General features: G+C 45.7%; 2 protein-coding genes across 2 annotated transcripts; one reads left to right on the plus strand and one right to left on the minus strand.

Annotated features, from left to right (window-relative positions):
- Positions 1 to 10,701: 10,701 nt before the first annotated feature.
- Positions 10,702 to 51,887, plus strand: LOC131284102 (uncharacterized). Its single transcript, XM_058312958.1, has 4 exons — positions 10,702 to 10,879; positions 39,592 to 39,644; positions 49,129 to 49,858; positions 50,875 to 51,887. Exons 1-4 carry the CDS (start codon positions 10,702 to 10,704, stop codon positions 51,885 to 51,887), a joined length of 1,974 nt encoding a protein of 657 aa, XP_058168941.1.
- A 12,087-nt stretch (positions 51,888 to 63,974) lies between these two features.
- On the minus strand, positions 63,975 to 69,396 carry LOC131286997 (battenin). Its single transcript, XM_058316011.1, has 5 exons — positions 68,828 to 69,396; positions 65,301 to 65,399; positions 65,054 to 65,212; positions 64,575 to 64,935; positions 63,975 to 64,497 (listed from the first exon to the last, which is right to left on the minus strand). Exons 1-5 carry the CDS (start codon positions 69,058 to 69,060, stop codon positions 64,069 to 64,071), a joined length of 1,281 nt encoding a protein of 426 aa, XP_058171994.1. The 5' UTR covers positions 69,061 to 69,396; the 3' UTR covers positions 63,975 to 64,068.
- Positions 69,397 to 70,985: the final 1,589 nt, after the last annotated feature.

Here is a 70,985-nt window from a genome sequence, read left to right on the forward strand (position 1 = left end):
GTGCGTGCCGTTTAATCCTTGCCAGGCACAGCATTCGCATAGAGCGCATCGACATTCGCACTTTACAGTCATGAAGGCTTTCCTGTTCTTACAAACTTCCGCCTTACCGCCAACCTTCTGCAAGCCGGATTTACATTGTTCAAACAATAGAAAAAATGCAAAGCCTGGTCCGTAATCCGGTCGTCCTCACAAGTAGTCAACACGGATCCGATTTCCGCACTTCCGTTTCCGTCGGTCGCAGTGTACGTGTGTGCAGGGAGTGTGCTCACACTCTGTTTCCTTTCCGTTTGTTGTCCCTTTCAGCCCACACACCGGTGCGAGTGAATGTTCATCCGAATGCCGGGAAAAAGTGCCGGGAAATCAGTCTCACAAACAGACACGCTCCTGCCTCACACCTCCCCGTCGTGCCGAATCTCTTTTGCTGGTAATTTTCTCTTCCTCTTTCACCGAGCGGGCAAACAATCAAATCCACTAAATTGAATTCCGTCAGAACGGCTTGAGGAAAACCGAGCAAAAAGACGAGTTCCGGGCCGAGGGCTGTTGATTCGAAACAATGATTTCACCGACCGATCCCTTTCGTTTATCCGGCTTCGGGATGTGAAGTGGTTGAGCGTGTGCCTGGGCTGCGGATCCACATCTCGATTCCTGGGCGGAAATCAAATCATCGAACGAAATGCAATTTTCCAAAGACTTTCTCTCTCTCTTTGCACCTGTTTGCTTTATCGGGCGGTAACTGGAAGAACTTGCCATATACTGGAACTTGAAGGATGGTGGGTTTCTTTCTTTCTTTTCCTCTTACGTTTCTAATGAGCATTTCAACCCACGTTTGAAAAACAGCTCGGGTTTACCAGTGTCTCGCCAACATCACGAAACACGCGGGAAAATAAGCAACTGTAAATGGTGGTACCAAGCAGAAGGAAAACTCCACACGCTTCAAAGAAAACTCGACCACGCACGGAGGACGGTTTCGGCGTACATATCGGATAAAAAATGTATACTTCGAGCGTGGAACTGGAAGGAAATTTCGTGAGAAAACAACGCACCACGCAAAGTGGCTTCCGTTTCAATCAGCATCAGTGGTTTGGAGGTTCCTTTTTTTCCCTCCACGCATTCAACAATGCGAAGGTAATTTTGAAGGCTCCAAAGTGAAGCTGGTTTTCCATGGAAAAGCTTCAACCAAAGCGAGACGATAACGCTGATGATGCTGATGTCGATGGTGATGACGGGATGGATGCCCGTGGATATTATCGATGTTGTAAAGGTTCCCGCTGGAAGCTGGGCGTATCACTCGACAACGGAACCTTTTTTGTGTTTATCGCCAGAACACAGCTTCCACGAAAGTCTCTGAAGACTTTTGGACATGTTTTCTTTCATCAAGCTTCTCGAAAGTGGAAATAAAACAACCAGTGCCTATCCTGATCCGTGAAAATCCTCGTGGAAAAAATGAAACGGTCGAAACTTTGGTAGCAAAAATAACACGCAACGACTCTAGTAAAAAATCGTCCAGGATTACTCATACCTTGTTGCTTCCAGAACGTGGTAATAGAAACTGGCCAGCAATCAGCGAACCTCATTCTGTTTTTCTGTTGCTTCAAAGGGATCACCACGGAAGCTTTCTTTGCTGCCGTCCGGCCAATGCTATTTATCATCGCGTATTTTGCTGCGTAAAAAGGCGGAAGGGTTTGAACATGGTTCAATATCGTCCCTTTTCTGGTACCTCGAAGGGATAAAAAACGCTATTTTCAACTATCATCGTTCTTTTCCACCATGGTTTCATAGAAAAGTAACACAGTGTACCAACCATTTTAATTTTGTATTCGATAGAAGGTTTTTGGTTTTATTTTCAACTAGTTTGTTCATATTGTTGGATCGTTGCTGCATTAGTTGGATCTTATTTTTCAAAAAGACGTAAAGGATCAGTTTAAGGCTTATTTCTGTTATAGTTAAAAATGGGCTTATTGAAGTTTAGTTTAAGATACACATTTTGTCTACTTTAATAAAGAAAGTCTTAATGAATTTCAGTTGCCAAAGAATACTGACAATAAGCTCAAATTGGTTTTACAGTTGTCTATATTTTCCTATATTTGATACCTCAAACACCTTTCCATTACGTTTTGAGCTTGTTGCGATTTCGAGAGAAATGTTCTAAATTTGTTTTTCCATAGAAAATAATACTTCCGGAGAGCGTAATAATAAAATAGTTGTGGGCAGAAGCAAACAAAATTTTTCAAAGAACATCGCAGTTTCGAGTCCAACATTCAACCTCGGTAGTAAAATGAAACCCCAAAAGTAACCACTCACCAAAAGGGACTTATTTTGTAAACAACTCTTTCGTCACTCACTCAGCACGGAACATCCTCGGTTCCATGATGACATTCCAGTTATCGGCACGAACCCACCTGGATCACCAAGGATACTGCATTCACCATTTTTCCGTGTTTTTTCTAACTACATATCAAACGCGCGAACCGACCAACCGCGATGTCAACCGCGTGGGTTGCGCGGCTTGGTGAAAACCGATCCTTGACAGCGGGCCAAGGTAAATATCAAGCAGGGTTGGGGAGGTTGCGGAGGGGGAAAATCAGGTCATTCGGAAGGAAAAATGATGCCAACGATGGCTGACCCAGCTTTCCCTCTGTATCGCGCCAAACATTATTCGCAATAATCAAAGCAATCAACGGTGAAATGAATGAAATGAAACGTTTCGATGGCACCTTTTCCCACATCGCACATCAGGTTTTCTCAACCCCACCCAGTTCCCCTCCGAGCCGATTGGGGACGGGTGGGAAATGGCGTGGAACGGGGTTTTGTAGGCGAACGATGAATGGTTCTTGGAAACCGGAAATTGCCCCTATCTGGGTCGCACCGGCAGATGGCGTAGCAGAACAAATATTATTTATTGCCACGTTATTGACCTTCCGCGCCGAGGCTTCCCAACCGACGGTCGTGGAAAAACACGGTTCGTGTTTCGCACGTCGCAATTCATCGCGTACGACCGGTCCGTTTTTCCTTCTTCCTACTCCCCTTCCCCTTGAATCAGGTAGTTCTTGCCTGCTGGACGGTGGAAATTCGTAACCATTCGTTTGCGAAAATGGCGCTGGCGCAGCGTTTTCCCCCGCTCTCGGCCAGATTTGCCAAACGGACACCGATCTCCTTCGGGCGGTCGGACGTTCGATGGCACGTCGTTGGCACTTGTTGGGAGGCTCGGAATGGCTCGTAAATCAACAGGAGGATTCAACCATTCCTGTTCCGCCATTTTCACCCACCACTTTTGCACGTTACACAAAATCGATCCCCCACCTCCGTCGGGGTGTCAACTCAAGGGTTACACGCCGGAGGGAGGCAATCCGGGCGGCCGGAAGACGACCAAGAAAAATGGCACTACGACATCGAATGCGGGGTCGCGCCTGCTCGGACGGAAATGGATCATCATTTTCCGAACGTGGCACCTTGTTCTCCGCCGACCGCCGCCATTTATTTGCCTTACGCCCACGGTTTCGATTTCGAACGGAAACCGATTCCAGAAAACGAGACGCTAGACGACGACGTGGGAGATTAGCGGCCGCACGGTGAAACGAACGACGACCGAATGACCCAGAAAGCCTATTCGAAGACGGTCGGTGATGGATTGTGGTTCGTTTGATGGTCCGTGAAGCTCTGTTTCGTCTTGTTTGTGCGTTGCGGAGCGAACCAGGATACCGAAAGAATCATAGTTTTCAAATGTCCAGCCGAGCGATTCCTTTCCATAACGGTATCCCGATGAGTGGGAGGGCGAAAGGTTAATTCATGGCCATCGTTTTGTCATGATGTGTCTCTCTTGCACGAAAAAGGAACGTAAACCGACGGAGACCATTTTGTTTTGTTAGCTTTTTTCGGAACAGTGTTGACATTGATGAAGTCAGAATGTGCAATGGAGTGAACCTAACTCGGTCACGACAGATTATTTCCGCCAAGTTGATTTTGTGATGTACCACCCACTGGAAAACTTGCTCCTGTCTGCATTTTATCCACGTTCCAAGTTTACGTTACCTAAGTTTCAACCACGCTTCAAATTTTATTTCTTACGAAACAGAAATTGATGAAGCCTGTTAAAATTTTGATGAAACTCTTGTAATCATAAGGTGCTGGTGGAATTGGCGAATATATTGTCCTCTTATTGTTTCAGTTAATCTTATCTCACTATCGATTGGAATAACTTTATTTATTCTTTTATGTACTAAAATTATTTAAAGTAAATTTGACATACAAAAACGGCTTCTCTGGCTCTTCATAAGTCGGATAAACTTTAGAATTGACCAACCGAATTAAAAGTGGAACCAAAATGGAACATCTATAAATAACAAAACTGAGAGGACAACGCACATAAGCATACGTACCAGAACATGGGGGCCGTTTACCTTCAACATTTATGTAACGTATTCAAAGTGGTAATTATAAAACCCGTTTGCATGGAGTATCAAATTTTCAAATTGTAAAGTTACATTTAACCTACATAGAATAAGAAAAAAACTTTGAAATTTTCTAGTTCGACTTTTTAAACATTTTCGTTGAATTTTAATCATATACTACACATACATAACATATACTAGTATATACTTTTTTTTTGTTGTATTCTGTTAATTAATTTAATGGTAAATCAACTTAATTCTCGACTTAAATTAAGTAGCAATATGTTGGCTTTACTCGCATACTCTCAGTGATTAACTCAGCTTTATAAACTATTGTATTCTAGCTATTTTAGATGCAAAGTAAACGAGGTATTGCCGTTGGATTTTTCCACGCGAGACTAGAAAATTTGAGAACAATCAATAATGCAAATACGATAGAAAGTCTAACAAAAAGTATATTAGGAAGTTGTCTAGTATTGAATACCTCGTACCTCGAATAATTTTAATCTTTATTCTTGAAAAAAAACAAGCGTGACATCGTGAAAAAGTCCGATAAGAATTGAGATAAGTTTTCCGTATGTAGTTGCAAAATTTTCTTACAGGCCAGATAAAATCGGTTGGCGGGACGGACTTTGCCGACCCCTTCTCTACTCTGAATAAACATTCTTTGTGTAGTGCCTCTGTATTTTTTCTTTGCACCATTTTTCAACCACCTAGCAACCAATATACGTAATTAACTCGTTGGTGCAAGCATTTCAATTAAGCATATTAAATATGCATTTCATTTAGCATCGCACCCTTCCTATGCACAATCGCAATCCAACGCTAACTGACCACAAATCGGCACTAAACAAATTGCATCAATCTGTTCCGACTTTCCGTCGTGCCGTTTGGTCGATTGTTGTGCGTGTAGAGTTTATTCAATTTTTTATTTTGCTTTTGGTTGGTGTATGTTTGTTTGATATCGGCCTAGATTCCTCATTCGACGTGATTTGGTATGGAAACTCGACCGAACCGAGACGCTCCTTGCTGGCGTGAATTTATTTCAACGTTTATTTGCTTATTTATTTCCCACAACCTTCCTCAACGGTTCGGCCGGTGGAACTAGTCGGTTACCGTGATAGCCATGACCAGCTCGACCATACTCCCACGAGCGAAAAGCGGACCCGAACGCTATCTCTTTCCTACCCGCGTGTCGGCGTGAAAGACTGGGCGCCTCCATTTTGCTAATCCCGAGCACGTAGCTCCGTTCTTCCGGATAATTTAATTTTAATCTGATGCCAAATGGTGGTCGCGATGGCACGGATCCCTTGGCGATCCCTTTCGCATCTCGACTGCATCCACCGCTTGCTTCCTGGGGGAGTAGGAAATACTTTTTCGGCTTTCCTACCATTCCGAGGCGAGGTCGCGTCCGATTGCCCGAGGTCGCATCGGATCGAGCCGGATGAAAGTACCTTTAAACGCCGTTTAGTGCCATCAACTTGCCTGCCGGGTAAATATTCGATTCCAGCAGCTCCGGCCGCATGACGTATCCATCCGCGGAGGGGTTGGTACCGGAGCTGATGGCATTCTTCAGATTGTTCCGCTGTTCCGCTCGGGCGAAAGTCACTTCAATTGAAACGAATGGCCACTTCGGTTTCATCAACAGTGAGAGCCCGAGGATATTTCGGCAGCGAGCCGTCCGCATCCGGTCCGGATTCCATCAACCGTCATCCGAATGGTGGGATCATCATTGGCCAGTAACGAAATGAAATACTGGCCTCCGGAAGGAAAAATCCCGCTTGGAAAACAAAGCACGAGGAAGATGTCGGGATGGGGGTGGGAAACTGTGTTTCAGAATTTGTTTCCTCCTTCCTTCCTTCGTCTGCAGGTTCCATCGGTCTGGCGGTATTTGACATTTACAAGTTATGTGAAAATTTTCCTGCAACCTTGTTCCGCAAAGGCGGAAAAGGTGAAGCTGCCAATATGATGCCGTGCTTAACGGACCGGAAGGAAATTCTCCCGGTAAACGCTACCCTTTTGGTGCTGCTTTCCGCAACCTGGCCTAGGAAATGCTGAAGCCCGGAGGGATTTATAATTTAAGCAATTATGTTGCGCTTTATCGAACCCAGTCGGCCAGGCATTCCGATGGACAGGATTTTCCATCGTGTTTTGCTACCCATCGCATCCTTTCGCCGTCGGATGCCTGCTGCAGGACGTTCATAACTTTTCCGCCTGTTGTTTCGTCATCATCATCATCATCATCATCATCGTCGCCATCATTTTCCATGTCCGGGCCTCTTATCGAAGATTTGTGTTGTCCCGTTGCAGATTCGAGGCGTGATTCCACTGCAGCCTTATCCTCGGTCATCCCCGGAAGAGAGTGCCGCTGCCAAGCTGTTGGATTACGGACGTTCGATGCTGGAAACTATCGTCGAGGTTTATTGCTTTTTCCCCTTTTCCCTGTTCCGGTCCTCTTCCTGCCCAGTCGGTCGACTAATCGTACGCAATAGACAGGACGTCCCAAACAATGTATATCACACCCGGAGGACACCGCCCGGGCGGCATTCCGGCCGAAACCGGGGGTGAAATAATACCGAAAAAGCGTAGGCCGCCTGTTACCTCTCTCCGCCACGCGTGTCCTACGGCTCATGTTCCAGCTTCCGGTTGCATGCTTCCTGGGCGTGCGTTTGTCAAACGGAACCGACGCCGAAGACAGCTGGAAGTTGAAGAGACCGAGCGGTTTGCGCCAAGCCCGGTGGATTATTTATCCATCCTTCCGCTCGATGGACGGGCCAACGATCGATAAATCCCGATTTCAATCATCTGCTTCAACCGGGTGGAAAGCGAGGGTTTTTGTGTTGAGGTTGTTGTTTTTCCTGTTTTTTCGCCCGGCTTGATGTTCGCCCCATCCGTGTTGGGTGCTGTTGCATGCCAGGGCGTCGGCTGCACGGGACGGCCGGAGCATAAATAACTGACCACCCGCGTCAGGCGGTAACGGTTTGGCCAACCGGGGGTTGTTTAGCTACAGTTCGCCGGCGGCCATCGAGAGCGGCTTATGCTAATATGGTCGTCTTTCCCTCAAAGTTGTTGGAACGATTGGGTTTTTCTGCAAACACTAGCGCGCGGAGTGGTTGGGTTTGTGTTGCGTGGGTTTTATTTTATTGCTCGAGGTTCGTTCTTTTGTAGGTTTGTTTCCGTTTGCAGATGGAAATAGTTCGACGCTATTGACAGAGGCTTATGCCATCAGTTGCAGCTACTCGAATAAGGCATTTCTTAGTTTTTGTACTGAAATACTAAGAAATGTAAAATATGTGTACTCAAAATCCAGATATCATTTTTCTAACCTCATTTTATTGTTTACATAATATTACATTTTGACACACACTTTAAAATATGTGTTTGGTACAAGTAAATACGGAAATAACTTTCGATAAGTTGGCTTTTGACAGTTTATGGTTGTAATGTTTATTTTGTACAGTTTAGTACGAAATTGTGGGATTGTTTTTATTTCAAATCTTTGGTTACTCTTCCATCTTTGTTATTTCTATCTGACAGATTTTCATGATTGAAAGAATTATGAAAAGGTTTATTTTTTTTTCTTTTCTTCTCTTCGTCTTTTCTTTTATTGCAAAAAATGTTGGTAAAACAGAAAAGTTTTACGAAAATTATGATTGCAAAGCTATTACGGAAATTGATCAAAGCATGAGTAAAAAATTGTATGTGATTACAAAAGAAGTTTAACTCAAAAACGTAAATTTCAATTACCAAACCTGCCTTTACTGTCTTGCGAAAGGTAAAGGGATCTATCCTCTAGGTTCACAAAGTACAAACACATTGATCATCAATGAGGAAACTAAACTCATATCAGAATTCTTAATTTGGAACCCCGCTCCGTTTACTCTTTTCCATTACATTTTATTCAATTCTTTAGTAGACCCCCAAGCCATCAATGTCGGTTTGGAGAGTTTGTAACAAAAAGGCTGCACATCATTTGCTACCAAATTCCGACATAATTAAAAATCCTTCTCGTCGTGTCAGTGTGAAAATGCTTCGCCTACGCATACAGGAAACTCTAAAAAGTGCCCTCTTTACTTTCCTCAAGCAGGCGTACGATATCCGGTTTTTCCCTCTTGTCTCTTGCATCAAGTTTAGCAATTGATTTCGATTCGTTACCAAATTTTTTGCCGACGCTTTTTGCTCTACGTCAGGATAATTCCTGGCAGTCCTTTTCTCCCGAACACCTACGCGCGTACCGAAAGGAATCCCCGTCCCCGATCCCGTACGCAACACATGCTCTCGCAATCACGGCCCCTTCGGCCTCCATTTCCACCGTTGCGGGATGGGCGCCATTGTGGGCCGCCGGTTTTCCCTCGCCTCCTTCCCCTGCTTCGCTGCAGTGTTCGATTTCATTCAACATTTCTCTTCCGGCAGCTGCTTACTCATTCGGGCCCTTCCGTTGCGCGCTTCGTCCGTTGAGGTTCGTCTTTTCCGGCATTCGGTGATTCTATTCCTCCGTCCGCACCGATCGTTCCCTTTTTCTCTTGTCACTCATACAATGTATTCCGGTATGCTTCTAGAGCGACTCTATGCCATCTGCATTCATCTCCCGAGGGGTCCGGACGGATCTTCAGACTAACAAACATTTGCCCACATTGACGGGGAAAGCTACGAAAAAGTTCACGCAAACTGGCGCAAGCCGAAACACTTAAGAACTTTAGGGACAGGTTTTCCCCTTTGCAGCCGCTCAAAATCAAAACAATCCGTCGAGTTTTCCTACTCACTGCGATGCTAGTGGTGTTTATTTGTCCTTCCACACCGTACAAACACATCCTTAGCACGCGAACCGAACACCCACACGAGTTCTATCCTCCCGAAGAACGGACCGCCAGCGCTCGGAAAGCTTTCCCTTTCCAAACCCGAACGCCAAGCGCATGCGAACTGCCGACGAGGGTGGTTTTATTTACTTTTCTTTCGGTCGGTCGTCCTTGCTGCCAGCGGCCATCGTTTGTCTCGGTAGCAGCCTTGTCCTCCCATTGATTCGCCTACGCGCAAAGCTCCCCGTGAGGGGAGGCGCCGAAAGGGAGACGTGCGCGCTCGTCCCGCGAGCTGGAAACACACCGGGACGAACTGTATCGGGATACAGGGGGGCTTCGAGGCCTGGGCGGAGGGTTACCCGAGAGGGGTTCATTCATTCAACTTTCTATCGGGCCGTGCGAGGGCCCGAACCGGGACCGAAAGCTCGCCAGCTACGAACTTGGTGCGGCCGACGGTTCGGAGTTTCACCGCGCACAACAATGCTGGTGCACCAGGAGCACGTTCCTATCAGTACCAGTAGTGCACGCGGCCTGTGCGGAAGTGTTTGTAAGCTTGCTGTTTCCTAAAAGGCAACCCTGCGACAGGTAGGACATTCTGGCTCAAGGCGCAGACATCTGTCTGAGGCGTCCACACATCGGTTCCACTCCTTCGCACGGCGACGTGTCCGAGTTGTCGGAGCGTGAGATTAGGGCAGTTGACTGGACGAACCAAAAGGACGCGCAATATCTGTCTGTGCCAGTGTCTGTGTGAACTGTAAGGACTCGACTATTGAAATCCCAACGGTCAGCATTTCTTTTTTTCTCCGGACATTTTTTTTGCGGACGGTTAGAACGAACCCGTTGAGGAAGGCGATTTCAAACTCTGCTCCTTCCAGTGCTGCCGGTTTTATTCGTGCGAAACACGACGCAGTGGGGATTAAAGCGGTAGTAGAAATTGTCCGACCCTCGTCATAACCATGCAGGTTCGAATTGATGTGCTTCAGTGAGCAAATGTCCTCCAGCGCGACAAAGTGAGTGCCTCCGATCGCAGCCCTCGATCGGTCCGGGGAAACGGTTGCTTCCGGGTGGAACCAAAACTGTCCGACACACACACACCCACACCCACTCACTGTCCGGGACAGCAACACGTTGCCACGGCCTGTATCAATTTGCCATGGGTGGGTGGAAGAATTGTGCTTTAAGTGGTGATACAACCGTCGTAATACGCACTTGAATGCGAAGGCTAAGTGTCGGAGCTCGCGAAGCCTGGTGAGCCTAGTGTCGTCCGTGTTGGTGGGCTAGACCCTTCAAGTGCTCATCCCAGGTTTAGCCTCATCCCCGTTCCCATCCACACTCCGACATCTGCCCATCGTGTGTTTTTGGTGTCAGTTTGTTTGCTCTGCTCACCCTTCCGGTCGACGTTGTGGCGTGTGCGTGGGTGCGTATGTGTGCGCGTGTGTGGTAGAGCCCAGTGGTCCAGTGGTGCACCATTTCATGAGGCTGTTTGCTCGTATGCGAGTGTGAGCGGGAAAATAAACATGAAACTTCAAAGTCGTCCGCGGGCTCTGGTCTGCCATCTGCTGCTGGCGATCAACATACTGACCGTCTGCTGTTCCAGTATCGGCAGCAGTAGCAGCAGCAGCAGCAGTAGTAGTAGTAGCGGTATCGACCATAGTGGCAGCGCCACAGCCAACGTCGATGACATCGTTCTGCCAGGTAATTTCCTACTTTCATTACTTTTAGTATAAGAGTCTTCGAACCGGTTGACTTGAAGCGCCTGAAAGGCTGCAACAGGCCGTACAGCTAGAACCCTCAAGGTCGGGAAAGTCTATTTCGGGAGCATATGAATTGGTAGCAGAGCAATTCCATTTACTTACCATCTCCCCCAGACCTAGTACACCGAGTGTTGGTGTTGGGGCGGAAAATAGAATTAATGCATCTTCACGCCTACAGTATTCTCATGCGGAGGCGTCAAATTTGACGCCATTAGGCTGTTGGGAACGGTACAGCGGGAATATTTAGCAGAAATCCTGCAGGCGGTAACGAGAACTCATGAAACTCAATTACGGCAAGGCGATACGATTCAAATGAAAAATAAATACATGGAATGAAATGGAAAACAAAACCTGGAATTTGCGTTCCTTTTGAAAGTTGATACTTGACAATTAACTTAAAATCGTTTAATCAAAACCACTCAAACAAGCTCGTTAGGATTACACCCACAATTTGGGCTTTTAATTTGAAAAATCAGATCACCGTCCATTAACAAACACAAACAGCTCCGCTAATGAATTATGTTTTCGGAAACTTTTCTCGGAAGCTGTCGCAAGCGTCGCTTTCACACCGTCCGGGAAATGGTAGGTTTACGTTTCGTTGAAAATTCATGACCGCTCTGGTGGAGAGCAAACATGACGATAAATTCGACCGGTCCTGAGGCCCTGCTTGCCGGTGACATATTGCATTAAGGTTGTACAAAATTAACACCGAAAAAATAACTTTTGATGCTTGCCGAGAGCGAAGAAAATACGACAAGTATGCTTGAAGGTAGCTTCGCTCCCTATTCAAACTAACGCTAACTGCCGCCATCCGTTGTGTGCTTGTGAAGGATGATGAAATTTAATTTTTGCCTCCCTTTGTCCCCTCCCTGCGTGAAAGTTTTCAAAGTGCCGCTCGCCCGCGCCAAAGAAAACTTCCCCAAAGGAATGGAGGCGGAAATTACGGCTCTAGAGCGAACCGCATGTAGCCTGCAGACGGCTGCATTCAAACAGTTGTTTGCTCCCAGGCGGGCTGGCAGCCGGGAAACTTATATTAAATAGCATCTCCAGCGGAAAAGCGAACTGTAAAAAAAAACAGCCTAGATGATACGCACGACAAATGAGACCGGCTTGCCTTTCGCTGTTATTTGACTCCACATGCCCTCTGCCGGGCGTGTCGTTGCTTCTGGTTTCCAAGAACTTTAAGAACAACCGCCTGGTGGGAAAAAAGGCACCCCGAACGAACGCCGCCCAGGGTGGGAATGCTCTCTCTCGAAAGATGGCGATGGGAAGGAAACTTTTTAGCGCCTTCGCCACCTTCACAATTCCACACCACTTCGCGCCCGGTTTCCGTCCCCAGACCAAAGTTGCTCGGCATGTCAACGTCTGGTAGTGGAGGCGAAAAAATGTAGGTTCAAAATTATCACCAGCTCGTACATATGCTCAGGGGCGGCGAATGCGGCTGCAAACTTTCAACTACGGAACCGCCGTTTGTTTGGAAAATGCTCGGTGACCCGCACTCGGCATACGCTTCGGTGGGCTTAGATGGAAATTAATTTGAAGCCATTACGCATCAGATGGCCCGGGCGCGATTCGATTAGCATGGAATTAAACACTTATGCGAACGTGTGCGGACAAGCGGTCGGGACAAAGTTTGAAGCACATTTAAAAAAATACATCGCAGCATGGATATACCGGTGCCGGTGGTATGTTGCGGAAAGGTGTGCAAGTGTCGGACTGCAATTGAAAAATTAATCAATTCAATTAGCATTCATTGCGCTGTTTGGACGTGCCGTGTTGCATGCAGTATCAACTATCGCCGGCGTGCTGCACTTGAGATGCCGTTAGACGGTAACTACTTTCACATACAATTTATTTATGAATTTATAAAACGCACACGCACGAGGTATCGTGAAACAATGTGAATAGAATTTTCATTACGTTCCGCAACCGTTGTTGGAAAATTCCGTTTCAAGTGCAATTTCTTGCAACTTTATTTACTGGAAAACCGTGCTACGCGGCGTTACAAAGTTAAACTGCTATCTTAGCCCTTTTTATAGCTTTTTTCGCTCCATCTATTAGACTTATTGATCCAGATCCTTACCGTCTAACTCCGAACCTACCAGTTACATGTCATTTTTCAAATTTTCAACTTAGCTCGTTGACTTAGCTTAGCTTAGTAAACAAATTTTACAACCGTAGATGGGATCAAAGAAGAAAGAAAAAGTATTTATGAAATTAATTTTATTTTGTTTTGTTTCTACACTGATGTAACAATCAATTTAACTCAACTCTAATTATTAATAGTGATATCTTAACACTAGGAAGCAGTCACCAAATCTATATACATAATTGAGTGACAATTTAAAATTTTGAAATATGTTTCGTCCGCAACACTTTTTAATTAATTTTTAATTTACTAAGGGATGATTAATTATTGTTCAGATATTACACTGCTGTGTATTCTTGTTTTTGAAACAAGTTTGCTAACAATTATCCAAAGATTTGAATTTTAAACATGAAATCAAAATCATCTTGTCAGCAAATTGTCTTCAAAAGATTGTTTAATTTACAACCTTTTTAAAAAATTACGTATCGGGAAATTTAAGTGATTTTGATGTTCAAAATAACGTCACAGTCTAAAGTCGCCCGCAGCGAAACGGTAAAAATGGTAACGCCGACCACCATTCCATCGAACGAACCATCAAGAGTCCATTATTGACCATCCCGATTGCAACCGATACAGCGCATCAAGATTCACTGTCGGTGGTGTTGTTTTACTTCGTTTGAACACACGAGTCAAAGTGCTTAAAAGGGAAAAGCGATCGAAATTGACACCGAAACAGATCGCTTTAAAAAATAAATTATGCCTACCCGCACCTCAAACGCATCGGGAAACACGTATCGCAGGCGGAAAACCACACGATGCGTCGACACACACACACACGCACTTTGACCGCTGTTTTTCCGGGAACTGAAATGGACTCCGGGCGGTGCTGGCAGTGGTAGAAAAGTTAACAAGTTCGGTGGATTGAAACATAAATTATGCAGCGACCCATCGGGAGGCTCACGTGACCCAAACTCGCCTTACTTTTTTTTATACGCGTTGCTTTTTTTCTTTGTCCGGTTTATGCAATTAAAGCTACTGCTAAGCTTGGCCATCCCCTCTTGGACCGTTGGCCATTGGGGGTGCTTGCATAAATGAGGCCGTGTGTCGTCCATTTTCTCTTGTTTTGGCTTCGTGCAGGGAGGCTTTCCCGCGGGTTGGTAGATGAGAATAAGTTGCTTTCGAGGAAAATGTATCTCCCCCGACACGCTACAGCTGCACAAGTCGAAGAAGTAATTGAGGGTAAGAGTAGAAAGAAGAAAAAAACAAGGTTAGCATAATTTTCCACCTACGGCGCGCCGAAACCGAACCGGTTCGCTCCGTTCATAAATAACTAATTAATCTCACTGGCTATTTTTTATTCACGAGGGGCATTATTGCGAAAACGAGATTTTCCCACCAATCCACTCGCCTGGCCACAGGCGTCCTCCGTGGCCGTTGGTTTTTCACAACCCATTAGGCACCGAACGGAACCGCGTTCGCTCCAGTTCGCCCTCTGCAAATACGGCAAATGACCACCATTAGCACGCGTTCGTCTCACAGCCTGGTAGGTGGGCGCCCACCGAGTGACATTACGCTCCGAAGAGCAACAGCATTTCCACTTCCTCGGCCGGGGGCGCCTTCCTCCGTTACCCGGTGGAGGGGAAATGATTCCGGTTTATTTTAATGCTTCGACCGCCGAAGGAGGTTTCATACTACCTTCAGTGGAAGGCGGCGAAAGATTCCTAATTGCGGTTAATTACGCCATCGGCGCCTTCGCATCCGGATACACGTGCCATTTCTCACCCGTTCCCACCGCATGCAGCACCATGCGTCATGATGTGCTTCGTATTATCACGCACCGGCGTGTAAAAGCGTGTTACGGTAAATTTCCTAACATCCGTCGCCGAATGCGGATGGTTGGCCAATGATCGGGTTTGTGTTGCTTGACATCAGCTGGATAAGAGATCCTTTCCCCTCCCGAAAGAAAAACACGTACGCAAGCGAGGCGTTTCGCCGGAAAAGCTTTCTTCCTCCGTTCGGCTTTAAATAGCCGGTGGAAGATTACCCGGCACGCCTGCTACGATTCGTTGGAATTGAGGTGCTTACGTCGCAAACCACGCAGGCGGAGGAAAATTGACGCTGCTCAACAGTTCCGGAAAGAAGCGTGAAGAGGCTTCATTTGTGGTTTACCGAGATGAACATGGTACCGTATACCGTTGCGAGAAATCACCCTGTTTTCCAACGAACCATCTAACATTCAACCGACGCAGTCGTATCATTGCTCTCGAAACCGATTATCACAACTTTGATGAAAAGGTGCTCTCGAAAAGTGCCTCTATTGCGACGGGACGACGTTTTGTCAACAGATTACATCTACGTTGTATTGGTATGTTGACAGAAGGGAACGTTTTTTGTCATTTCAGTTGTATTATCCAGGGAAAAGCTTTGTAAAACAGTTTGGTTAAAACTTCACAGATTGATTCGTTGTTTACATTTTATTTTAGTTATGAAAGGTTGTTTAACAAATGATACTCATCATCACTCCTGCTTGGATAAACACCAATAACCGGTTCAAAGATGGTGTAACTTGTATTCTGCGTTGAACCTGATAATTTATGCTTCAATGATGATAATTGTTTCGTAAATAAAGCGCATGAGGGAACTAAAATACCTCCGTAATTTGTACATACTATGTGTATGTAACCGATTCTCAAAGGAGGAGCTAAATCAGCAAGCTGCCAATGAATGCTCAGATTGTTACAAGCCGTGTAATGGGTCAATTAGAAAGCACCGAGAATAACAATCAACGTACTATTCAACTGGAAACCTTTCCCACCCTCAATCTATGTCCCCTGGGTCGGTGTTCCGGGTCCAGATTTTCAAGCTTCCGCAACGTACAGAATCTGCTCGGTGAGAAATGAGTCCTATATTTATCATTTGTCTCGGTTCCGGTACACAATCTATGTTTCTTAGCTTTCTCGGAGAAATTGACCGGAACTTCATCCATCGAGCTGTACCATTCCCGGGTTGTGTCTTCCGACCTAACCGGAAAGGATAGGGAAATGAGTCCTAGAATGAGGATGTGTTCGAGTTGGAGCTGTATATTTAGAAGTCGCACAATGGAATGGAACATGCAAGAGAGAATTCCTGGTCGGAATGGGATTCAAATCATTCACTCACCACATCCGTAATCTTTACAAATTCACACTTTTGTTATAGGCAGGGGTGTGGGTAGATGAATGGGGTGTTGGAACGGTGGCGGAAGGAAGGTCCGATTGTGTGAAACAAAATAAATAGGTAGAACGAACGTGAACGTCCCCATCGCCGCGCTCTCGCAACAAGCGGTTCGTTCCCAAGAAATGTCTTTGCTCGTCAACCTTCCCACGAGGGTTGCTGGTTGACTTCCAGTTGACGGCTTTTCCTTTTCCCGCTGGAAAACGTCCACCCCCCTGCGGTTGCTTCCCCGACATCGATGGCGCATCGTGGAGCGTCGGACGATCGATGGATCGCCCTGCCGGTCGTCGAGTGGTGTCATAAATAATTCAACCAAGAAGTGTACATTTTTCACTCCCCCGCCTTTCTGTCTATCGATGCTTCTTCACCCGTTCTTCGAAGCCCCGGGAAGCGGGAGGAACCTTTCACCGAGGCACGCGGAAAGAGGCCGGGTAGGGAAACGAGTGGATTCTATTAAACCTTCCCCATGCTTCCACCCGTTTCACTGGAGAAGTACTACTTTTATTGGAAAGTGATTGCAGCATGATTGGCGCTTATTGCTTTGCTTTATGGTGGTGGTTTGCTTTCTGGCAAAGAAAACGCTACTGCCATCCACCAGGCGTAACGATCGAGAACGCTCCAATGTTTGCGGGCCGTGCTTGTAGGAGGGCAAAGATGGGAAGCGAACAGAAATAGAAAAACATCGTTTATTGCTATATTATCGATTGGGACACGGGCGCCCCGAACCCATCGATTTTCCCGCCCGGGACTGGAGCCAAACGCGAGCATTCCATCCGGACCCGGTCGAACCGACGCCCGACAGTTAGACAACCCGCCAGTCAGTCACGTCCGTACAGGGTGGCCTCGGGTACGGTGGAGCCCTTTTTGCGGGCAAAAAAGGGTGAAACCGGGGTCGCTTGGGCGCAACGCAAAGGTCGGGCTGAAATAGCGAAAAACAACAACCCCAATTCGACTTATGATGAAGCGAACCCTCGCCCCTGCAAGGCCAGAAAGTTCAATTATGCACAACGGCCCGGTTCGTGCGCCCCGAGGGTCATTCCGGGGACTCGACGGGGCAGCACGGACCTAACGCTAAAGCCCCGTCTGCTTGGAAGCGATGCAGAAACGGTTTGACCGCGATTTGGGTCAGCAGCACTGACTCCAACGCTCCAACAGGAAGTACCTGGTTTTATGTGCGCTTCCTTCCAAATCCTGGATACCTTCATAAATCGCCGCCCTGAGTAGCCTTCAGGGAAGAGTAAGTGCCGGTGAACGGTAATCTATAGTTATTTGCTATTTACCGCCGTACGGAGGCTCTTGTTTTGGACGGAACCTCATGGAGAAAAGAAGATCTTTTACATTTCCATAATTTATTAAATTTTGTAAAGACAATCTATAGAAAACGAGAAAGTAATAGATTACTAAAGTGAACTACAATGTTTTGTTCAAAACAAAAAAACAATACTCGAAGTCTGTTGTTCATCACGAACAACGAAGAATTAATTACGAGTTGATGAAGCAGTAAATCCGTTGGTACCAGATCGTAATTGAATGTCACAACTACACGAACGCATATAGCAACTGTAAGAAGCCAAATATTTGACTTAGAATTGATTTTCTCATTATTCCTTCTCTTTTTTTTATTATTTTAATTGTCTTATGAGCATCGAATTTAATTTCAAATACAAGTTTTACGTTGCTAAAATATTTCATACAGTTTCAATAATTAGGTTCAACTAAACCTAAAAAACCGAAATGACTCTTGAAGCTTCAGTGTTACCAAACAGTAAGGACTCTCCTGCAATACTGAATAAATATACTACATTTGACCACATTCAATTCTTCCGGTTTTGTTTAATATTTAAACACATGTTCACCCTCTTAATCGGCTAGAACTGATTCTTGGAGCTGGTACTTCTCCTCAATCGAGCTATTTTATTTCCACTTCAACGTGCAGCGGCAAATAAGTGTTTCTTTTCCCGACACTATAGTTTCCCCGTGTCGAACGTGAAATAACGACCGAACCGGGCGATGGTTTGGGAACGTTCGGTTTTATGGCTTGCGGGATTCCCACACTGCGCCATCAATCGCCTTAACTTCTGGGTATGTGTGTGTGTGTGTGTGCTATAGCTGGCCACTGGTTCCGTCACCATTTTACAGTGTCGACTAGTTCTCCACCGCCCGATCTCCGTCCCTTTCTCCGCCCGTTAAAGCGCACGCAACTCCGCATAAATCAATGTCGAACGAGAGGCAGACACTAAATTTCATAGCAAAATTCATTGCCCCGACACGATGCGTCCGCACGCATATGCTATGGTGAAAGGGGGTGTGCGAAGGGGTGTGTTTTGAGTTGGTGGAACGGGAAGGTTGGATTTGCTGCCCATAACGTCACGCTCTTCGAAAGCGGTTCCGTGCGCTTTGTGGCATTTAAACGACCTCTTGAAGCAAATAGAAAAGGTTGGCGGGTGGCGGGAACAGCTGTGGGGTATTTAGTGAGCGAGAGGCAAGCTGCCGTTCTCCTTCTCCTCACTCTCGTCGACACGCAAACAACACCCATTATGCAGCTCCAGCTGAGCCGAACAACTTTTTCATAAAACACGAAAATTATGATATTTCAGAACGGGCGCCTCCTACCCCCCCCCCCCCCCCACTTAACCGCCTACCCTCACCGACCCTGTCGCGGCTCAAAGGATAAGCTCATAAATTCATAAACTTGTGCTCTTCACAACGATGGCCACCCGTTCCGCTCTGGATTTGATGCGTCGCAACGCTATCCTTCCTTTCGCTGGTGGAAAACTGCTCCGTTCTAGACCCGCTTCGATCAATCCGTCGCGCTTTCTCTCCACTGGCTTTCTCATTTCCTCCTTCTCTTTGCCTTGTAAATTCATCCACAAAGCAGATTTGACGCTCCCTCGAGGAGTTGCATTCTACTCCCCATGCCTTACCTACTCGTTTTCTCCGCTGGAACCCTACCACGCTTCGTGCTTTTGAATATCCTTGGTCGGTGAAGATGGATGGGAATCCTTCAATACCCCACGCTCACATTCCACCGTACCTCAATCGCTTCCCTCCATGCCGGTACGAAAAGAGTTGGGGTATTATAAAATGATAAATATTGCCCACAAAAACCCAGTCTGCGTTTTCCCGCCAGCTGGTGTACCGGCTTTCACCGCTTTCGTGTGGCGCGTGCGGAAGGTGAAAAGGTACTCCCCAACTCTCTCCATCCCGGTTTTCCCACCATTTCCGCAAAAGTGTTCGAAAGCATAACGTGGCGCCGGGGAAAGCAAATTAAAAATAAATTAATTTCAATCATCACATCGCGAATATTGTACCGTCTCGCCGCTCGTCGCCCTTAGTCGGACACTTTTCCACCGTTTTCACGCTCACGTGAACGCACACACACACACACACCCACCGGTGGCAGCCCGTCGAGGGGCGAAGATTGACGACCGGAAATTGTGGTGAATCACCGCGTCAAAAGTGGCGTGGAGAAAAGAAAGCAAACGCCAGCCAGTTGCACCGGTTTCGTATCGTGAAGTGCTGATATTTGGCATGGCAAGAAAACGCTTTAGCCCTTGCGTGTAAGCAATTAAGGGTAATTGAAGAAAAAGGATTAGAATCGGCCCGTCCGTCGACACCCGTGTGATCCGGGTCCTGACGTGGCGTTAGTTTTTGTTTGCCTTTCATGGGGTGAATTTTTCTTTTACCCCTTCGCACAAACAAATGTTTTCTGGTCGGGTGTTGGGAGGAAAACAAGCGGGAGGTAAAATAAATGCTATCGTAATGAATGGCCGTGTGGGGGTAAATTAGCTTCGCACAACCTTCGTGCTGGGACGCGGTTTTCAGCGACCGGAAAGTATGAGTCCAAAGCTCAACGAAGCAATTTTCCCGCACAACAATGGGGGGGACTCGCATCAATCACACGCGGCCAACCGATGGTTTGCGCTGCTCTACGACGCACGGGAGGCTGCCTGTTGTGCCCGTTTTCGAGCTCTTTCGGTGCGCAACGAGAGACGCTTGGTAGTCTGGATTTTTCATGGTCGTTGCAATTTTCTACTTGAAAAGCTTTCGACGCAACAAAGGGTAATATTTTCCCGCACCCAAAACTCATAGCATAATTTGTAACGTGCGCTTCAGCTAGTGTCCCATCCTTGTTTGGCTTATTGGAAATTATGGGTAAGTAAAGCGTTGTGGTGGAAAGCTGAAAATGGATTGTGCTGCTGCTCGACTATGCCAAGCGCAAAATTTGATTGCTGTTGATTTTATTTTTCGTCGCTTCCAGTGACGGCGTTCATCCATCATTCCCTTGCTTGGTAAAGCAAATTTAATTGTGTACGATTTTTCACTCTTTCTCTCTTCCTCTCTCCATGTCCGTGGGATAAATGTTTCCTTTGTTTACTTATTTTTTGAAAATTCAACACTTCAAAATCTGAAAACCACCAGGCGTCTCCATCAAGGGAATGTGAATTTAACGATTTTTTCCGGCTATATCCAAGCGTATTTCTAGCGTTCTGTACATTGATCGTGAACTGTGTTGGAACGTTCCGACATCTCGTTTCCGAATAGTAGCAATGCTAACACAATTTTGCTGCCGAAGTAATGGGACACGAATTTCATGGGAAACCTTGTTTTCCCCATCTCTGGGCCTTAAATATGTCCCAACTGCGCCGAATGTGCTAGAAGTGCGATAAAAGTTACGCTAATCCTCGCCGGGTTCGCTAGCGTTCGCCGAGACAGCAAACCGCATCAAGCAACCGCCCGATCCTAGCCGGCACAAGCGAAAGGCAGCAACAATCGGTCTAACAAACGGATTATCGACACGCGAAAAATGTTCGCCACACCGCCAGCAGGGCGGAACAAGGCGGCCCGACCAAAGAAACGGCACCAACGCAACGTCAACATACTGGGCCGGCTCGGGAAACTCAGCTGTCGATTCACAAGCTGTGAAAATGAACGAATTGTGTATGGAATGAAAGCAAACGATACATAATTGCAATGCATAATCCTCTAATAGGATTTTCTTGGATTTCCACCGACGTCGGTTCGGCGCTGCCGAGTTTGGTTGATAGCAGGAGAGCAGCGAGGCGGCCAAGGCGTCGGTGATGTAAGATCGGTGGAAGCCAATCGATAAAAATACACGAAGCCGACAGCGTGTGGAGGATCTTTTTATAGAGCCATTCCATGAACTGGAAAGGAAAGGGAGGTTTCGTACCAAATTTGCGTTGTCAAAAATCAAGCAATAACAGAATCTTTCACCAACCTCTCTTTCGTCATCGCCAAACTGAAACTGTGCGCAAAAGATTTGCCAAAGTTCAGAAACACTTAATGCTACGCTGGAGCGCTCGAGGACATTTGCAGAAGATTAATTATTTTCCCTCGCCTGTCGGACCACAATTGGACTACGGTCGCTATTGTCTTTGTTTTTCGTCCCGTCCGGTTTGGCACATTATTCGATTGCTGTTCTTCCGACCAAGGGCAAAAACAAACTAATCACCGATGAAAAAATAAACATTGTCTGCGGCGAGTTGGAAAACCGAAGTGGAAGCCCAGACGTGATAAGATATCTAAAGATGTAGCGCTTTATTTCTCTCTGAACCGCGCAGACTTTCCCTTTCTACCGCAGTTGTACGCCAATGGGGTGGAAGAAAATGCTTCCATTTTCCATTCTCTCAGGTTCAGAACAAGTCATTGGACAGGAATTCGTTTGTTACTATGCTGCCTGTTTTTCGATGGTATTTTGTCGCGATTCGGCTTGCGGATAAGCCTCGGTGGAATTTCAACGGAGAAACGAAATAACGTGAATAGGAAAAGAGCTACGCTAAAAAGTGTGTGAAAAACTATTTAAAAAAATACAGCGGCTCATAATATGCCTTCCATTATTACAGGTGAGGCAAGGAATTTAATAACACATTTTTTCAACGAACTAAACTGTGCAGATGTTATATTTCTAGCATCAGTTAAAAATGGCAGCTTACAAAGCAAAACCTCATAAAAAACTCACGTAAGTAATCGGGGAAACTTGTCATATTACAGAAAACAAGAATTAAAAATAGCAAGAAAAATGTTATTTCACGCAATGGAAAACCATGCTACCCTTTTTGAAGAACTTTTTATTTCTTACGTTACCATTTATTGTTTCAAACACTCTTTCACTGTTCTCATTCTCCACATTCTTTTAGTGACGCAACTCGTTGGATCATCAACTGAGTTGATTAATTACATTCCATAGTTTAAATTCGCTTGGAAACATAATTAAATATGGTTACTTCAACGAGATGGATGGAGAAGCCGAAGAAGCTGGGTCTGGGCTGGTGATAACATAATCAACTTTCTCCCCTTCTACAATTGCACAAGAAATTAAAATTTTGTTACGCTCAAAAATAGGAAAGCTTGAACAGTAGAGAAAACATGCAAGAAATTACATCACAATGAAGTAAATACTGCGAACTTTATGATGTTCAAGAATAGCATGTTTCTAGGTAAACCATGTTGTATTTTCCTGGAAATTCATTTATAACTAAAAACACAAAACAGGATACATATATTATATTTTTCATTTTGAGGCTAAATTTGTTACTTCAAACAATACACCCACTGTGAAGCCATGTTTCCAGAGGACGTTTGCTTTTTCGAACAAACCGGTTCAAAGCGGTTCTCTGTTTTTATGTTCCTCCGAGAAACCGATCGTAGTGTGCTCTTTTTAAAGAAATACCCAGAATTCCTGCTATCAATCATCCGACCGTTCATCAATCTTGTCGACCTGTCTCCAATTAACAGAAGAATTTTGCCGAAACAGATAACAAATCCCGAAGGATGATTCGTTATCCTGCCTCGCTTTGCTCTTTTTAGTTACGGTGGAATGTTTGCTTGGAAAGAGGGTGTGGGCTTTTATCATACCGGTATGCCATTCTTTTATCAGATTGCGCAGTCCAACCAGACAACATGTTGGCTTATTTTTGCAGTGGGAATAGCAGCTTCCTTGCATCTTCCGTTTCGTTCGAATTTTAAAAAGAAAGCTTACAATTTAAAAAAATTGGCAAAAAAAGAACAAGTTCTGCGAATGTGAATAATGGTCTGGTGGTTTGTTCTTGTTGTTGATGTTTTTCGAGCATTTCCCGACCACAAAATAAGCTCCTTTGGCAGTAGCACTTGATCGCCCCATCGAATGCGGAAGCTCTTTCCTCCTGGGAGGGACAAATCCATCTGCTTTCCACCATCGTTCTTGGTATACCTTTTTTTTTTTTAATCCCCGAGGGGTCCACGAGACGGCATCGAATCAAAAGCCTGCCAGCTTCACGTCGGTGGTCACGTGATGCGTTGCGTCAAGAACATTCAACATCCTACTTGCTTGAGGAGGAGAACGGAAAAGAAAAGCAAAACCATCGGAAATACAGGCGAAAGCAAAAGGTCGTCCATTTCCGGCGCTGCACAATCATTTGCATTGGAATTTGCGGGCCGAAAATCGGGTCCCACGAGTCCAACCGGTCACGCAATCTGTCGATTTCTGATTTGCCTCCGTCGTCCGTTGCTCCGTTGCTCGGCCTTTGCGAATTAGGTGGGCTTTGATGTTGCGCGAACGAGAAATGTCACGGTGGCGACCGTCGGCCTAGCAATGGCAGCTAAGGAGCAGGATATCACGCGTCTAGGGAAATGGCACCGGAACCGGCGATGGAAGTCGTTGCGCACGAAGTTTGATACATTTTTGATGAATTCTTCAACTTCTGTCAGGTGCATGCCTGGCGAACGTTTCCCTATCAGAAGAAGTTGTTGTTTGTATGTTTGGTACAATGTTTTCCTCCAAAAACCAAACGGTACGATTGATGGGCCTTTTTTTTTGTTCCCCATCAACCTTTTCCAATCCAATCTCCGCCAGGCAAATGGAGACATATGTCAAAGCACTGAAGGGATGTTTTGACGTTCCGGTCGACCCATCCACTCCCCGTCCTCCAAAGCTCCATTAGTTTATCTTTCCCTTTTTATGTCAATATATCCTGCGCAACATACTCAACAATGGCATCCACCTGAGGCAGAAAGAAAAATGACACGTCGGAAAAAAAAACCAACAAGCGAAACGAATTCCGGCCAATCTCAGCCCAAAAGTTGCTCCATTAATCATACCCGCCCCATATCCAGAGGGGGTGGCCAAGCGCGGAAGGGGGTCGACATTCAGATTGAAAAATATGTCCAACCATATCCATGCACGCGATCTGCGGAGCGCTATCGGGCCAAACATTCCAAACGTTTAACAAGAAGGCGCTGGTGGTGGTGGTGGTGAAAGGAAAACAATGATATCAACACACGCACACCCGTCAAAACAAACCCCCTCACTCACCGTTTGCGGGGTAGGGCCGAGAGGTTGGGGGGGGGGATGGCGGACACTTGCGGGTCGCCTTTGTTTGGCTGTTCGTAAACAGAGCAAAGCGGTGACAGTAGCAAAGTTTTGACACACGCTCGGTGCGGTTCGGAACAAACGCCATCGTGGGGGCTCGACAACTTTCCCATCTTCGTGGCACCTATTAACGGGGCACGGACGATGCATGTGTGTGCGCGTGTATGTACCCCGTACACTGGTGGGAAACAAAACACTGGCAGACATTATTTATCTTTCCGAACCGGTTGGAAGGTGATACCGGAATCACACACCCAGATAAAGTTTGTTCCGACACCAGGGCCCTCCCCCGGAAAGGTCAGCGTCTATGACACCGTGCACAGGGCACGGGGCTCACACGCTGTGAGTGCCACTCATAATAACGAATGACCCGGAGTACGGAGAATACAGGCGACGAACGTTATCCGGCCTCGGGCGGTCACCGAAAGCTTTGATGTTCGGTGCGGTAATGCGACTGTCGGTCGTTTGTTGCTGTTTGTTCAGCGCAACTTGAACTGTTCCATGCCTTTGTGTGTTTGCGTAGGGGAGAGTGTTCCAATGTGCACCAGGTAGGCACAAAGTGCTCCCTGTCGTTTTACAGGATTATTTAAATCAAACTGAAATTAAAGGAAGATATTAAAAATGTGTATAATTAGTGATTTCGAACTACGAACAAAAACCAACTTCTAAAAATATTTTTAAGATTAAGTAAATTTAGAAAAAGTTTAACTGTGCCAGGCCCTGAAAAATGTGTGACAAATTGCAAACATTAACAAAGTTACTTGGTCAAAAAAAAAGTTGTTGCACTATTAGAAACATGTATCAAACTTTTTTTCTTTGATTTTTTTGAAGCAGTTTTCTTCTTTATTGGCGTAACAGCTGTATTTGGTCATGCCTGCCCCGTTAAGGGCTTACTAGACTTGTTCTTCTTTGGAACAGCGCTCGTATGCCGATTTTCTAACCAGCGTTAACCTGATTTAAATCTTGCGCCTAATGTTTTTTGGTTCTTGCCAACATATTAACTCTAGTTGTGAAAAGAAGGGGCAATAATTGCTCTATTATTTAGAGTTTTGGTGTTTTTATGTAGTAAACTTCATGGTTCTAATTTTTTTGCATTTACTATTTGTTCTGTTTACTCTTTTAAAGTGCATGTTAGAACACTTTCCCCTATAACTCGAAAATCAAAAAATCGGATAGACAAGCAAACCGGCAGTCGGGGATGGTTTGTGACAGCAGCGTTGTGTCTAATAGTGTTATTAAATCGTCGGCCACTTGTGCCCCACTGTGATTCATATCAGATGGTGATTTTTTCCCGGGGTTCGTTCTTCCTCGAACCAACCTTTTTCCTTCTTGCTCCTTCACCTCGCTGCAGCTTTCCGTTTTCCATCCCTTAGCTCACCCTTGAAAGCACCATTACCATTTTAATATAATATAAGATACAGAAACGCCGTACCACAGGAGGCGACATTTGCCCATTTCTCCCACCCGGTGCTGTTGGCTAGCTAAAGAGGCTTTCGTTTGATTTTTTCTTAAATCTCATTACACTCTACGTCACCCTCCCTTCTGTTCAAAGCCCCCTACAGAATCCATCTAGTCCCACGAGAGGAGTCGTTGGGGGCAGGGGTTTCCAATTTAACGCCCGAACGTTCCCCTGTGGGTTCGGTTCTGCGACGTGGACACCGCAGCAGCCGCAGTTTGCACCGACCAGCATAATGTTGTCAGGGCGATATATAGTATGCCACCGGGCGCCTCGCAAATGACTTCATTTCACCTCCGTTATGTCCAGCCGATGGTGGGATGGAGCAACGGAACGGGGCAGGAGAGACGGGCACGTTGGCCTTGGTTTGCCCCGCCAACGTTGGTCACCGGTTGGGCAGTTAATTAAATTAAAAATGAACTTAAATTGGATTATCTTTTAATTATTATCCTTTGTGTTTGTTCGCCAACAGTCGGCGCCCGTGGAAATATGCGGCTTTGGGGAATTCTGTTTTCTTTTCCGCTGCTCGCTCTCTCTTCCTCTCTTTCTCTTTCTCTCCCTTTCCGTTTCGATCCTAGGGACACTCTCGGGCACGTACGGACCCGGAAGTCGTGGCAGCCCAACGTTTTCCTCACTTTACCCTTGCTGACACACTTCTTAGCAACATAACCCACCAGAAGAGCTCTTCTGGATGATTTAGTTTTCCTCTGCATCGCTCACAAACATGCTGGGAACATTCATACTCCCTGCGTCATCCGTGACAGAGCGTAGCGGCCACTGGACGTGCTCATCTCGAACAGTTCGAGCTAAATTCTTCCCGCCAGCAGCAACCATTTTCCCCTCTACCGGCTAGGCCTTCCGGGGACTTATTCTCCGACCGGTCCGGATGATAGGTCCTTTAAGATTTCATTAATTTGCCATGGTTGTCACGTATGATTCATTAGATGTCCCTAGCATCGACGAGGAGAGCGGTGAATCGAAGGCGGCTTAATCCTTCATCGTGACTTGGACATCACCACGGTCAGATCGTTCTTATCTTTCAATGAGCTTCAGGCAGTTGGCGCTGGTAAATAATGCTAAATGGATTATCTTTGCTGCGAGGAATCTATTTGGAGGTACAACCCACGTGGTATGAAGGTCTCTATGTGTCCGAATGTTCCAGAAAGCTGTCTGAATGATATTTACTAACAGCAAAGTCGAGCATACGTACTAAAATGTATATTTGAAATTATATTATAAGCATTCAATATAGGGCCTTACCCCGTATGATGCTGAAGTAAAGCTACATAATAGTGCTGAAAAAACTCGTGCACCAATGCTAAGAACTATTCAACCTTACATTTCATAGCTGCAAATGCAAAATGTGTTAAATAGTTTTTTTTTATTTCATTTTGTTTTCCATTCCCAATCTTATATATCATCTTAACGCTAGTTCTCATCTCACTAATATATCTATTACTAACACATAGCATAATTTTATGATCTCTAGGATTGTACTAACCGTATATTCTTTGCCTACTTTAGGGCACGGACAGCGTTCTTTTCACATCCATTGATATCGATTCTAGTTTGTTTCTTTGCTGCTTGTATTTTTCTTCTTAAAAAAGCAAAGCAGGACCAGTAATTGAAATTAAATTCTTGTTATTTAACATAACGTCCATTTTTGGGTATCAAAACTGCAAGAAATCCGACCGTTTTAGAGAAGAGTAGAATTAGAAAAGAGAGAAACCGTTTGATTTTTCAACGGGCGCATTTCCTCGGATGGTGTGGTTTCTTTTTTGTCGCCCTATATTTGCAAATTTCCTGTGAAAACTGTACATTCAATCTTGTTGGTTTAGGAAAATATTTGTTAGAAAAGTTAAATGTGAAATATTTCAAGACCATGATTTGCGATTTTTTTATGCCAATTAGATTTTCAATAACCGATGGAGCCGCCTGGTGTTTCATGAAAATGTTTCGAAGAACTGCTGAACTTGAACCTATTTTGTTCTCCTCAACACCGTTCGGATTGAGTTTCAACCAGCGCATGAAACACCTTGATCTCGGTCGGTAAGTTAAATATACAATTTCGGGGAACTGTTTTCTATAGGACCCAATAGACAGTATCGTTCGACGTTCTAACTTTAGCACCAACAACAAATCGTACCTTCATCACGGCCGAGCCGAGGAAAGATTAGTGGAACAAGAAGCTCTTTAAGCCCGGTAATGTACCGGTCCCCGTTGCTCGGACCGTTGTTGTACCCTTGTTAACAGCACCTCGAAAGGGTTTCGCGCGGGGAAGAAGGTAGCGGGAGAGAAAAAAACGGTTATTCTAGTCTCCGCCCGAAAGGCTTCCATCAAAGCATCGTGTGCATCCATCGTGCTTCCGGCCCCGAAGCGGCCCATCTCGGAAGTGTTGATGCGTAGGACGTGTAGACACGAGACGGCTTAATGCCGTTGCCATCAACATTGCCGCTGGACAAAAACCCTCGCCCGCCCCGACTATCATCCCTTCCCCCGCAAAGTGGGGGATTTTCGGATGACTTTTCTTTATGTAAATTTCTTCAACAACTTTTATCACGCCCCGGCCCTTGTGTCTCCGTCCACCCTCAGGTTTCCGCTTCGGACGGCACTCGAGACAGCTCCACCGTCTTTGAGTTGAAAGGCTAAAAAGTTGTGGGTAAACTGTAGGGGGTGAATGTGATGGTAAAGCTCCCCGGGACACTTTACTCCCTGTTGGTAGCCTATGGTGGGAAAAGAAAACAAATTTAATATAAATTCATTTACCGCCCACCAGACGTGAGTCTAGGAAGCAAGGCCGGGGGTGGGAAATGTGTTGCGTTGGCGTTCTGCCGCTGGGAGGAGGGATAATTTATGACTACTTTCGGGGCAAGATTCTGCTCCGTCAAAGTTGATGCCGTCCTGAGTGTGCTGGTTTCGTTCACAAACGGTTTCATCATGCTGACGGGGATGAAGATTTGCCTGAAGAATGCAAACTTATGCCAGGGAAAGGAAAGTGAAAACGAAAGGATTGAAGGGTGAGCGGTGCAGCAAACTTGTGCAGGCATTTTCCACGACGAAATGGCCCCGGCCAGCATTGTCAGCCCGTTTCACGCAACCCGTGCTCCCGTGGGGAACTCCCTTTAGATTCCTTGGCGTCCTTTAAAGGGACACACAGGAGTAGAAGAAGGTGAAAGACACGCGAAGAAATCAAAATTTATCTGTTCAACCAATCATCCCTCCCCCATTCGTAAGGGCTGTCATCTGTCCACGCCATTATGATACGCCAGCCGGACGTGTTTTATTAATAAACATCTCTCGTTGATGCGTAGGATTAACATTTTACTGCGGGACAATGAGGTGCATGTTTACGATTAAAGGCCGATGTAAAGCCGATTCGCGGTGTCCAAGGGCTAAAGTCAAGCGTGGGAGGGGTGGTAAAAAACCAAAACCAAAAGCCGACACTCGGAGTTTTGCTGCCGCCACGGGCAACACACGCGTTGACAGCCGACACCGGAGGGGCAAAGTTATTGCCCGGGGCAGAAGTACCATTTAATAGCCTTCCTAAAGGGCAAATGAAATGATTATGATGATTTACTGCGCCCATGGTTGGCTCCTCGCTCGTCAGCGCCGAAGCCAACGTTGCCAACTACACTCGACCGTCGCAGCATTCGAAGGAACAGGATCGAAAACAAAAATAAAAATCAACCACCGAAAACCCGTCTTCAGACCGCCTCGAGGAAGGCAAGCGAGGCCACGGGATGGGAAAATAAAGAGAGTTCGCCCTCTGCTGGACCCGCCGACCACCCGGGGCCGGATCCGTTCAAGTCGCCGATGGAAGGATGCATATGAACTTCCAGCGTGCGAACGGCCGCCGGCGACACGCGCGTGTGGGCGGATGTGCGGGAGTTGATGAAATTACTCATAACACGCCGACAATTTCGGCGCAACGAGCGACAACGCACAAACGGAAGCAACAATGAAAACCCGAGAAAAAGCCAGGGAGGGGATTGGAGGGAAAAACCATTGCGCGTTGGAGTGGCTCGTTTCGGTCGTAAGAAACGTCCCGAGGACGACCCGCTTCATCGCGCCTCCCACGTCCAACCGCCCCGGGGCGAAGATGAACACGACGGGCGAGGCTGTAAAATTGATTGCATAATGGGAGAGAAAGTTGTAACGTTTTACGATTATTTTTATATTACTCCTTAAGCTGTTGGGTCGTCCGGTTTTCGGGGGAAGGATGGCTTCGGCAGGGTTTGGTTTCGGCTTCTTGTTTTCCCGGGACAGCGACAATAGCTCCTAACAGGCACGCAACAGCCCCGAAACAGGAATGAAAGTCCGGGCGTGTGCAATATATGAACTTGTTTTATGGCGCAGTAACAAACTGATTTTACGCACGTGGGCGTACAACCCTCGAGAGTCTGATCGGATCACCGGCAGCTCCGTGCACATTAGGGCTTACGGTGGCCGTTCGTGACAGAGGGAAATTCCCGCAGTGAATTGATTTTAATGGAACCAGACTCTCCACGTACGCTAGAGGCTAAATCCGTGTGCTGCATCGTAGGTGCTCGGCACCACCTCAGGTAAGCAAAGATAAGTCACAAACAGGCTTTTCAAATAAGGCATCACGTAAAAGAAGTAATTCAACATTAAAATGTTTATTCCGTTTTTTTTCTGTTGGCAAAAGTTAAACTTTGTTAAGGGAAGAAAATTTAGTAGAAATTATGAACCCTTGAGGTGATTCCATAAACTGTTCGTCATACGTTTGTCGAATTGGTTTCAGATGGCATTAAATACTCCTTCTCATTTTTTTTTAAACAATTATGTTTAATAAACAATAATGCATGTACAATACGTTACGGATCGTTCTTATGTTTTAAGTGTTGGAAAAGAAACCACGAGCTGCTTGTCTCCACGTCTGATAGCCCGCATTCCATTCAATTATGTGTGTCTGTGTGAATGTGTCATTTTGGGCAAACTTCTTCAAGGCGTTCCTGTCTATCGCTATCTCTACCGTCCGCAAAGTATGTCGTTAGTGGATGAAAATGGATTCCGTGCAAACTATCGTCGGCACCCGTGGTGTGATGAGGGACACGGATAAAACAAACTGCTCGACAAACAACGGCTTGGCTCTGGCGGTTTTTACACTTTTTCTCAAACCATTCTCACTACGGGTTCTTTCGCAGGACCACCGCTACAACCACATCCGGGGCAAAGTCAAACAATAATAATATGCTGGAATTATATCAACCACAGCATTTCAACCCCATGAAGCCTCAGTGAAGTTCCACCATACATCATGGTGCCGTATTTTCCGGGTACTGGGTTTGTTTGCAGGATGTGAGTGGAAAAAATGGCAGCAAAGAAAAATGTATGCTTAGCCAAAACGAACCTTTGACGGTCTGTTGCGCTTAAACTAGGTAACCTTGGGCGAAGGGTGAAGGAAAGAAAACACACAAGCATACACCCCATCCGGAAGATCCATGGCGCGTGGCGTGAAAATTACCATATGCATGAATAACATTCACTCAACCACTTCAGCGGCCAGCCACTTTCGGCGACCCAAAGACACGATGCTTTGTGCAGCTTTTCCGCGGGAAATGTATTTGGCCGTTAGCTTAGTGGCTACCTTTCGTTTCCCTTTTTCGTTGGATCCCGTGAAGAATCCTGGTGGACGTGTCGGTTAATAAGCATCAAATAAATTACATGCAAGACCCTATTACTTCATCAGTTTGGTTCGCCCGGTGCAAACGCCTGCTCGACTGCTCGAAGGTCGTGTGATGTCCGTTTGCATACCGTTCAGGCGCATCAGAACGTCACGAAGCGCTGTCCTTTCCAGCACATTCGACTGGTGATGTAGCCTGCTCTGTTTGATTATGTAAGTGATTTTGTTTTCTTTTTTGTACTCCTTCTGTTCATCTGAAAAACGACACTACACGATGGAGTCACTGACACCGCGGCTCTTGCCAACGCTCGCGACGCTATGGTTTATGAATAATGCACGAACATTTATTGCATCCGACGATAAATCGCTCCGGTGGCTCGGTGGAGGAAAGCGTTAGAAGGACACTTTTTGCTGCCTTCACCAGCAGCTTTCCGTTGCCAAGGAGGGTGTTCGTTTGAAATGGGGATCGAAACAAATGGCCTGCTCACATGGAGACGTGTTTAGCGTGGCTTTTGCACCCCGTTCGCACTGATGTTCCGATGCGAGCACGATGCGTTCACCGAGCGAGTTTGAATAAAAGATGAAAAATGGATTCTGATGAAAAGGATTGCGGTCCCCGATTGCAGCCCCGCCTGAATGGGTTTCCTTATACTCGACTCCCTTTTGAAGCCATCCCTGGTCCGTGTTACCACAACGATAAATCTTGCCGGGAGGTGCATGCGCGTGGGCGGAAAATAACCGGTTCGATGGCTGCCTGATTTGATTTTCTTCCGCGTCGTACAGGGATCGGTACCACCGCAGTATGTAGATTCAATACACCGAGCCGTCGTTAGAATACCCTTTTTTTCGGGAAGCATCAAACCTTTTCGAGTGCTACCACCGGGCTCAGTGAGCTTGCGTTAATCCCCCTTACTCCGTTCACGAATCAGAGCGTATCGAATGAAGTCATGGCGGCTGCATGAAAGTTAAACCACCCCGTAAACTATTCACTGCGTGTTAGGTTATCCCTGCTCGCGTTTCTTTTTCCTCACACTCTCCCTACGCGATAATTCATGCACTGCCCTCGAGCGCATTACTGTTTCGTCGCATATCTCACACCGACACTATACACTCCATTTTTATTCCCTATCAGAAAAGCAAAACCCTTTTCCGTGTTGGGCGTGTATAGCAGACTTGCACATTTTCTTTTGGAAAAAAAACCCGAAGCGAACATTATTTTACCGGCTTTATTTATCGAGAGTGAGATAAAAAGGAGAACAGGTGGAGAAGTAGGGAGAAGACAGCGCAATGCCAAATAGAAAACGGGACGAGGGTGGCATACGAACATTTCCGTGCAATTTTCACTTCATTCGTGTGCCATTAATCTTTTCTACCACTTCCCTCTTACGGGGTTTGTATTGAGCGTGTGTGGATGTGTGTAACAGGAAGCGCTGAAGGTGGCCAGCATGTAGAGGCAGTGATTTAAAATGTATGCACCAGCTAAAACGAATAAAACAACTTATCCTCTTATCCCGAAAAGCGTACACAAAAAAGAACGTTCGAGTGAAACTTTTTAAAACGATTCATTACCGTTGGCGTTGATGAAAAGAAAATTTCCTTGGTGGAAAGTGGTTTCTTGTTTCGTCCCTGACAAACTCCATCCGGAAGTAAGTGGTAATGTCTTTTGTGCGGTGGATTGTGTTTCAACAAAGTTAAGACCATTTCAATTCACAGCTGCACCTGGTGCTTGGAATTGAATTTGAAGTGTGCCGATTACTTTTATTGGTCAAATAGATTATCCCATTTTTGTGACAGGAAGCACTTACAGAGAGACTGTATTCGTTTTAATTTGAAAAAGATTTTGTTATCTAAACCAGCAAACATTATTGCTGAACTTAAAGTGTGCTGTCCATTTTATTTTACAATATAATTGTTTTTTAAGAACTTGTCAAATATTTGCAATCAAAAATTGCTTCAGGATAATATAAATCACAGGAACGTCGATTCTTCGAAAAATTTAATAAGCCTGCGCGAGTAAAGAGGAATCGCAACCAATTGCTCATTTCAAAGTTTAACGATTCTGCGAAATTATTTCCGCATTCAACTCACCGAAGGCCTGCGGCCGTTCGAAGGAAAACACTTTAATGCCACTGCTGAAAAGGCTCGGCATCAAGCGATCTATGGCCTCCCGAATTCAAGGCGAACCATGGGCCTCCGAGAAGCTGCTGGTAATTATGTTTTCAATTTCTTACCGAAGCCTTGGTTCGCTCCACCGAGACCCGAACGTAATAGCGTTTCGTTTCGATTGCCAGTTCCGCCACCGTATGGCCCCGAGGCGGCCAATATTTGACATCAATTTGTATCGATGATCTGCCCGGCCGTCGGGGCCCAATAAAGGAGCCTCGTATGCAAAGCAAAACACCCCGCAAGACGACGGAAACGATGGCTCCTCGGTGGCAGGCGACAGTGTGTGTGTGTGTGTGTGCACACTTTTCCATACGGCAAGCGGGCATGAAATCAGGTTAGTTGCCAATCCGATTAACTGCTCGAAAACGGGTCACCGGATGCGCCTGCAGGGTATACACTACGCCGAGCACGAGCTTCGATCCGGTATCGAGGTTGGTCTGAGCTTCGATGATTGAATACCGACCGCTGAAACCAGGCGCTCGTTCGCCTCATTAAATGTGCTATACAAAATGCTATACCCAGCCCCGCTTTCGGCCCCCTTCCCCCCGCAATGTGGTCGGTGGCAATTTTACCGCTAATTAAAGTAAATTAAAACGCTCATTAGAATTTTATTCAATTACCGCACGCCAAGTCAACCGTCGCTGCGCCAGCTATTAGTCAACCACTCCAGCCGGGGCTGGGAGCCCTCAGGCCATCGCAATGCTGAAGCACCAACTGGACACTCGAGACGGTGTAGAGGAAATGGGGCGAGTCGGTTGGCGCAGCGATTAAAATTAATTACACTAAACCGTCAGCGGAAACTTTGTGGCACCGCAGCTGGACGGAGCGTTAGCCATTAGGCTGGCGCGCCTGACGTCTGGCAGTGGCCAGCAGAGGTCCTGAAGTCCCTTGGGTTGAGTCGGGTTTCGCGAGTGGCCAGCTGTCAAAATATTTCTCAATTACGGCACAACTTTACCAACGACTGGAAGCGCGTCGGGGGTCTACGAAACACTGAGCTGCTATATAAGGCAACGTTTAGCGATTCGAAAGTTTCTTCGCATGACCGTTTCTATTAACGAAAACAGATTGTGTTCTAAAGTAGTTTAAACTGCAGAAACATCTTTGTTTGTTTGTATTATTATTTTTTTGATTTGTGTACCATAAAAAGATGAGCAAAGTTTAGAAACTTTGAGCCCAGAACAACCAAAATGATTGAATGTTACCAACCGATAAGAGTTGCTATCGTCTAAAATAGCCTTACCAAAATATTTAGAATGTTGTGTTCCAACATGTTTTCATTACTAATAGAAGTAATTAATATATTCAAACTCGAAGTGGTTGTCAAAAGTAAATGAAACTAAATGTGATTGAACAAAAAAACATCACTTAATAGTAAGCTGAGGTCGTGACGAACCTTTTCTTCCAAATGACTTGTTGAACCTCTTAGAAAACCCCTCATAACTCAGTATTGTTCTTAGCGCGGGCCAACCATCAAGCTCGTGAATGTTTTATCACCAATGCAAACATCTTTAATTACAAGCAAATAAAACTTGGAATCGAGTAAATGCTCCCCGTCGGTTTCAGCTTTTCACGCTGTTGTGTTTTCCCTCTCCAAACCAGCAAGTGGTTTTGGAAGAAGTTGTCGATTTCAGCACGCTTCATTAAGACGCGAATTGAGATAAATCCATCAGGCAAATGGGTACGCCAGTAGTTCATTCGGTTTTGGGTATGGGTTTTGTGTAAGTGTATGTTTGGTGTGTTGCCACGTACCACCAAAGTCAACCCGTTCCCTCCGGACGTCGTGGACCACCTGAAAACGAAAGGAGGAAGGGCTCAAACTCAATTAACGTCGGGCCAAACTTTCTCAAGTTCCATTTGTGCAGCAAAGTTTTCGCATGAAAGAGGTAGATTAGGCAACCCCCGGAGGAAAGCACCATTCGGTATCCTTTTGTCACACACACACACATACAGGTGGCTTCTCATGGAGATGGGTGGTTTCGTAAACGCGACAAGTTTAACCCATACCAAGTGAAGCAAAAGCCCCATCGGGCCTGCTTGCTGAAATTTGCTTTTAGCGTGCGTGCGTGGTTGCCGTTCGAGAACGTGAACCATTCCGACGACGTAATAACAGCGGCAGTTCCAGTGTGGAATGGCAATTCGAAATAAAATCACGATTTATTGCGGCAATTGAATCTAAAGAGCCCCAAACAGTCCATTTACTGATAACGAAGCAAACTGCTGTCCTCCGCTGGAAGTCTGTAAATCACTCCCTGCTCCCTCGGTGTAGTCCACTGTCTCCCTTCGCAAGGCAACCGAAAAGCAGAATCAATCATCGGCAAACACCAACGATCACCCACACACCCACCCGGCCGGCCAGTCGACGGTCCGGCGGTTTGCTATCTTGATCTCATTAAAAGTTACGTTCGCCTCATTAGCGGAAGGTCGTGGCCACGTTTCGTCGTGGTAGGGGAGGAGAGAGAGGGGGGGGACTCCCGGTGTAATTTCCTAAGGCGGTCGCCCATAACCACCTCCACCGCCACCATCGATCGTATCGCCTTACACCGTGTTGCTGGCACGGGTGCCTTTTCTTCGGGGAAATTCTGAACCTTCCGGAGATCCGCTTCGGCGGAAAATCGATAGTGGATGGAAAGTTTTCGATTAATAGCCAGCTTGAGCCGGCCGGAGGTACTGCGCTGGAGCTCCATGCGACCCCAAGGAATGGGAAATCTTTCATCATAATTTTCACTCGACCGACTAGCTGATACCCGCTCGGATGCTGGCGCATTATCCATACCTATCGCCAAGCCGGAAGCTTACCCATTAACGCGCGCCCGACAATCCTTTGCAAGCAGGGTTACTGCAGACGTTTCATTATCTTCAGCTGCCAGCATCTTCCGGACTGGAGGTGAAATACAAGCGAGTCAGCAAGTCGCTTAGTGTCGGCAAATGATAGCCTATCAAACGACAGCATGAAAGAGAGAAAGAGAGAGAGTGGGACGAAGGGGTCGATATCGAACGATGGACAAACGAGGTACATCTTGGAAAAACTTCTCGCCGCCACCACCTCCCCCCCCAAAGGTTGGAAGATCGGAGCGTCTCGCAAACCCACGTCATTAAATCAAAACCGTCATCTCATCGTTTCAGCGGTTCGTATCTCCGAGTCACGCTCGATGAAGCACGAACCGGCCAAAAGACCGCCCCCTCCAGTGGCCGCTCTAAGCTGCGTGAACTCCTGGGGCGAACTTGTAGCATGGTTCCAGTGCCTCAGAACCTAGAGGAAGACCCTAGGAAGAAGGTGTAAAAAAAGATATGGAACGAAAAGGACTCGAGTCAACAAATTTCATAAGGAAAACTTTTCTCCTCACATCCCTCTTTCCCCCCTCATTGATCCGACAACGGTAGCCAACCGATCGCTCAGGAACGCCTCCCCGGCATCGCCCGATGGGTACATAATTTCGATCCGGAGCGATTCATCATCTTGCGAGCGCTGCCAACTTTTTCACTTTCAGCTTTTCTCGCACAGGATTTGTATTCTTTTTCGAAAGAAAACCCACCCGCCATGAGAGCCGGTGGATGTCGGAGTGAAAGTCAGCCCTGGTGTAACGGATTGTTCGGGAGTGGGTTTCTGGAAGGTATGCAAAAAGAAACACAACAAGCTAAGCCGGAAAGCGTGCTGCAACATGCAACAGAGAGTTTTCCGCGTTCGCGTGGAGAAGAAGTGAATCCGATATCATTTTTAAGAGGAACGGATCGTTTTTAAAAGTTTTTTTTTCAGTCTGAAGGAAATAAAACACGTCAAGGGATAAGAAAAACCATCACACACACACACACACTCATACTCACTCTAACGGAAATGCACGTTATAGATACGTGAGGCAGTAGATGGAAAAACGTGGGTTATGGTGTGCCTTTTCCATCCGGCGTTCGGAAGTGAACTGAAAACAAAAAAAAAACACTGAAAAGGAAGAATATGCAGCCCGGAACGGAACGACTCCGGGATCCGTTCCGCACGGCAAGTGGTTCCATATCAAGACGGTGGAACGTGATTTGCAATTATTATTAGTCGTGGAGCTGACTTTGCGCCGACACGTAGGCCATCGCAGCGGCCCGTACTCCATTGTGGATTGCTAAATGAAAAGAAATCGTGAACTCTCGGGAAAGGGAGGGGGTAGGAAGAGACGCGTGGAAAAGGATGCAGGTTGTAAAACGAAACACGAGCACGAATGTTGCTGGTGGAAGTAAAAAATGCATCTACCCTCCGCCGTAGGAGGAAACATGTTTTTTTGATTCAAGCACTTGGCATGCGATTTTCCAGCTCGCTAAACTGGGTGAAAGTTTTCCCCCCCACTTGCTCGTAAAACCGGGAGCCATATAATCGAAAATGATAGCCAATAGTAAAATGGGAACAGTGCGAGGAGAGCAAAAAACATCACAAACACATTCCCGTACGAGCGAATCGTAAAATTATCCCATAAAGGTGAGCGCTTTTTCTCCCTTGGGGGAAAATCTGTCCCTCGCAGGGCCCGTCGATGGCCGGGTCATTAGGTGTCCAATTTACGTGCGAAACTTTTACGGGGTAGCAAAAGAAAAAGGGTTCCAACAGGTTCGACACCCATGAAAGTGTGATGGATGATGGACCGTTTTCCATATTTCCCTTCGGGCAGCTTTCACCGGGAGGCCCGCCCTTCCTCCGTTTTTGGCACCCTTATGACTGGCGTGAGCGGTGATTTTCTCTTTATTTCGGGCAACCCAATTTCCAGCCTCATTTTCCATCAGCTCCAGGAAGAATTTCACATTTTTTCTACGTTTCTGCTTTTTTGCGCGAGGAAATGAAGCACCTACGGCTGCGTGGGACATGGGAACAATGTTGCAGAGTCGCGCGGGGGCCGGGGACGAGCTGAAAAGTCCATTTACTTTTTCATGACCTATGATCGAAAAACAAACCAACCGGGCTCTGTTGGAAAACAGCCCGCCCGACCGGCGAGAGAACTTGAAATTAGTTTGTTAATTAACATTCACCGATTGAGCCCGCTCCGGTCAACAGCTGCGGGTGGAAAAACAACCAAATAATGTGGCTCCGGGGAGGAAATTGAAAATGGTAATCGAAAAACATCATACACGACGAGGCCCGGGGGGTGAGAAAACGGGGAATGTTGGCGGGAGAGGGAAATTAGAATCATCAGAATTGACGACTGACGGCATCGGGTCGGCCTGAAAACTGGCGTCCATTTTCAAGTGAACGGTTTTTTTGGAACACTGGATTGATTGGAGCCTTGAGGGTGACCCACTTTCGGGAAAATAGAACATTGCGCGTGCACACACTCACAACCACACACATATATATGCGCCAGAAACATAGAGCACATGAGCAGACACGGGAGGACACGGGATTAGGGCCATCATTTCCGGCAGTGATGTTGATTGGAAATCGTTTTTCCAAGGGAAAAGCCGAACTGCATTCATCTCTTTCGGGAGTGCTGGAACATTTCGATCCATTTCCATGCGCCGCTGCAACTATTAACCTACAAAATGATTCACAGTTTCAACTTGCGCTTAGATTTCGTGACGGTTTTCCCATCAGCATCCCCATCATTATCGTCATCGTCGAAGCCACCATTCATTGACATCGTCATCGTCAAAGCTATGGTCGAGTTGCACCTTTTTAGGAAAAGTTCATTCAGCAGTTAATCGGATTGTTTTCCGTTCCTTTCTCTTTCCCGGTTGCGGTTTTTTTCCAGGCGGCCCCGATGCGAACCTACCAGAAGCGACCACCCATCGCGTACCACACAAGGTAAGTCACAACGGTTCGTGTGCGTCACGGTATGTCCGAGTGGTAGCGGGTAGAAAAGCCTCCGAGCGTGTGGTTACCCGTTCTGCATCCTTTCGTAGTAAGCGGTAGGCTACGATGAACGTGGTAGTAAATCCGATTACATCACCAAGGACGATCGGGAGACCGATGTCAGCATCATCTTCGGGTTGCGCCAGCGGAAACATTAATACAGGGTTTATCGATGTCAATTTGCATACTCAGCGTGCTGCTGTTATACCCCGTTGCAGTTGCTGACAAAGTTCTCCAGCGCCCAGAAGTGCATCCACATTTTGTTTTTTGGGTTTAAACGCGGGGAAACAGTTGACCTACTTTGATGGTTCTTTCATTTGGGGATCATTTAATATTGACATTTGTTGTTCGGAGTTCTCATTTATTATTAACCTTTCATTTATTATTCTAGTCTTACTTTTAAAACGACATTACCGAAAGTTTTGTTTTTAGTTTATTTGTAAAACGTTTTGTTTCAGACGTTTTTACTTTATTCTATTTATTCTCTTAATCCTCATGCACAGAATAAACTACTCAGTCATCTCTAATACACGAGAACCTAGCTATGAAAACCGACGTTTCAATCCGCGCATGAACGAGCGTCCACATTGCAGTCCTCTTTAGCAGAATCTATGTTTTAAAAATAAATCGCTCTCGTTCAGTGGTCTGCGTCATCCTCACCAGCAGCACGATCGCCATCCTCTATCCCAACTCTCACGGAAAGCCCCGTCTCACGTGCGACGATGGCTTAGGGCGAAAAATGCTTTCTCGACTGAAACAGGGCAGGCGGAAATAAAAAAAATAATTCCCGTCCCAAACGGTCGGTGAAGCAACATTGCAAGAAGCAGCCTTCGAGGCTGGTTCGGATAGACTGATGACGGGGTGTATGAAAGTGTGCGCCACGCCATGCACCGATCCGATTCACTAAAGTCAGCATTCTCTGAACAAAACAGAGTCTCCTTAGCTCCGATAACGTTCGGAGGGGATGGGGCATGGGAAAGTATGGGATTTGCCCACCGACGATAAACCCTATCCTCTCGTTATCTATGGCGGACGAGTCGTGTTGGTCGGTTTTTTGTAAAACCTCAACCCAGTTCGTATTCCGCACACGGTAGGGTTACTCTTTGGGCTTCCACAAGTTGCCGGACTTGATGTGAAATAAAAGGAAAATAATCGACAAATTCCGGCAGCGTGAAGCGTCAAGTGAATCGAATCACCACTTTTTCACGCATGCATTTATGGTGATGCTGTTTTTCATTTTGTTCTAGCAAAATATCGTCAAAGCTTTTCAAACCCCTTTTACGCGATGTCTGTTTCCGCCTGCGCTTAGCGAAATCGGATTTGAACCGTTTTTCCCAGCGAAACCCCGTACATTTTTAATGGAAAAATTTGTATGGTGTTTTTTAGCTGGCATCGAACTTAAATCCGGTATTTATAATCAAACCATTCGAGGTGCAACAGGAACATATACTTGTGTGATGCTTGGCGTTTTGTTCAATCTCTGTTATTGTTCACCATCACGTTGAATAAATTCATCTGCAACAGCATTATTGTCAAGAATTTGTCCATGGCTTGCATTGCTTTTACGGGACGAATAGTAAAAAAACTTTAATCCTTCAAACCTTTTTCGTTACTTCAAAAAGTTTAAAAATGCTTTATTTTACTTTTAAATAAAAACTTTTAACGAATTATGAAGCTCTATTACGTAAGTGACACTGAGCTTACATTAACGCGACACTTTAATAGGCCGGTTTGAAGTACAAAATTAACTAGCTCAAAGCCAAAATTGGTTCGCGTGATTATGCTCGTCTTCTATTACCTACAGCTAGCGCATGGCGTAAACCCGGAAAGGCGGTCCGAAAGCGATAACGGTTTTTGATGTCGTCCGAAGTGATCAACGAACCCGACCGACCGGACCGGCGCTCCGGTTGATTGAATTTTCTTGAAAGGCCGTTTCCCACAAAGGTCCGCCGCAAGTCGATGAAAATATTGGTTTCCTTTGGCGAGGCGGCAGCGAACCGTTCGGCTGGAAGGAGGTGCTTGCTCACGAATTTTATCAGATTGCTGGGAGCAGGGATATGCCCCCCCCCCCTCCCCCTCCTTCTTTCCTGGGACTATCAAGGCCGACCCTGTGAGCTCACTTTCGGTACCTTAACCCAATGGCAAAAATTGAAAAACGCTATAAAAGCGCTGTAATCAATGATTACAGCCAGGCATTGCTTTCGAGTTCCTTCGGAAAAAAGGGTGCAAAAAGGAAAAGCCTCGGGCCAGGAAGCCCGGGCTCACTGCTTATCGGTCGGCATGAAGCGATCCAATTTGTACGATTAGGGCTTTCATTAGGTGGATTGTGGGTTTGTGTAGGGATCCGGGCATCGATTCGTTTTGGTCCGCATTTTTCGTACCATTAACGTTGGGAACTGGAGACTTATCTGAAGCAGGAAAAATAGGCGCCCCTTGGGAAGCAGGTTTATAAAATTAAAAGACACTGAAGAAAATGTGATAGCTTAATAATTATTTTGATTTAGTACCCTTGAAGTATTATAATTTTGTTAGTGAGAGTAATTTACTAAAATTTGTCGAAAACTGTGATTAAAAAGTCTATCAATTGAATTAATATAAAATCTTAAGATCAATCTACGAATCAATCTAAAAGCAATTGAGGACTCTCATTCTCTCTCACTCTGCCCGATTGGCAGCAAATTTTCAACGGAAAATTAACTTTTCAATTGATTCAATTATCGGACGATGATTGATTTTCCACTTCACACTTCAGCTTCGACTGCAGCAAATGGCGTCGAAGTGCATTGAGCCAGACTAATTAACCGGCAGTGCTGTGGCCAGAGAGTCTTCCTGATTGACACCCACAGAAGTCTCATGTCCGGGTTGCCTGTCGCCACTCGAGTCGAGCCGGCATATCTGTTGGGACGTCAGCGAGTCAGCCGGAACGACATGATTGGAAAACCCCCCGCCGGAGCACTATATTGTGCTCATAAATGTCCACCCACGGGGACACTGTGGGCCACCGTTGACCTATATGAGGCCCGTTTCGGAAGCGTACGGAAGTCGAACCAATGGTTGAGGCGTGATTGACGGTTTCCTCCCTGGAGCCTGAAGGTGGATAATTACTTCTGACATCACTTCCACGGATCCGGCGGGACGTGCTGTCAATTCGTACGGCAAGAACGGTCCATATCGTCGCAGTCTGGAGAACAACTATCACACGGAGCGGAAGAAAAGTCTAGTATTATCCCTTAATACCACGCCAGGACGGAGTGATACGGATTAATTGACAGATGGTTATTATATTATTCTACCACAATTTCCAAGCGGGGTTAAGAAGGCTCGCTCTATCCGCTCTCGATACGAAGAGGGGGACGAGAAAGGGACGTAGTTGGACTTAATTTACCGATAATCTGATTAAAACCGGGAGTCAACATAATTACCATAATCGCAGATGGTGCAACCGATGGTAAGGTCTACCCTCATCGGATGCAGCAACAAAGCGGCGGAGATAATTATTCCCTCGAGATGCGTCGCTTACCACGATATCAATTCGACGTCCGACACAATGCAAAAAGGTCCCGGGCACTTGATTCTCCTCCCTCTCTCCTCTCGCTCTCTGCCTGACCCTGACCAATGTTTCCGACCCGTTCCGAGCATCTCATGGGGGTGAGGTCCAACCAGGGTCAAGTTCAAAACCGGAACCGCTCCGGGGCAGCTCCCAGCGAACCTAATTGAATTTCCATCGAACAACTGTGGAAAACCTAATTGATTTATGTTGTCTACCCACACTACACACACACACACACTTACAAACAAACACTTACGCAAAGGCTTTGCCTAACGTGCTTTCATTTCCATTTCTGTTGCGCGCTCCCTTTTGTTGTTTTGATGTGGTTTTCCCATGCCCGTTTTTCCAGCGGACAGATTGCACCCGTCACACGTCCGACGCCGTGGGTGATAAATCTTTCCTCGAGGGCAGATTCGTCCGAACCGACGGTACCACGCAACAAATGATGCTTGCTTACAAAATACTGAACCCAGCCTGGGAGCCCAGTCCCGAGAATTCGTTTTTCATCCTTCCAGGAAGTTTTGCGAACCCGACGAAAATAAATAAGTAAAAAAAACTACAACGAAACCTGCTTCTTCGTTGGACAAAGCGGTAGACGGACGAACAAACACCGGAAACAATAACGCACAACAGGCGGTGTGTGAAGGATCGGAAAAACCAGGGGTTGCTAGGCAACAGGTTTCCGGTTGCTGAACCGTGAAGAAAAAGAAAAACACAACCCCGGCCGTTTTCCTAGATTTCCACCGGTTGGTTGCGTCGGTTCGCTTGCGTAATGCGGGCCAATTCTTTGGCGAACCGCACCGCACGAATCAACGAATTTCAATCCCGTACGCTGCAGAGTGATGAATGAGGAAACATTCTACGAACTTCACGTCGGCCAACGACGACGACAATAGAATCGAACACGGTGAAAGAAAAATGGGCTCCCTTTTTGCCGATATTGAGTGCTCCGTACCCTTTGCGACGTTTGACGAAAGCCTTCCACGTGGTTTTCCCGCACAAAAGTACATTCGCCAACTAATATTGTAGCTCATGTGTTGGGAAAGTCATGAAGCAAATCCTTCTCACCAATGGTTCATAAAAGCAAAATCTTGCTCCTTAGTTCAAGCCATAAACCTTTTCTTAACACCCAACATAACAACATAATATTACTTTTAACCTAAAAAAGAGGGGTTTTCAAAGTGATTTGTTGCCAACGTGATCAGGATATGTTTTCTTGACACTTGTCAGAATACAATCTTATAAAGAAAATATATTTCTTATGACAGCATATTAAAAATCGAAAACATGTTCAAAAACAGATGGGTGATTTATTTTGAATATCTTTCGTAAACAATCAATATTCAAAAATATTAGTTTGAAAATTGAATAAACACATCATATGATACAAGAAGACACCGTCTCTGAACAAAATTGATCTAAAAGAGCTTATCTAAACAAGCGATTATAATTAGTGTTGATTTGTTTGCCTGGCACAACCCTCGTGGCGGATGAATCAGATTCCAAAGCCATCCGATGATCACTAATTAGTGATTTGTTTACCACGCGCGTGGCAAGCTGGCATGAAGGATCATCAATTCCATCACGGCTCGGATGCGTTGGGTGTGTGTTTGTGTCTGTGATCGTGAGAAAGCAATACATTCCGCGGCCTCGTCAAAATCCTCGTGGTATGGGGATATATCGGCAAGTATATCGCTTTGAAGGAAGATTACAAATTATGTTAACGCACTCAGTTCGCACTTTTCGTTCGTCGAGCGCTTTTACCTTCCCCCTGTCTCGCTTACCCACCTCCCCTTGTTGTCCTAAATCAGTCAAAACGCGATGGGAATTAATTTACTTTCGGCTGGTGTCATTTATCTCACAACCCTGCCACGTATCCGATCTCGCCTACGCAACATCACTTCGAGCGCACGGGAACTCTATTTTGCTGTTACGCGTCTTCTTCTCTTTTCATCCATCTGAAACACACACACAACACACACACATACACACACACACAGCCATAGGGCGGTGACAAAGCTTTTGCAACGCTCTGCCTTTTGCGCCTCCATTCGGCTGATAAATTACCCGACCGTCCGGACCGAATCAATCGAAGGGCGTAGTAACGGTTCGGAAATGTTCGAACGCAGCGCACGAGATGCCAGCTGTCACATTCATCTTCATTTTTCTACCGGCTCCCGACCGATCGGCCGCACGTTCCGAAGGGCCCTCGAGCCGAGCCTCGGACGTGTGCGGCGTGTGTCGATGTGCTCCGTTTGTTTATTTCCATTCTTTTTTTTTCCCACCACCGCTCGCGAGATAAAGTCGGCATCTCCACAACGACAGCGCAAGGGCAGACACTCGAGCCAAGCACCAGCGAGCGGCGCCGGTTGAGGATTGTAAATTTATGACCTCCTCTGTCATCGGTGTCCTTGCCGGCGACGGCGTTCTCTCCGAACACCACGAATTCCGATCGATCGAGTTCCCAACGGGTGGAACGAAAAAAGCCACCCCTCCCCATCGGCACGCAGACGAGCGAACGTGGGTCTTTGGCTTTTTCCCCCTCCTCCTGCGGGACCATGTTTTTCCAACATCCCCACAAAAATACCCTCAGCGTCTCTCACGATTCCTCTTCGTCCAGCCCGTACGCCTGGAGTGGATGAGTGATGGACGACAATTTACTAGCCAACTTGGCCGGCGATGAAACGGTATGTAAATGCAACAAGCAAACAAAAAAGTGAACTGGATGATGGGCGTGAGGGAAAAGCAAAAAAGAAACAAACATTCCTCCACTCCTCCGCCAGGTCCAAGCAGAACTGACTAGGGTCATATTCGTTGCGCCCGGCGGCGGTTCGTTAGTAACAGTGTAAAAAATGTTTCCAGCCGGCAGCCACAACAGCAAATACACCGAAACGAGTGCCCAACGAAACGGTGGTGGTTAAAAATGACGAAAATCGATCTAGCAGCATAAACCACCGGGCGCCTCCATTCCACCGGTCAGTTTTTCCACCGGTCCAGCCGGTCGATTTGCCCATGGATTGCTATTGATTTTTCTGCCTGTTTCGAAGTCGTTGATATATGATGATCGGTTAACAATCATTCTCGAATATTTACAGCAGAAAACGCAGCACATGCCTTGCCATGCGAAAATTGCGTTCAAACTATTTCGAAGTTGTTCTTCTCGCTAGACTATGTAACAAAAAGTTAAAATAAGTTCAAGTAAGTTGAAGTAAGCTCCAAATAAATATAATCTACAGAGTTTTTATTTATGTTATTTTTTTTTTGTTATATGTGCTCTTTTGTTGTATAAATTCTGAGTTATCTCTAAGTTGTTGGCTATATTTTTTTCTGATTCATTTTTTCGGTCAAAAAACTTTCAATCAGAAATCTGAGAAAGTTAAAAAAGATTGACTGTATCTCGTAGTGAGAAGTTTTTCAAAGACTAGCAAATGAAAGGAGCGCAACTCAAGTTTAGTTAATGACTACTTTTTCTTTATTTTACCTTTAGTGTTCGAATTTTGTATGAATAATTTCATAATCATTTCAATAATGCACTTCCAACATTTTCACCAGGACCTAGAAACTGACCATCTTATAAACACAAATTATGTTCATGTATGTATGAATGTTATCAGCTATATTGCTGAAAACTTTTGGTTTTCTTTGCCACTTTCAATTTGTGACAAGCTTATTCTTGACTTCACCAAAAATGAAGCCCTCACATAAAGCCCCTAGCCGTGACAAATAATAGGGCAAAACTTTGGTAAAAAATGAACTTTTCCCAAAGATTCAAATTCAGCTTATCTATCATCTGTCACCGGCAGTAGCTTCGGCTTCCCGAGTACCGAAATCTTTATGACGTTGGAAAATATTAAACGACTTTCTGGCACCATGCAACGGAGCAGCATTTGCTCTTTTCTTGGCTATACTTTTCGCGCACCATCCGAGGGGAAAAGGGCCACTTTGCCAATGTAAACCAAAGAGAGGGAGAAAGCAAAAAAACCAGCTCCGTACCTCAGGGGGGCAACATTTCAAACGTGTTCATTGCTGACGGTGCGTAAAGTTTGCTTAACGTTGCTACGGTCTCATGGCGCAGGGGAATCGATTGTGCTTTCTTCCACCAACCATTCTTTTTTTCTTCTGCAGTTTGGTTTTTCATACCGGAAGGATACTGGAGTGTTATATTTTCATTTTTGTGGGTGGATTTCCAGCGATGGAAATTGAGAAGTTAAACAGAATTTACCGAAGCCTTTCGCCGTGCCATCGCGTTACTAAAGGTTGACGATGTTTGGCACTTTTCGAGCCGCTTCACTGGATGCATGCAGTTAACCGCAGAAGAATGAAAATAAATAAACAGAAAACTGAAGAAGGAGAGGACCACACCCACTTCTATACACTACCTGCCAGAGGAAAAATCGGGAACCGTAATAAGGAAAATGAAAGCAGATTTTTCTACCTCAATAAGCCCGAATAAAATCGATGAACGGTAACCACAGCGAGCTGCGAGTTTTCCTATCCACCCACGATCGCGCCGCTTTGGCCCAAAAGCTTTTCCAAGCTCCATAATAATGATGAACACTGCAGAAATAATAACACGGGTGTATCCAAACCTCACCACGATTTCTTCGTGCCAAACGACATAAATTACACGAAATTGACGATGGAGCCTTCGGTGAAGCCGGTAAAATGAGAAAATAACAAACAAACACATATATACAAGCGAGTGTTTTCCGCTGTGCCTCGAAGAACGCAACGGAAAGCATTTGCTGATTGTTGTCCGTAATGATGCTTTGATTTTTATTTGCTACGTAAAACACGGCTTTTTATGTCTACCGTTGGTGTGGAGGATGTCGTCGGAGCTGTGCGCTTTGATTTCTGCTCGAGGATTGTCTTTCACGCTCGGTGCTGTCGGTATTTTGAATTTATTGTTTCACTCGAATCAACCCCGCGGTATCATTTTTCCGGAAAGCTGTTCATAAAGCAAATTGGTGCTTTTATTTCGTTCATTCTTATTGTGACACCCAACGGATCTCAGTTTACTGAAATCGTTGTAATTTGCTTTCGACTCGGATATTCATCAACTCGATTATTTCCGAGGACGTCAATATAATATGAAACACTGTTGCATTTTGTATTGTTAACAGCACCATTCTTTGTGGTGATGTTTTTGAGAATGCCGTGCGCTGTGAATTAATATTAATCGAGTGCAGTGAAAACCGACATCAATGCGAACATTCCGAAGCAAATCCAAACTGTCTATTGCGTTGTCGGAAAAGCACTCCATCCGCTGGCATGTTTCCGCCGGTACTATTTTTGGCACTATCGAACGGTTCGTTTCCCGAGGACCAGCTAGCTTCAGTTCAGCCCACTCCTGACGGTTTTGAGGAAACCGCACCCGACCCTCGTTGGGGCGCGCAAAGCCTCAAATTAAATTAATTAAAACTAACTTTAGCGCCGCCGGCCGGGCGCCCGTAAATTAATCGTCATCAGCAGAGTGTGATCCAGGGAGTTTCGGGAAAACCGGGTGGTGGCGTTTTTACTCGAAAGATTTATGCTAAATATTTGAATAATAGTACTCAATCGAAGCGGTTGAGGGTGTGGGAAAAAAGCGACAGAAGCGCGCTGTATACCAACTTCGGACCGTGATTGATTTCGGATCTCGCGTTTGGTATTCTTTTTTAATTTATTTCAAAGTTTAATGTACGCCACAATTTGGAGGGGATGAGTTCAACCCCGCTTAATTGCCCACGCGCTGGAGGCTGGGGTCATACCGACATGCCGACGCAGCTGCTTTCGGACCGGCCGTTAAACCCCGGGACTGTTCGCAAACCATTTCGATTCGCAAATGTTTCGCGGAATTTTATAATAATTTCTTTCCCTATTTTAATTCCATTCCCTACTCCACAGGATAACCCCGGTCTGGCGAAGCATCGGCACCGGCGGGCGAATGGCGAAGATGGCGGCTTCGTGAGTGCCCTCGAGGGAGGCGGAGGGGCTCCGGAGGGGGAGGAAAATTTCATTGCCCTCGCGCCAGACGAGGCGGATATTTATAACTTCTCCAACATCATGAGCATGACCATGGCGAACGGTGGGCGGAGAGCGGCGTCGGTGGCGGCGGCGACGGCTGGAACGGGTGGAACGCGCGCGGACAACGTGAACGAGGCAAATCCTTTTAATGAATTTCGCAACCATCCACGCCAACGGGGCTCCCGGGGGCAAGCACCGGAACCGGACCTGGTCGACGAGCAGCTGGCCCGCCCGGCGGGGGAAAAGGAACTCCCGGAACTGACTCTCGACGATGATGACGCCGGTGGCGACGATGAGGGGGACGGTGGTGATGGGAATGCGTTCGAAACGGTCGCCCTGGAGGGGCCACTGAGGGGCCGCTTCGAGCCGGAAACGGCCGACGACGAGGACGGAGGCAATGGGGGCGAGGTCGAGGCGGACTCCGAGGACGACAACGCGATCGACCGAAGTCGGTTCCTGCGCGGGCCGGTCAAGGAGAAGGCACAAGAGTCGCGGGCGGAGTCGGATGCCGCCCTGCTGAGCAATAGCATCGACTTCCTGAACTCGATCGACGGCGCGTACCTGCTGGCGAATGCGGCTGAAGGATCGAAGAAGAGCGCCGCGGACAATGGTGAGTTCTGGCCGGAAAGGGTTGGGGAGTTTGGTATTTTTAACCCGCCAATGTAATGCATTCCTTTTAAAGGCATTTCATCATACTACTTCTGATGGATTCTGAAAATAGAAGCACCAACAAAACGAATGATCTTTTATCAACAAGGCCCCAAAAACATCCAATACATTTATCATTCAGCTTTATATTTCATAATTTATAAAATTTAAATTTTGATAAAACCACACATTTTTAATGAAGAACCGAATTTAATTTAAATTACAATTTTCCTTAATTGTTTCATGCCTTCATTTCCAAAAGCTTGATTTACAAAGCTTTTTTCATGTGAAACGATCAATAACTTTTCAAAAGAATTATGTTCAATAAATATCTTTTTCTATGAACCAAATGGTCAAGTAAATTAATTTGTCACTTTTTAATTGAATATTTGATTAAGGTGATTTAAAATCGTGAAATGTTTGAAAAAAGAAAACCACAAATAATGTTAAGCTAAATTATATTGTGTGGAAATGTGCAGGATATTACTTTTGCTAATCCATGTGCTTTATCCTTAATCCAACTCCTATTTTAACCCGAAACCTCATCATGCATTTGATAGAGAAGAAATTGACAGGTTTCAATGTTCCAAAAATGTATTTTAAGGAACAGAAAACCATATTCGAAATGACGTTTCATAGTGTTCCAGTGTTTATTTCATTTTTTTAATTGATTTCAACATTATGTGTTAACAGTAGTTGGATTGAAAGTTCTATGATTATTCTTCCCAACAAAGAAATCATTTTTTTGAATTTGAGTTACATTTTCCTCATATGTTCACAGCAATTATTTCTATATTATTGAACTGCCTTGTATATTATGGATACGCGTACTGAATCTTTAGTAGAGTACTATCGAGAATATAAATTTGGTTGTTTCAGCAAATCACAGATTACACCAACACACTTCTGTTGATGAAACAGGGTATATATCGAGTCCAAATTTGGGTATTTACGTTTCTTTATCTCGAACCACAACAGACAACAATATTTCGACACGCAAACCGGAGGGCGACCTCGCGGCACCGGATGGCGGCGAGAACGAGCTGTTCGAGCAGATGGAGAAGAAGGCCAAGTCGTACCGGCTGAAGCTGTACAAGAAGCACAAGAACTTTAAGCACACGCACCACCACCGGGGCGGGCTGTACCACCAGCCGTACCATAGCTTCCACCACGACTACTACCGGCGCAAGATGCTCGAACGGGACCGCGAGCGCTGGAAGAAGATGCAGGAGCTGAAGCCGGACTACCAGGGCCAGATCAACTACTACGAGAACTCGAACAAGCTGGAGACGAGCGACGACATCATGGCGCACCTGAACGGCCACAGCAGCCAGGAGAAGTGGCCGCACTTCGACAAGGTGATGAGCTCGCTCAAGACGGAGCAGAAGCCGGACAACGTGCCGCCGTACATCAAGAAGTACAACCGGCGCAACAAGCAGCTGATCGACCTGCTCGAGGGCACGATCGCGCCGCTCTCGGACTATGGCGCGCACAAGCACCGGGAGCGGAAGTACCATCGCAGGAAAAATCCGCACTGGATGGAGGAGGACCTGTTCGAGGAGCAGCGCCCGAGCCAGTCGAAGAACGCCGGCCTCCAGCGCAACTACATCCAGGAGACGATCCAGTCCTCGACGGTGCACTCGAACGCGCTGCCCGGCGAGGGCATCCACATCATCTACGACAAGAAGCACGCGGGCGAGGACGGGGCCCGCGAGCTGCTGTACGGCCGCCCGACCACCTCCTCCGGCCACCCCGGCCCGGACGGACACCCGAACGCGTACAAACTGTCGTCCCGCGCCGGCCAGTTCGTGTACCATCGCGTCGCGTCCCCGCAGCCGGTCGGCGGCTACGGACGGCTCAAGCGCCAGCGGCTCCCCTTCGTCGCCATCACCGACCGGCGTCTCAGCGCCCCTCCGAAACGGCGCACCCCCCCGGGCAACCCCGGCACTGGCAACGGCAACAACCTTCGGAATCACCAGCCGATGCCTTAAAGGTCGACACGCGCCGCAAACTCCTTTTCTTCGCAGTCATCTCCCGCGGGGGGAAAGGGGGTCTCTCTTACTTTTCATTTGCTTCTTCCCAGAGGCACCATTTTACCCTTCCGGGGAAACAATTTCAAACGCCATTCTGGTGCATTTTCACGCCGGTTTTTGTTGTCGAATTGAAGCTCAATCTCGGCGGCCCCAGATGATCATGTATTCGTATGTGTGGGACAACTTCTAAGGAATATTCTCGCAGAAACAAAGACAAGTCAGATAGAGAAAGGATCAAGAGCAAATAAATAAACGAGCCGTCGGGACGCCACCCAGGTGACAGAAGGAGGGAAACAAAGCAAGAAATAATTATGTAGAAGACGAAGACAATATATATATATATTTACCGGGAAAGATGATACGCAGCGCGATGGACAGGAAATTCCAGATTGAATGTTACAACCAATGTGAGCGATAAGCATTTAAATTTTAGAGTCACGAACACACACAGACACACAATCAAAGCCCACTAGTTGGGTCTTGTAACCATGCGATGAAAAACAACACATGCACTACAAAGGAGTAGAGTTAAAATCCCGCTTCGACATCGATAATTGTTTCGACAATGGTTCAACAACGTCTGCCCGGTTTTTTTTTTGTGCATTTGGGGGAAAAAATCAACCGACAAACAGCTAAAACACGAAAAGCTCCCAAGCTGCACAAAACCACAACATATCAGGCGACGATGGCGCGACGTTAGGTGAGAAAGGTTCTCTAAACGCTTCTTAATGGCAGCTATTAAATTTTAAATATCATACACACACACACATATATATACTGAAGCTTAGCTCAGCAATGATCACCGTAACGTACTTCAAGTGGCAAAGAAAACATGATGACTCGTCTTAGAGGATCGCCCAGAAAACATCTTTCCTCAGTCACACCTACCGGGCAGGCGTCTAAGAGCTGACTCGGTTGCTGAGGGCGCCTTGGGCACAAGGACTCGTTAGCTTGAATTTTCACACCCGGCGCGAAGCAGTGGAACCTTCTCTTTCCAGTGCGAACGAAGAGTGAAGAAAAAGAGAACAAACAAAACCATGACAATAATAGACATTTTAAAGACGTTTTTAAATAGCGATGTATGAGGTGCCGCACGCAAGCGCAAGATCGTCGAAATTGCAATGAAAAAGAAATTTAAAGGAGTCCAAGCAAGATCACCACGAATCTATGTTTAATCGTTTCGGCTAGCTTAGTCATTTTTCTGACCATCCCTCCTGCTCAAATGAAATTATGAACTGTTAATCGCACGACCGATGCGGTGGGACTTTTCTTCTGCGCTCCGATCAGAGTGGCGGGATGAACAAGGACGTAAAATAATGCGGGAGGACGAGATGGTGATGAGAAAAACAAACGAAGGAAATTAGTCTAACATAGCGAGGGAAGGTACGAAATGTTAACGAAAGTTTTCTATGAAAACACATAAGCAATAGAAAATGACAATATCTTATATGGCGATGGGCCGCAGCAACAAAGTTAAACGTCACTCTTTCCTTCGACCACATTCCTTTGCCCCATCGAAGCAGACACAACTTGACACGAGGGATGGGAGCCACAGGAAAATGGCGTCGACGATTTGCGACAAAAGGTTATTCGTGTGAAACGTATACCTTTCGATGACGGCGCACATTTAAATCTTTGGCAGAAGGTTAAAGCTAAATTCTCTCGTATGTGCGAGCCAGTGGCGATACTTCGGCCGAAGCGTCGTCCACCGTCCGAGTGTTTAGGGCGAAGGACAAATTAGATGGACCAGCCTCTATAGGTGTGAAGTGAAAATTCAAGCCAGCGACCGAGGCGAAACATTAATTGATGTCATAGTACTCCTCGATATACTCTGTAGCTGACAGTTGAAAACAAAACCAGAGAATAAGGAGCACAGATTGAAAACAATCACAAAAAATTAGAGTTCTCTAATGATTGGTAAAACAGCACAATTTGTGCACATGAACAAATAAATAATTCTTACGCCATGAAATTTACTCAAAATTCACCTGAAACAGAACAGATAAGTATCACAGTACACAACCACAACGATAAAACATGAAAAAAAAACACAAGAAGAGAAGGCAAAACAAAAGAAGAAGCAAACCGAACAAAAGACCCAAATAAAGAGACAAAACAAGTTATAGTCAATTTTCTAACGTTGAAAGGAACACTTGAAAACTTAAAATGACAAATAAATAATTCACAGAAATGGCAACCGGTTGCCACTTGGCGCCACTGAACATCTGTTAAGCGTCGAGCGACCAGCTCCTATGGTCAGCGCGCTTTGTTTTAGATATGAAGTAGCGAAACAAAATACAAAACAAAAAAAGATAATAAACCGATAGAATAGTCTAAGGAAACAATGAAGCAGCCCAATGAATATGAACAACTGAATAGAAGATAAAGTAATATGCAAACAAACAAAACAAAAGTATCAAACTGGAAAGTGCACACAGGACAACAAGCAAGACAGCTAGTTAGCGAGCTTGTAGCAGTCTCGTTATGATAGGTGTGTATAAAACTGCTTTGAGTTGCAGGTGAAAGCAGGATACCGCGATCTCCTCCGCTACGATGTACATTTAACTGCTTCTCATCCTGTCCGCTTTCTAGAGCCAGATTAAAAATGTTCGGCGACGTGAAGACATTCAACAAGGGCGCCCGGAAGAAGGTAGGACATTTTTTACACTTTTACTCCTACCGTCTCCCGGTCCCCGGTACGTGCTTTTTCGGCCCGTTGGTGACATTTTTCCCAGTGTGAAAAAAACCTCACCGGCTGTGCCGATCGCCGCTATGCATTGTTTTGTGGTTATATTTAGTACTGCAGATTCGCCAGATTTCCGGCCCGGCTAGATTTCCTCCACAACAACAGCAACAACGGCAGCTAACCACAGTAGCAAACCCACACAGTACATGCACACGCCAATCAACTCCACCACGGGAGAGCAGAACCTGTCGAAGGTCTTACGGGGTTGTAACAGGACAATGGCGTGGCCCAATTTGCACAGTAGAAAAGTAGAGGCGGATAAAAACCTGGGACATGCTCAAACTAGACGAAGTAGGAGTAAAGCTAGTGGAAATCTATATACATAAATATATACATATATATATATATATATAGAAACGAGGAATAACAAGACACAGAAGAATGATCAATGGACTGCCATGGAACGTTGTGGAGGTGAGGGCTCGCTGTGAAAATATAAACAATAGCGTGTGCTAAAATGTTAATTTAACTGAAAATAACACACATACACACACACACACACACACAAGCACCACCACATAAAGCAGCGTGTACGAACATCGGAATCGCCAACTTTTGTTCCAATCCAATCAAAGATAGGATACTAATAGTTGAGGCAAAACAACATCTTTCAATAAAGAAAACAAAAAAAAAAGTTATACGTTAATAGATTCGCACTGCAGAAAATGCACATTCAGCTGTGGCGAAAAGCGTTCAACAAGGCGAGAAAGCTCTTACTGCAAGGATTTTTCAGCACAAAACTACAACATCAGCTAGTGAAAAACTACAACTCGTACACCACTGTAGAAGAGACAGTAGAAGCAAATGCATTGTTTAACACAGAGAAGAAAATAAAAAAAAAACGAATCATTGAAAACTGAACACCTTATCCACTATACTCTGGCAAGTGCAACAATTGTTATATTTCCTTGCAGTTACATGTGCATGTCACATGGAGAAAGGATGAAAATAAATCAAACAATCCAACTAATAAATGAAAAATTACACGAATCATACACGAGGAAGCAAAAAGAACAAAAATGTCAGATAAACGGCAAAAGGAACAATAAGATAAAAATAAAAGAGTGCGGAAAACCAGCTTGCAAGTGTGCAGTGAATTTCTTTCCGTTCAGTTCCAGCAATGAAAATGATGACATTGATTGTTTCTAAAGATGCCAAAGAAGATAAGCCACTTTGCATGGACGTTGATAAATCACAAATATGAGTTCAATAAAGGCACGAACGCCATTTTCTACCGTTCGACTCTCGCAATATCTCTCATAATTCCATCAGCGATTAACTCAAATTAAACAAAAAAAAATCAAAGAGATAATCTTCTTCTTGGCATAACGACCTCACTCTTTCGAAGTGGTAAGATCCCATTTCCAGTGGAAATTAAGGCCAAAAGTTGTCTACAACTACGCAAGTAGTCTAAGGATATGAATTTTCTCTCTAAGCTCAATTATCGAAAGGTCATTGTATCTAACCTTTTCCCTAGTAAATTAAATTTAGTTAGATTCATTTGGTATTGTATTCCTCTAGATAGACTTTGCTAATACAAATATGGCAACAATAACCCTAGTTCTGATGTCTCTGATATCTACCAACCTGAGGGTGAGCAAAATTGTTGCAAATACTAGTCTGACGCAAATTTCTCATTTGTTCCATCCGCATCCGTTTGAATTTCCAATTACACGGCAATTAAACATAAACATCAGTTATGAAACAGCCTTTTCCATGCATTCAGTCAGTTCGAATATTCGATAAATCGAATATGATTGTTCATCGTATCATCGTTCGATGCGAAAGCGATGATAATGTCCAAACTTTTTGTAGAAGACAGCACATTGGCAACCACGCATCCTAATAGATCTCGCTGCTGGAATTTGGCGTGCGTAAAGTTTAAGCTGTTGGCAACCCGAACCCTTATCTATGTGCACGCCTTTGGTCGCAGGATAACCGGCGGACTGTCAACAGGACCAAAGGGTTCCGCTGAGGACGAGCGCTGTCAGCGGAAAAACGCACCGACCCGCGTTACATCCTATCAACCGCAGACATGTTGGGCCGATCCGAAATAATCAACAGCAAACACACGGACGAATAGAAATGTGGTGGAAATCGAAAGAAAGGTCCCCGTGGGAAAATCGGAGCCAGGTTCGGGCTTGGAATTCAAGTTACCGCGCGGTCCGAATTTCAATCAACACTTTCCGATTTTCTTCTGCCTACTTTCACAATCATCTACAGGCCAACGATACGAACCTTTACCCTTTTTGATAAAAAAAAACCGCTTGGATGAAGGTCGTGTGAGTGTCTGATTTTCTCATGCAGCATTTTTCGTATGTTTTTAGTACTTTTTTCTCATTTCATCTCGCTTGGGGTTCTGGAGGGAGAAACCTGGCTGCTTCCGGTAATCCACCTGGGTGGGCCTATCTTTCGATTTCGGCACTCCGCCACATTCCACCCACACTCATACACACGCATACACACAATCACACACACAGGATGCAGAAAACAATATTGTCCCAAAGCCTTTTGGAAAGCATTTTCGGTCGGTAAGTTGAAAAGCTGCTTTGTGCGGTGGTGTGACACGGGAATCGGAAATCGAAAAGAAGAAACGCCGATGGAAACAAAACGAAACCCTAAAGTTAGGAGGGTTACCGAAAACGAATGACATCGAAAAGTGGGAAACATCGGAGATGGGCGGCACGGTAGGGAAGGAGCAAACGAAAAACACAGACAAAATAGATATGAAAAACTGCCCAGGCGTCGTTGTTCGCACGCACAACTTCGCCACTCACTGCATCCTGGCAGTGGGAAAGTGGAAGAAAAAAATTAGGAAAAAGGATGTAGCACACCCGACCGGAGCAACTGTCCCAATCGGAAATGCAAAGAAAAAGTTGCTGAAAAGTTTAATCTTACCGGTCGAGTGGGATCCACAACCCGTTCTAGGGAAAGCCCACCTTCCGTGTGGTGGCGGATCGGGGAGTGGGAAAAAAAAACTAAGGAAAAACGAAAAAATAAACCCGCCACTAAATAAACGGTCTCCGGGCTGCGAACGCCCTCGCTCCCAGGTGACCTGGTCGGAAGGGTTTTCCAATTCTGCCCCGGGCCTTAATCGATTCCGACCGTCTGTTGCTGGGGTCAGGTTTGGTTTACGGCTTCTCCACCAACCCTGTTTTCGAGCTGGACGCTCCCCGAAGGGTTCGACTCGGCTCGGTGCACTACGCAACAATGTGCTTCACCTTGACCAGCAGCTCTTCCGAAGAGCCACCGGAATCCGGGCGAACTTCGTTTCCAGCTCGGGTCGTCCTGGTTTCTCTTCCGGGGCACTGCTTGACCACAGGAGCGAACGCTTTCCCGCTGGCTCAAGCCGGGTGGAAAATGGAGTTTTTGTCCCAGCACGTTGCCGGTTGGGATGATTTAATTCGATGAAATATTCAACTACGGCAGGAAACTTTTATAACACTTGGCAAAGCTGACCGGCTGAAACGACAGAATCCTGGGTAATCCTTACGACGGAATGGACCATCCGGAGGAGTAGTGGACCACCTCAAGTAATGTTTCACCTCTTGGTGAGCTCTAATCCTTTTTGGCGTAGGGTTTAAACCGTCTCACTCGCACCCTTTCTTACCCGGGCTAACCCATTTGAGGAAAAGGAATTAGTGATTTATTTCCCTCTTACCTTTCCTCTCATCGGCTTCCAACCTACATTGCGCTTAGAGTCCCGATACAATTTGCTTATCCAGGAAGGTAGTTTTATTTACCTTTCTCAAGAATGCGTACCTGGGTCAACAAGATGGAATTCCATTGTGGTTAGGATCTCGGTTGAAACTGTCAACAAATTTGGTTTTTTGCTTTCAGCCGTTTTGTCGAACAACAAAGCAAGTTGAATAAGTTTTATTTATTCATGTCCTGTGGACAAATTATTTTATTTATTTATGGATTAACGAAATAGTTGTACAATTTGCGGATCATATGGAAACTATGTCCATGGGTGCATCGTTAAGGATTCGTGTATCTATACAAATTGAAGTTTCAAAAATTGTTTTCACTAAAATATTTAAAAAAACATATTTAAATACTTTTATTTTAATGTTTTATTCCCTTGTACTTGTTTTTATTTGGCTTGGTCGTACCATTAGAGAGTGTTATTTGACCACTTCTATTTATCTAGAAGACTCACAAAAACATTTTTTTTACAAGAAAGACTCGTTGTGATATTATACGATTATGAGTGGCCTCTTTAGTTAAATCCTCATAAACCAAAGTTCGTCTCGATGACGCAAAGTAAATACTCATTGCAATGCACTACCTCAAGTGAGTGAATGGGAACACCGGTGCACCGTCTGTATTCAAAGCTTAACGTTATTTACTCTTGAGCCAGAGCTTGAGCATGTAGAAGAGAAGCAGAAATAAATCTCCATCATAAGACTGTTAATGTGTCTGAGTGTGGAACTTTCGTTGGAATGGGTATGAAATCAGAGGTCTACGCACCAACGAAAGTGGGCAGGTTTTGGGGCAGCGGGGTAGAAGGGTCAGTTTGGGACGACGAGCAAACCCCACCCACGAAGGCGATGCAGCTTAACTACGATTTAATGACCGAAGCATTCATTTGGTTTTCCTTTCATCTCGCAAACATTTCGTACGCAAACGAGGATATCCTGCTACGTTTCAAAGATGGTGGTGCAGGCTGCGTAAAAGATTAATAAAAATTAAAACTCTTTTCGTGTCGTCCCAAATAACACCCACAGCCGGGACATTTCTCTTTGATGCTTTAATAGGCATAGGTTGGAATTAAGAAGTATCCTTTATGTACTTTCATTCCTGCAAGAACGACGACACCCTAGGGTCAACATCAAAGTCGAGAAATCGCACGGCGCAACGAGTAAATAGTTTGGTCTAACAAGGAACTCCCTTGATGGCGACGATTTACGGCCAAGAATTTTCCAAATGTTCAAGAGCACCGAGCATTTTCCGTTGGTTTGCAGCTGCAGTGTCGCTGTTTTCCCTTCTTCAGCAATTAGTTTTCACTTTGATATCCGAAGCGTCAGATGCACTGGAATACGGTGTCGCTTGCACTAATTAGAATACATGTGTTGGGAAATTTAATTTCCTCGCACAAGCGCTTAATTAATCTACGTTAATTTCACTTCCCCCAGCTCTGTCGGACCGTTGCAAAACTGCTTGACCAACTTCTGACAAACGGTCCCCTCCATTAATTCCCACTTCTAGTAGCCTAATCTGCGCACTGATGGTTTCAAATTTGCACACCAAGTCGTACCGAAACTGAATGTGACAATTAACAACGATTATCTCCGGTAGTTCTTGAGGACACGAGGATGTGTTGGCTAAAGTTTTCAAGGCACCCCAAAGGAAGCTTATCGGGAAGCTCCAATTGTACACTTGTCTTCGGTGGCGAGTTGTCACACCGATATTACCGTACGGGTCGATACAAGTGTTTCTCCTTGCTTGCCTTGACTGGCGCCGGTCAGCGACGCTCCACAGGGTGCCCTTAATCCTCGAGCACCATTAAAACAAACGACCCTAGTTTCCGGCACCGGAGGTTCCTTGCGAGCACCCGAGTCCATCTTTCTTGCTTTGCATAATGACGATTGCATTCCGGTGGACTCCTTGGCCTAATGGTCATTACGTGCCCATCGTACCGGATGAAGGCTAGCTTCAGCTACTCTACCCCCTCACCGACCTACCCCTATCCCTCTCTTCACACTCAACCATCAAAGGACCCCATGGGGGTATGTAACGTTTTCCCGGAAACGAATTAAAACCAACTCGAAGCCGATGGTTTTCGTCCGTGTGGTTCAGGTGGGCACAAATAATTATCTCCCATGTTCATCGGGGTTCAAATTTATGATCCCCGTTGGCCCCGCGAGTGACCGTTTAACGCCAGCATAGAACGCTCTCCCGTTGGTCTGGATTGCGTGTCTTTTTCTTTCACTGTAAATCGCCACCACTGAAAGGACACTCCAATGCCGAGCACCAAAAGACAACACGAGGTAAAGCGAGCGAGGCAAGAACAGACTGAATGGTTGGGGAATATGTTTTTGATTTATCTGAACCACGCAACTGCCTCCCGTGGCCACTGCGAGTCGTTCTCTTCCTTTCGCGCACGAGCCGCGCACACCGAAAGACTCCCCGGGCCGGGGAAAATGTGTCCTTCGCCCACCGACACCAATAACTCCCGGCGACTAATGGCTTTCCGGGGGATAATTTCAAAATTATTTTCTTGTTCCCTACCAGCCGGCCAGACCGCCATCGCCAGTAAATGGCTCGAGAGCCGGCATACAGACGAACACACACACACACACACAACCAACACTAATGGCTAAACAAACGGCGAAAATATCGCCCGTATTCAACCGAAGCCGCTCTAGAACTGGTTACATATGGCGCAGATTTATGATTCATATATATATGACTAGCAGCTCCACGATCACCCAGCAACCGGAACTGCACCCGATGGCGCGGGATGATTCTCCCGCCGGAGAACGGAACGGAAGCCAATTTTCATAAAAATTCAAATTTGCCTACCCTGGAATTGAGCGTATGAAAAGCAACTTTTCTGCGCGGGGAAAGGATGTGTGTCTGGTCTGGAGAAGGAGGGCGCGGCGTATTTGCCACCGTGGAAAAGGTTTTAGGAAAATGTAAAAACGAGACGTGCGCCATTCTTGAAATCGACGAAACGTTCACCCAACCCCTAAAGGTATGCAATAGTGTGTAGCTTCAGGAATCCCGCAGCATGTTCCGCGGAGCGCATTACATCAGTTTGACATTTCGAGGCGCGTTTTGAACGACCGTTGCTCGTGGAAAACCTCTCAGGGCGGGAGGAAAAACAAGTGAGGCCGAGAAAGGGAAGGGACGTATTTTACGTCTTTTCCGGTGAAGTGCCTCGCTGATTTGCATAGGCCTCCTATTCTATTTCCACATTTGAAAGGGCTGAGCAAACACTGACTGCCTTCAGTCGGTAGGCGAACGGGAATGATGTTAATTTCACTGCGTCTAGAACGCCACATGCTGGAGCAGGGTTTGGAAATATTTGGTTTTTTCAACATAGGATAAGATGAACTAAAATTATATAGACTACAAGCTGCTAGAATAAAACCACAAAAAACAAGCTGACAGAACTAACAGCCTTCGAATTAGTTAATTTAAAAAAAAGACTTTTTCTTTTGAGTCAACTTTCACTACTATTTTTTTTCAAATACAATATTTTCCGGTGAAATAAAGCAATCTCCAGATAAGTGAAATTTTTTCCAATTTTACAATGTATATAACACTTGAAATGTTGAAAGATATTTCAAATTAAGAAGGAAATGTAACAATAAAATTATTCTACGAGCAAGATTTGTTGCATTTCGTCGTAGTTTGACAACCCCTGTACTCAACAAAATGGAAAGGGAATTGTTACGCTTTGCCTTTTTCTTCCTAAAACACAAACGAAGAGATGTAATATATATTTTAGCGAAGCCTTTCCTGGTCTTTACGAAGTAGAATATTTTATTCGAGCTTTTGGAGGTGCTGTAGTGCTACCTCATTGTCGTGCAGTACATGTTGCGGACAGGTTTCCCTCCGGCAAACGATTATTTCGACAGCCGCGAGTGTAATTTATTCGCGAAACGAAAGTTCTCTGAGCTACCATCGGAGAGTTTGAAAATAAGTTTCCCATTCCACGCGGAATGGTGCTGTTATACAATGAAATACCTGCGAGGCTGTGACGAAAGCAGTTTTAAATGAGTTTTTCCTAAATTCACGGAACTCGTTCGAACTCGCAAATCTTTGAAATAATTGAAAGTATGCAACAGGTAACAGGAGAGTGAAAACAGGAAGGTGAAAATTGTAAAGCCCTTACCGAAGGAAAACCCACCGACTCCATTACCTACCGTTCGATTCGAAGCGATTTACGAGCTTGAGGAAAGGTGGTAAATGGATCAAGTTTTCATTTCAATTAGCACATTCTTTTTGGAGGAATCGATAAATCACCAGCATCCCCAGAGGGAGATGTAGGGAAAGGAGGTTCTTGGAGATGTGAAATTGTTCGAAATAAAGTATGATTATTTCCTCCGTCCCATACCTTCACCAACGCTCGGGAAGGTGTCACACGTCATCCAGCTTGAAAGTGATGACTTTCCGTTAATTTGTTTTCGATTGCTTCGAAGATTGGACTCAAATGTGGTGTGACAGTCGTGTTGGAGCTTATGGGACAGAACTGGGGGTTTCTCCCTAGCAACACTCGGCAACTATACCACATGTGGCCGAACGATGTACAAAGTTGCACCACACGAAAATATGCAAATGTAAACATGAAACTATGTAAATTGCATTACTTCTGGGGACGCCGGTGATCCCCCTTCACCGGGAAATATTTGGTTGGCCCCGGGAAAGGACATGGGGAGCGCCGTACGACATTCATTCACTCAACCAGCGGCAGGAAACAGAGTGGCGGGAGGAAGGAAGCAAATTGTTTTCCTGGAAGCTTCACGTCGATAAGTTTGGGCAGCGTGTCTCCTCCGTTCGGCGCACACATTCTCACAGGGCGTGCGGTCGAAATGCGAGGTCCAGGAGATTGCCAAAGTCCAGCTCTCCAGGACGACAGTTTATAAAACGGATAAAAACATGTTTGCATAATTTAGCCTTCCTCCTGCAATGTGCCCCACCCGGAAATCAAAAAACAGAATCCCAACGGGTTGCAGGTAGAAGGACTACGTGATAAGAGTTTGTTTTTTGTCCGTATGTCGAGTGGTAGAAGTTCGCACACTCTGCGCACAGTGCTTCGTTTATTGGCCCTCTATTACCCCAATTTTGCGGTGGTGGGATTGAGGATTCAGGTAAGAATATGCGACCCGTTGGTCCCATAGGAAGTAGATCCGACGATGCGACTCATACAAATTTTCAACACAACCACACAATTATCGTACAGACATAATGGAATTTTAGGACGTGGGTCGATGTGGCTAAGGTGAGTACATCAAACGGTAGAAATCAACAGCATTCTTTGCCGTGTAGACAAGCTAGTATGCCTCTGAAATGGATCTAAATGTTGACATCAGCTATGAGTGTGTAACATTTTGAAATCCGACCGGATTGAACCTAGTATTAGCCTTATTATAGCAGAGTTAAGGTCACTATTAGATATCGTATTGGAAGCAACAGTTTGGCAATAGCAAATATGGTCCAGAATGGAATAATAAAGAAGATTCAATTGTTTTTATCTCCGGCAAAGGGCAGCATCAATTTAACCACCTTTTTTACAGCTCCTTAGCACCGTATTTTACAATAATACACGAGCACTTGATAGTGGTGTTGTGATATACATCGTCTTACTTATATATTCTCTATTTCCTGTACATTGGATGTTATCAGTCGAGCATTGGACTGGTCTCCCCATTCCCGTCGACACTACAATAACCGATCGGGCACCGGGAGATCACAGATCGCATTGTGCGATGGTATGGCAGCGACGCCGGCCAACGCAATACCGACCGAGTCCGAGATGGACGTCACCATCATGGCGTACTCGCGCCGCGCCGCAGGTACATCCGTCTGGATGCGATAGAACGTGTTCACGTAGCCACCGCCGCCGAGCAGGCCCTCCCAGAGAATCAGCACGAAGATGATCCAGATCGAGGGTGTGAAGTAGTAGATCGCTTCGAACGTGAAGTACACCACGTTCAGGAACTGGAACACGGCCATGATCCACACGTGCCGGAACTGGATAAGGTTGACCGACGAGCGCGAAATGAACACACCGATTTGGTAGATTACCTGGTACCAGCGATATTGGCCCGACTGCGAGAGCCAGATACCGGGGAAGTACACCAGCTCAAACTAATGGGGGAAGATTTATAGGTTCTTCAGAGTCATAAAAATGAATCCAATGGGGTATTCCTCCAGTTGATACTTACCAGCCCCTGATTAATGTAGTACTCCAGCAGATACACCAATATCAACGGAATCATGAAGATGAACAGCGACGGAATGTACCGGATGCGCTGACTCCAGTTCTCCAGCGGTCGCTCATCCTCCGGCAGCGTACTGTAGTCAATCTCCTCCACCTTCTCCTTGGCCTCCTCCGGCTCGGCTGGCTTGTCGGTGTCCTTGTGCCGTAGCAGCAACCAGAAAGCGGCCGCCTCAAGCGCCGGCACTACCAGCATGATCAGAATGGTTGTCTTCGGTGTGAGCCCGAGCTCGGTTAGGCCCGTGTAGGAGAGCGAGCCAGCGATTCCTGCGCCACCCGTCCCGGAAGACCACGTGGAAATAACATTTCTGAGGTAGGTTTGGAAGGCAAACAAAAAAAAAAACGAGTACTAGTTAGTGTCTGACCCCGTGATACCGTGACAGCTGCTCATTAAAAACAGGACGCCGTGGCGCCACTCATACTGACTTGTTGAAGTACGTCGCGTACGCCAGGAAGGTGGCCTCGCCGAGCCCGGACGAGAACGAGGTCGCTATCACACCGAGGAACAGTACCCACTCGACGGTGGCGAACGCCGTCAGCAGGAAGCCGGCGGCCGCAGCGGCAACGCACAGGAAAATGCGCACACTGTCGAAAACGGTGGGTGGTGAAAAAAGAGACCAATGAATTGCAACTTTTCTACCGGCCACTTCTTGGGGGCTGAAATTGCACTTACTGCTTGGCGAGCGGCAGGAACGAGGCCACCGATTTGACGACCAACGCCGGCAGGATGTCCGCGAGCAGGATTGCACCGGTGGAAAGTTTGTTGCACGGTCTCGCCGTATAACCGAACGTAACATCATCCGAGCGGGCTGTCGTGTTGAGTGTTATGTATTCGTTCTGGGAGATTCAATGGGCAGAGAAAAAACAGAATTATAAAAACGCATACACGGGATGGATCTAGAAAAAGTAAGAAATAGTTTAACGGAGCATAAAACCCATTCAAAACGGTGATGAAAACACGAAACACCCACCATCGATTGAGCTACAACTTACGCTGTCTAGTTATCACGTTCCGCTCACACGAGATTACTAATAACTGACAATGGGATGAGATGAAATTTATATTCATTTATATATTCAAGCTTCTCATCCATAGTTTCAGCCTTTGCCAGTATGGTACAAAGCCATCGACACTGATAGTTGAAATCTCCAACAATTATAGACAAATGGTTATCGTTGCAGAAGTGCCCTCTTTGCTGCAAGCTGAACTTAGTAAAGAATTCCCTAGCCCCAACATGAGGTACCACATTTGACCTATGACCATACAAACCACGCAAACCACATACACTACATGATGATGCCGGTCGAAGTAATTGGTTTTGTAGTATCTCATCACGTCTACCGATTCCACGGGCTACATCTCGTATGTAATCGGCCAAGGGCATTGAAAAATGATAAGGGTTTATAACCGCAAAATTACTGCCTGTAAATGTTTATTGTTGATCCTTTCATATTTTCGTACCTTTCGTAATGGATTGCACCTGAAAATAGTTTTCAACAAAAACTGTTAAATGATGCTATTAATTCGAAATAGCAAACATAATTAAATTCCACTCGCGAAACTTTTTACTTTTACTCCTGACCAAACTACTTTGGAAATTCGTCCCGCCGCGAATAACTCCACTAGCAACTTTCAATGAAATTTTCACACCACATTCCACGCGATTATGAGTCCATTTATGATTGAAAAACATGTTTTTCCTTATTTCCAGTGCCCAACAAGCCACGGGCGGTAATGCCATTTGCCACCTCCGAGGGTCGGATTGTGGACGCCCACGATATTGAGCGCACAAAAGGGGGTTTAAAATTGGTTCTGTGGTTTTAGCTTCGCTTTTCCCACCAGCCAACGCCACCAGCTCGGGGATGCAGTGTGCCGAAAACCAACACCAGCCGAATCGGAGTAAAATATTACCACTTTGCCGACAAGCCGGCTGGCCGCTATTGTTCTACCCACCACATTTTATTCTGCGATGTAGTTTAATTTTGCTATGCATGTGAGGGCAAACATTTGGAGCGGTTCAACTAGTGCCAGTGGCGTTTTTCTATGCACTTCCCAACAAAACCTTTCGTCGGGTAATTCGGGTGCATGTGGTTGGTAAAGTTCTGCCAGAAAAGGTAGGCACCAGGGAACCATATAGGCACCAGGGACGATCTGGAAGCTAAAGCTTTCCTGTTCATTGGAAATTCATGATTACTTGTAGTAACCATACAATCATTATGCTTAGAATAGTTTTCTCTTTTGTATAGAGTTCACATGATATTTACTTCCAAGAATCATATACGCTGTAGAAAATTAATAAATGTCAGAAAATTGAACTGGAGTAGCATTATTAAAAAATGCAACGATCAAACACATCGAAAGTTGTTTCCCGTGTTCAAGGTGAAAAATAAATTATTTTAAAATCAACTCGGCAGGACAATACCGTCGATGGCAAGTTTGACTATTGTCTCTTTGGTCAATGATCGTTGCCAAATATTAAATTATCTATCAAATATGCTATCAAATAAAATTATTTATTTTTATTATTTGTAGAAAACATTCGACTGTCAGGTATCACCAAAATATTCGATTTGGTATTCATTGATATTAACTAATCTGAATTGGCTGATTTAACAAAAAATAATATAGTTGAACACCTTATTTTTATAATTTCCTATCGGATTTCGATTCAGATTCGATTTTAAATTATGTCTATAAATTCATCAACATTATTATGTAACAAGTACTTAACATTTCCTTTTCCACTATTTACATTTTGTTGTATATATAACTATAAAAAATCTATATATTCAACAAAGCAATGTAAATAAGTTGCCTAAAATCCCAACCTTGCTGTGTATTATGGTCTCCAAATAATAATTTTCTATTAGAAGCTTCTTTAAAATCAAATCTATCTTCAATCAAATCAAACTTTTAACAAATTCAGATCTATTCTACAATGAAAATATGATATTTTTTATTACATTCCAATAGTTACCATGTAATAATCTCCTATCATTAAATCCTTTCGATCGATTACGGAAAAAACATGACTAACAATACACATTTTTGCCCGTGAATCGCAGGCAGTTGAGAGGAAAAGATTAAACCGAAACAAGGCAAAAGAAAACATATTCTACCCAGGATTTAAAAATGAAAATTCAAAACTGATAAAGCAACATCAATGTATACCGAAAATCGAACTAGAAAAAATATGTTTAATATCACTCGCTGTCCATACCTAAAAGTGAAAAATATAAGTTACAAATAATGTCGGTGGTTTCTTAGGTTTTCATCCCGAGACCCGTTTATTCTCGGGGCCCCTCAGTCCGTTCGTAGGTAGAACAGATGACAAACAGTTTTCCATAGACAGATTTTCTTATGTAAACGTCCGAAGAAACCAATCGAAGGCAATTCTGAACCTCCTACCTAGTTGCAATAAAACAACGTTACCAAGGGTTCCCTCTAAAGATTTCTTTTCCCCTACAGCTGCTTCCCCCTGGACGGGAGTTATCTTATCGGGAAGAAATACAATTGACCAATCCAATCCTAAACTACGCGGGTGTCAATTCTTCCATTGATCGACAGGTCGTATACAAAGTTACGCACCGATCGCGTGATTGTGTCCGTCCGGTCCATAAGTGGCGTGTCTTCATCGTGGTTTAGCTATTATTTGTTGTTATCGCTGCTCTGAGTGTTTTCGTGGATACCATATGACACTTCAGGTAGGCGGACCTTGACTTTGCACCACCGGTTTGCAATCGCATCGCCGAAGCAGATCACGGAGGGCCTCGGCTAAGTGCTTATCAGGCGCCAAGGGCGAACGACAGGAACCGTTTAATCAATCATTCAACCGACAACAGTCCGCTCATAGCTCCACCGTGAATGGCGAACCCCTTCGAGCTCCCCCACGTGACACGTGTATCTGGCGGCTCGAAAGAAAACGTCTGCCGGGCGTGAGTGGAATAAAGTTCCATTGGAATCCCCCTGATGAAGCAGATCCGGTAGATGACCTAGTAACATAGCCGTCGATCGAAACACACCTTCCAACACGCTAAACACGTTCGCGGCGCTAGTAAACAACGCAGCGCACCACTACAGGCTCCCACGGTCACAAGCGCTTGAAAACCCAAAACAAACGATCGATGGACGTGTCCGCGAGATTTCGCGTCGTGGCCACGACCACTACCACAAGGGCGGTCATAAAGGTGCTGCGCAGCGCTCCACTCACCTGAACGCTTTTCCCGTGATCGCCGTCGTTCCCTTCCAGCTCCTTCAAAATATCGTGTGCCGCCGTCAGCATGACCACGTAGCCGTAGTTGTTGCACAGGCCCAGTATCCAGTACGCGACCAGATCACGCCACAGGCCTTTGTCTTTCGGTGGCGCCTGTTCCGGATCGTCCTCCGTCAGCGGCACGACCGACGGCGATGACGCTTCGTTTTGGTCGGTCATTGTGTGGCAAACGAGCGATCGCGGCCGTTACTTCGGTATCACAGCGTTATCGCCAGCCGGGGGTACACTTTGCACTCGTACAGTTCAACTTTCACTGTGAACTCTGATTCCGACGCAAGGTTCGCATTTCCCAAATGCAGCCTCTCAGTCTAGCGAAACCGTTGTCGGACTGGGGCTAGATTGGCTAATCGGCCCACGGACAGAACGCGCGCACCACGGCGAGCCCCCTTCCAACGGAGTGTGTATAAAGCGACCGTCGAAGGTCGCCCTCGGGGCAGCTCGGAGCAGCGTGTCGACGTCGACTTGGGGCAACAGCGTGCGCAATCTACTCGCGCCAAACGCACTGAACCGACTGAACCGCACTCGGCGTTCGATTCTGGTCCGTCCCGATGGACCGAGGATGGTGTTCCCCCGTCCCGCTCACTTTAAGCATCCACTATTGTGTGGCCATATCAGTCATTTGCGCGATTTCGACCCGCAGAATGTAGCTGATTACGGTGACACTTAACTGACCAGCAGCTGAAGCACTAAAAGACGATGATGATGACGAGTTTTTGGTTTGGGACCTAAGGGACGAGGGCAAATTATTACCAATTATGTTATTTTTTTTTATCAGCCTTTCGTACGCTTCAGGGTATTCGGATTTCAATGGAAAGGGACGAGCTTTAAGAAAAGAAAACGTGAGACAGATATGAACTAAGGGACGAAATTGAACATTGAAAGCATGCCCATCAGCATGACCACATGTATGTGCGAAAAGATGCCTATACATTTACCACGTTTTTATATGTTTTTAGAGATTACAAAATTCTTCAATTCAGTATGTACGTCCTGTGTGCTCTGGAATAATGGGTAAAAGCCACACGTATATTCAAAAGCTGCTTTTCTTAATTCTTTATTTCGGCTCGAAGCTTTCTATTTTTAGTTTGTTACGCTTTTGATACGCTATTTTAATTTACTTTCTAATCACGAATATTAAAAGAGTTTTTCTACTATGCTGACCGAGCAAAATAAATAACATCAACACGCCTGCTTGGATATTGTATGGTTAGTTTTCATTCTTCCCGTCGTATCTAACAACAAAGCTTGCCATTCTCCTTTGAGAAACATGAAACCTGTGTTTTAAATTACTTAATAAGGCATAAATAACTCAAATCATTAAATAGTGGCTGGATTTAACCGCTTTATCACTTACCCAATTAGGACGCCAGCATTGAAAATGGTCGTTCCGCGGAAAAGGCGCCACCATCGACACCCAAACACGTGCTCTGCGTTACTTCCCACGTTGCAATTGTCGAGCGAAATGTAATCACTGTTTCGTGGAAAATATCCAACAAATTGGACCAGCAAAAAGGGACTAACTGCTGAGCTCAATTTGCCCACGTCAAGATTGCAATTAATTAAATTCTTTACCATCCTTCCGATGCGCCTCAGGCGGTTCGAATTGCCAACGGTACCCGTTTACACTCATTTCGTACATACTTTCCATCGCTAACGTAAGTGGTCCTCTTCGGTACGCGCCTCGGCAGAGCTTGACCCCCGACCAGCAACCGCTCGTCCTCACCCCATTGGGAGACCTTTTAAAACGGAAAACTGCCCCGGGAAACGAATACACTGTTTGCTGGAGAAAAGGGAAACAAAATATGTAAACTCGACTGCCCGGAAACTATGTCCCGCCAAACCACACGAGCAGTCGTCTGCCCGGCGAAGAATTCAAAACTTTCTCTGGCATGAAGTACGAAATCCACACCGGAATGCAGCACGTCTACCATCTCGCTTTCCTTTCACACAATGGCCTCAACTCACAGCACCCGTTTTCTACGATTTTCTGTTCCTACAAGTACCTCCCACACGGGAAGTCCCGGAACATGGCATAAGTTTCAGTTTTTCTTGGCCACACTAGAGCATAGACCCCTAGCATGAGT

The sequence above is a fragment of the Anopheles ziemanni genome, chromosome 3 (assembly GCF_943734765.1).
Source record: "Anopheles ziemanni chromosome 3, idAnoZiCoDA_A2_x.2, whole genome shotgun sequence".
Classification (NCBI taxonomy): Eukaryota; Metazoa; Arthropoda; class Insecta; order Diptera; family Culicidae; genus Anopheles; species Anopheles ziemanni.

Coding starts and splice junctions, on each gene's coding strand:
- LOC131284102 (XM_058312958.1), top strand. CDS start 10,702: ATGAAACTTCAAAGTCGTCCGCGGGCTCTGGTCTGCCATCTGCTGCTG. Junction 10,880..39,591: donor CGATGACATCGTTCTGCCAG/GTAATTTCCTAC, acceptor GTTTTTTTCCAG/GCGGCCCCGATGCGAACCTA. Junction 49,859..50,874: donor GAAGAGCGCCGCGGACAATG/GTGAGTTCTGGC, acceptor GAACCACAACAG/ACAACAATATTTCGACACGC.
- LOC131286997 (XM_058316011.1), bottom strand. CDS start 69,060: ATGACCGACCAAAACGAAGCGTCATCGCCGTCGGTCGTGCCGCTGACG. Junction 65,213..65,300: donor TTCCTGCCGCTCGCCAAGCA/GTAAGTGCAATT, acceptor CGTTTTCGACAG/TGTGCGCATTTTCCTGTGCG. Junction 64,498..64,574: donor ACTACATTAATCAGGGGCTG/GTAAGTATCAAC, acceptor TTCCCCCATTAG/TTTGAGCTGGTGTACTTCCC.